Source organism: Urocitellus parryii, chromosome 15 (assembly GCF_045843805.1).
Source record: "Urocitellus parryii isolate mUroPar1 chromosome 15, mUroPar1.hap1, whole genome shotgun sequence".
In the NCBI taxonomy this organism is placed as follows: Eukaryota; Metazoa; Chordata; class Mammalia; order Rodentia; family Sciuridae; genus Urocitellus; species Urocitellus parryii.
In genome coordinates this window covers 6,725,420-6,791,969 of record NC_135545.1, presented here as the reverse complement: position 1 = coordinate 6,791,969, position 66,550 = coordinate 6,725,420, and the positions used below count along the sequence as shown (strand labels likewise).

Here is a 66,550-nt window from a genome sequence, read left to right as displayed (position 1 = left end):
GTCTCAACAGCCCCTTCTCCTCAGGAGTTGTATATGAGCCTGGGGGACAGAGAGGAGGAGGTGGAGATCAGCCCCCCAGAGCCTTGGAGGGCTGATGATTGGATTTTGGATACTTCAACAGTAAACAGGCTCACAGGTATTGGGTGGTTAATGTGGACAAGGACCACAGCCTCGGAGAAATCAAGGAACAACCCAGTTGTCAATCGACTGATGGATGGATGCACTAATGTGGTGGATTCAGATGGTGGGATATAACTCAGCCCTAAAGGAGAGCCAGGCTCTGGCAGGCACTGTACATGGTGACCCTGGAGACATGGCGCTGAGGGAGAGAAGCCAGCCAGACACAGTCCACCACACACATGGGATTCTGTGGAATGTAGCACCCTTCGAAGGCAAATCCAGAGACAGTGGGTTTGTGTATTTAGGCTGGGGATGGAAGGGCTGGGCAAGGGCTGGGTGGGGGTTTCCTCCTGGCGTGGTGGGAATGCGCTGGCATTGTGGTGACCCAGATCTGAACACACAAGAGCCATGGGACTGTTGACCCGCCGTGGTCTGTCAGTGCCATTGTACGGTGTGTGATCTTAACTGGACAAAGCTGCTTTGAAAGACAGAGGCCCAGGGCCTCAGAACCCTAGGCCAGGCTCAGCTCTGTCTGTGTCTGTCTGTCCCTCTCCAGCCCCAGTGACCCAGGGAAACTTCTCACATCTGGAAGTCCAGAAAGGCCAGTTCCTGCGGCTCCTCTGTGCTGCTGACAGCCATCCCCCGGCCACTCTGAGCTGGGTCCTGGAGGACAGAGTCCTCTCATCATACTTCCGCTTGGGCACCAGCACCCAGGAGCTGGAGCTGCCCGTGGTGAAGCCTGGAGATTCGGGGCTCTACACCTGCCGAGCAGAGAACAGGCTGGGCTCCCAGCAGGGCACCCTGGACCTCTCTGTGCAGTGTGAGTGTGTCCAGAAGGTCCTGGGTCTGGGAGGGGAGCAGAGGAGGGGCAGGGGCCATGACAGGGTCCCAGAGCTCTGGGGGGCCTAGAACCCCAGGGCCCTGGCACCCGGCTTCTGTCCTGCTAGACCACTGGGCAGTCAGTGTGGGGACCCAGCTCGTGATTCTGCCCTCCCACCACCTCAGTGTCCTGGCTGGATCCTCTGCCCAGAGGGAAGCCCAGCCCATCTGGAGCTGGTTCCTGTCTCCATTGCAGATCCTCCAGAGGACCTGAGGGTGACCGTTTCCCAAGAAAATAGGACAGGTAGGAAGGGCAAGAGGAAGCAGGGCCTCTGGGTGCCCCATTAAGGGCCCAGGTGACGGGGCCACAGGTCAGTTCTGCCTCTTCCCTTCCCTAGTCATGGAAGTCATCAGGAATGGCACGTCCCTCTCAGTCCCGGAGGGCCAAAGCCTGCGCCTGGTCTGTGTCACCCACAGCAACCCCCCAGCCAGGCTGAGCTGGACCTGGGGGACCCAGACCCTGAGCCCTGAGTGGCTTTCAGACCCTGGGGTCCTGGATCTTACAAGAGGAACAGTTGCTGGGTGTCACTGTGGGAGGGAGTCTCAACAGCCCCTTCTCCTCAGGAGTTGTATATGAACCTGGGGGGACAGAGAGGAGCAGGTGGAGATCAGCCCCCCAGAGCTTTGGAGGCTTATGATTGGATTTTGGATACTTCAACAGTAAACAGGCTCATGGGTGGTTAATGTGGACAAGGACCACAGCCTCAGAGAAATCAAGGAACAACCCAGTTGTCAATCGACTGGTGGATGGATGCACTAATGTGGTGGATTCAGATGGTGGGATGTAACTCAGCCCTAAAGGAGAGCCAGGCTCTGGCAGGCACTGTACATGGTGACCCTGGAGACATGGTGCTGAGGGAGAGAAGGCAGCCAGACACAGTCCACCACACACATGGGATTCTTTGGATATGTAGCACCCTGCGAAGGCAAATCCAGAGACAGTGGGTTTGTGTATTTAGGCTGGGGATGGAAGGGCTGGGCAAGGGCTGGGGTGGGGGTTTCCTCCTGGCGTGGTGGGAATGCGCTAGCATTGTGGTGACCCAGATCTGAACACACAAGAGCCATGGGACTGTTGACCTGCCGTGGTCTGTCAGTGCCATTGTACGGTGTGTGATCTTAACTGGACAAAGCTGCTTTGAAAGACAGAGGCCCAGGGCCTCAGAACCCTAGGCCAGGCTCAGCTCTGTCTGTGTCTGTCTCTGTCTGTCCCTCTCCAGCCCCAGTGACCCAGGGAAACTTCTCACATCTGGAAGTCCAGAAAGGCCAGTTCCTGCGGCTCCTCTGTGCTGCTGACAGCCATCCCCCGGCCACTCTGAGCTGGGTCCTGGAGGACAGAGTCCTCTCCTGGTCCTGCCCCTTGGGCCCCAGAACCCTGGAGCTGGAGCTGCCCGTGGTGAAGCCTGGAGATTCGGGGCTCTACACCTGCCGAGCAGAGAACAGGCTGGGCTCCCAGCAGGGCACCCTGGACCTCTCTGTGCAGTGTGAGTGTGACCAGAAGGTCCTGGGTCTGGGAGGGGAGCAGAGGAGGGGCAGGGGCCATGACAGGGTCCCAGAGCTCTGGGGGGCCTAGAACCCCAGGGCCCTGGCACAGGCTTCTGTCCTGCTAGACCACTGGGCAGTCAGTGTGGGGACCCAGCTCGTGATTCTGCCCTCCCACCACCTCAGTGTCCTGGGCTGGATCCTCTGCCCAGAGGGAAGCCCAGCCCATCTGGAGCTGGTTCCTGTCTCCATTGCAGATCCTCCAGAGGACCTGAGGGTGACCGTTTCCCAAGAAAATAGGACAGGTAGGAAGGGCAAGAGGAAGCAGGGCCTCTGGGTGCCCCGTTGCGGGCCCATGTGACGGGGCCACAGGTCAGTTCTGCCTCTTCCCTTCCCTAGTCATGGAAGTCATCAGGAATGGCACGTCCCTCTCAGTCCTGGAGGGCCAAAGCCTGCGCCTGGTCTGTGTCACCCACAGCAACCCCCCAGCCAGGCTGAGCTGGACCTGGGGGACGCAGACCCTGAGCCCTGAGTGGCTTTCAGACCCTGGGGTCCTGGAGCTGCCCCAGGTGCAGACAGAGCATGGAGGAGAATTCACCTGCCATGCCCGCAGCCCGCTGGGCTCCCAGCACCTCTCCCTGAGCCTCTCTGTGCACTGTGAGTCCGGGAGGGGAGGGAGGGCACGCCTGGGTTGGGACGAGGTGGCATCTGCTGACCCTTCTCCTTGCTCCTCAGACCCCCCAAGGCTGCTGGGACCCTCCTGCTCCTGGGAGGCCCAGGCTCTGCTCTGCAGCTGCTCCTCCAGCGCCTGGCCGGCCCCCTCCCTGCACTGGCGGCTGGGGGAGGGGCTGCTGGAGGGGAACAGCAGCAATGCCTCCCTCAGGGTCACATCCAGCTCCACGGGGCACTGGGCCAACAGCTCCCTGAGCCTGCACGGGGCACTCAGCTCCGACCTCAGGCTGAGCTGTGAGGCCCAGAACGCCCATGGCACCCAGAGCGCCAGCGTCCTGCTGCTGCCAGGTCAGGGGGCCTGTGGGGGCCGAGGTTTAGGGAGGTGGATCTGAGGAGTGACCAAGGACAGGGCTGGGGCCATGGGCTGAGCCTGGAAGGAAGGGGTGGACAGAGGACTCCTTCTTGGGCTGTTTGGGATGAAGGGCTCCAGGTGTGTCGGGGGAGGACGGGGTCCTGGGGCTCAGAGGGCTTCCCCATGAACCCCACTTGCCTGCAGGGAAGCCAGAGCTCAGGGAAGCCCTGCTGGGGACGCTGGGGGCTGCTGGTGGGGCCGCTCTGCTCTCCCTCTGTGCCTGCCTCGTCTTCTCCTGGTGAGTGTTCTTCCTGGGCTGGATGCCAGGTGTGGAGGGAGGGTGCGTCCCCAGGACCCCACAGGCCCCACTGGAGGGTCTGACAGGCCAGTGCCTATGAGTGGCCTTGGCCAGACGATCAGAGCAGGGGTCTGTGCCCTGCCCAATCCCAGACGTCACCCAGTGAGACATGTCCCCTGACTCCTGGGCCTTGGTAGGCTTTCTAGGCGATTTTAGCAGGGTCCACCGACCTCCACCCCAAGGTCTGAGCCCTCAGGTGGCTGAGTATCCCATCTCCTCCTTCAGGTTAAAGACCTGCAGGAAGAAAGCTGCCAGCCTGACAGGAACTGCCCATCAGGACGCCCCCGTTGACCTGGGCCCTGTCTGTGGGGTGAGTGAGGGTCCCCCTGTTCTCCAGCCCCCCCTCCCCAGGTGGCCGGGCCAGAACCTCTGGACAGCCTGGGGACTCATTATGGCAAATAGGCTTTGCTCCTGGGTCCCCTCCAACACGGCCCCAGTCCCACTCTAGTGTCCTGCAACTTCCCAGCCAAGCCCCTTCCCTGCTCCCAAGGCCATGGCCACCCGGGTCTGACCACCCACTGCCTGGGCTCAGTTCAGCCCCTTCCACTCCGGCTCTTCATTTCTCTCTGATCCCCTCACCCCTTCCTTCTCCTCACTCCTCAGCAAGGCAGGGAGCCACAGAAATATCCCCCAAACGGCCACGCTTGCTGGAAGCCTCCCGTGTTCCAAGCCCGACATCAGCTGTGAAGCAAGAGGCACAGGGGTGGGGTGGGCGACAGGAGGTCCCAGTGGCCCTGTCCCATTGGAGTCTCTCCAACAGCACCTCATCTCCAGGGCCAGGGCCTGACAGCAGGTAGCAGTGTTGCCACCAGGAATTCCACCCAGCCTTGGCATCCAAGGCTCCACTAGGGGCTGGTCCCACTGACACTCTCACCTATGTGGCTGGCCTCAGTCACTTGGTGTCTAGCTCCTCCAAAGTTCAAACTGATGCCACATTTCCCTACATGGCCACCATAAACCACACCTTAGCATAGGTAAGCGGAGGTCAACCCGTCTGGCCTGAGGTTACCAGGGGGATGCAGATCCTTCTGTCAGGCGGGGCCTGAGGGAAGATAATCCCTCCCAGGAGCTGGGTGCAAAGAGTCCACCCCTAATCTGGGCAAGATGAGTTTTGTTTCGTGGGCTCATGGCATGCTGCCCAGGTCCCTTTGCCTGCCTGGCCTCTGACATTCTGCGTGGGCCCTGAGGTCATCCGGGCCTGTGCTAAGGCCTGCCCATTGGCCCCGCCCATTCTGTGCACCTTGTCACATTTGCTGTTTGATGGTGTCTCTAAGAAGGTGACTGCTCTGTCTGCTTGTCCTTCTGCACTGCTAACTGGGCGAGGCTGGAAGGTGCCTGCTCAGGTGCCCATGCAATATGCAGGGCTGCTGTGGGGGGCGCTCTGCCCCTGGGCACAGGACACTGGACTCAGAGAGACCTGGCCAGGAACCCTGCTGACCACTCATTAGTTGTGTTTGGAAATGGTTATTTAGCCCCTTTTCTCCAGCTGGTATCTGGGTACATGAATGTTCCTCGTGGATTCTGTGAAGGCTTGTGAAACGGGCACTGACCGAGCACCAGGTGCACACAATCCCACGGCACTGAGGGAACAAGACTGGGTGGACGAGAGCAGGGAGCCCAGTCCTTCTCTGTGGGGTGAACAGAGGCGACTAAATGCTCATTTAAGGGTTGGCTTGTGGGTCCTCCTGGCTCTCTCCCAGCCCCGTCATCCTCATTCCATCCCGACTCCTGCCCCACTTCAGGGTCCCAAGGATGCATCCTGGTGGGACATCCTCTCACATGGTCCCACCCCCGCTGAGTCCATGCTGGCTGTGGGTGAGGACCTGGAGCCCCAGGAGCTGCATTACGACTTCTGCACCTTCCTGGAGTTGGAGTCTCGAGAGCCCAAGGTGCAGGAGGCCACCAGCAGGACAGAATACTCAGAGATGGAGATCTGGCATGACGGCCTCCAGGAGCAGCCGGATGTCCTGGGGAGAGAGACATCAGGGACAATTGCTAGGACATGGAGCAGCAGAGGCAGAGAGGATGCCCCATCCTGGTGCTGGGCAGAAGAGGAGCCCCAGTGTCAGCCCCATCACCAGTGAGGAGCCCGACTTTGAGCAAATGACTTCACTCCTCACCTTCTTCCTCTGTAAAATAGACCCCATCAACCGAACTCACAGGACTGTCCTGGGCCATCAAGAACGAAATGCCTCAAGCACCCAAAGGACTGTGTCTGCTGAGAGGTCGTTGCCCAGAACCCGCTCCCAGGGCAGCGCACTAGTGTGGAGCCCACCAGGTCTGTCACCCTGGCCCAGTTGGGGTGCACCCTGCAGGATGCCCCTGCTTCCCAGTGCCCCCAGAGCTCCGTCGGGCTGTCCCCTGCTCACCTGCTTCTCCCTCTGGCCTCCAGGCATGTGAACTGCTAGGGGGACACCTTGTCCCTCCTTACCCCTCACGCCCATCTCCACAGCTGCTTCCTGCAGCCCCACCTCTCCTTGGCACAGTCACTCCTGTTCATCTGGAATAAATTGCAAGTGTTCAAACCGCTCCTCTCTGGCTGAGCTCCATTGCCCTATGGGTTGGTTCTCCCTCTCCACTTCTTCTTTTGCTGAATTGGCATATAAGTTCCCTTGCACTTGCAGTCTGTGCTCCACACACAGTGTGACACAGTCCTCCCACGGTCACTTCCTCCTTTTCTTCTTTCCCATTGTGCCTTCATTAGTGAGAAGGCACAGTGGACATTGGCGTCATGAGCTGGGGCTCCAACGTGTGTTAGCAGCAAGTGAAGGCCCTGGCTGCCACTCCTCAGCTTCCCTGGCCAAGGCTCACCAGCTCTCCTCCCCTCAGGAGGACGCTGCACGTCTTGGCCAATGACTTGTATTTTATACCTTAATTTAATTTATTTATTTTTATGTGGTGCTGAGGATCCGACTCAATGCCTCACATGTGCTAGGCAAGCGCTCTGCCACTGAGCCACAACTCCAGCCCTTGGTCAATGACTTTTCACAATGGTGTCCATGACCAAAAAGAACACTGTTGTCAAGTTTTGTTCCTCTTTTCAAGAGGACACTTGGTGATTCCAACTTCCCATCCTGCTACAGCAGTCAGTATCCTCCCATAAAATACTGAATTCTGTAAAGGATCAAGTCTTTTTCAAAACCAGTCATGGTGACTACTACAACCACGTGTTAGAGGATAGCAAGACCGTCTTTTCCCCTTCTAATTAATGTCCCTCTGAAGACCAGCCTGGACACCGGAAGAAACACATTTTTCATCAACCATTTCTTTATCACATCTGAAATTTCTCATCAACAATGTAGCACCCACCCTGCTGTCTGTTCTTTTTTGTTAATATTTTTTAGTTGTAGATGGACACTGCACCTTTGTTATTTAACTTCATGTGGTACTGAGCATCAAACCTAGTGCCTCATACGTGCTAGGTGAGCACTCTACCACTGACCACAACCCCACCCCTGCTCTCTGTTATATATATGATCCAATTGACATAAAACAAACTGTTAGAAACTATAAATAAGAAATGAAAGACTTAACTGCATAGATTATTTTACATCAAGATTTTTTGCCAGGTGAGGGGATGCACACTTATAATCCTAGTGACTAGGGCGGTGGAGGCAGGAGGATCACAAGTTTGAGGACAGCCCTAGCAATTTCCAGAGGCCCTAAGCAAGTTAGTGAGACCCTGTCTCCAAATAAAAATTGAAAAGGGCCTGGGATGCAGTTCAGTGGTAAAGCACCCCTGGGTTCTATCCACAGTACCAGAAAAAAGGAAGAAAAGAAGAAAAGAAAGAAAGAAGCAAGCAATGAAGTCTAACATTTTGGGAGACTCTTGGCTATGGCTCAGCCATGACTTCAGAGTCCCCAGGTTCCCATGTAGGAAGCTTGGTCCACAGCGTGGTGCTGCTGAGGTCGGGGGCCTTGCTGAAGGGGATTAGCTCATGGGCGCTGTCCTCAGAGGAGATGAATCCTCCTCCCAAGAAGAGCAAGCCTGACTCCCCTCCCCACCTTTTGGAAGTGCTGGGGATCAAACCCAGGGCCTCTCATATGCCAGCCAGGTGCCCTTCCCCTGAGCCACACCCCTGCTGGCCCCTCTCTGGCTTCCAGTCTCTCTAAGGTCTCTGTTTCTCCCACACTCCTGCCACTGTGGTGCCATGTGCCACAGGGTCCTTAACAGACAGGCCACGCTTTTGAAACTCCAGAACTGTGGGCTCAACACACCTTTTTGCTTGTTACATAGTCCCCGCCTCAGGAGTTTTGTTCTATCAACAGAGAGGGGACTAAGAGGCTTTTCATCAGCCTACAGGATGAGTTCTTTGCTTCATGGAAATAAAACCAGCATTCTCTCATCGGGGTTTTCAAGGCAAGAGGACTGAAAATACAGCATGGTAGAAATTCAAAGGAAAAAAAGAACTAAAAGAAATCCTTTAGCTGCTCAGTTCTAACAGTATAAGGGAAGTGGGGTCAGGCCATACAGTTCTTTACATAGCAAAGTGCTTAAGCTGCTCTGCAGGAAAAGCCTCCAAATTTGATTTGAAACCAATGTGTCTAGAATGGGCATAGCAGAAGTCCACTCCGCTGGCCAATGACCTTTAGACCTCAGAAACTCAGACTCTGCTGAACATGGTAACTGCCCCCAAAGAATCCTGTGACCTGTCAAGAGGAAGGGCATCAGTCCGTTTCTATGCAAGAGGACCCCCAAACCTCCCCCTCTTGCCCTCTGAGCACAAGCAGCTGCTCCCTGCCCCTCCCTAGAAGCTCCTCAGTTACAAGTGGCTGGAGAGGCAGGTTCCAGCCTTTGCTCTCTGCCTGATGAGTGGCCCTCAACACGCAGTGTTTCCTTTTTCCGGTGCCACAGCACTGCTGTGTGCAGGCTGGGCAGCCAGCTCTTGGTCTGTAGTATAAGGGCTCAGTGAGGACCACTTCATGACAAGCCTCCTCTGCCCCAGGAAGGCGGCAGGAGCTGTGTGAAGGGCGTGTTGTGCCACGTGGCCCCACAGCCAGCACCTTCCCCCGGCCGTCCACCCCGGGCTTCCACTTGGATCAGCACCGTCCACACCTCCCACCAACAGCCACAAAATCTGTATTTGTGGCATCTCAATCCACAAATTGAGTGGCATTGAGATGCCACAAATCATCAATGTGATGTTTCCCACTAAATTCCGAGTCACTGAGAGTCTTTGGTCGCTGCTCAAGTCTCCTGTGGAAGGGATTCTACCTGCAGTCACCTTAAGAGCAAGCTTTTTTCAAGAGAAAAATATTTCAAAGCCAAGACCCGTCCTTTTAGGGTAACTTGTTCTGCAGCAAAGAACCCGCTCTGCAGTAGCAAGTGCCAAGGACAGGCTGCTCAGCCTGAGACAGGCGCAGGGGAAGAAAGAAGAATTCCCTGGGTGATCTGGGGTTCTTGGTTGCCAGGGATGGAGAAGCCTCTTTAATCAAGTGGGCAGTGTCCTGGTTCTTAGAGGCTGACAACCCCAGGTGGGTCTGGCTTCAGGGTGGCGGGATTCAGTGAGCTCACCAGGGTGTCCTTGCCTGAAGATGGCTCCATTTCAGGTGCTTTGATGAGACCTTGAGATGACCCCACCAAGCAGCCCACAAGAGGGTATCCGTGGGAGCTCCGGAGAATGTTCTCAGACAGTGTGTCCTCAGATGAGGGGTCTGATCAGCTCCTGTGTTCATCTCTGAGCCACACACCAGTCACAGAGTACGTGCCAGTTTTCTTTGCCTATCTCTGACACGGCTGAGAATCAGAGAGGGCAGTGTATTGATTTCCTGTGTCTGCTGCAAGAAAATGTGACACATTTAGTGGCTTAAGTCAATAGTACTGTATTATTTCTTTTTTTTTTTTACAGAGAGAGAGAGAGAGAATTTTAACATTTATTTTTTAGTTTTTTGGGGGCACAACATCTTTGTATGTGGTGCTGAGGATTGAACTCGAGCCGCACGCATGCCAGGCGAGCACGCTACTGCTTGAGCCACATCCCCAGCCCCAGTAATGTATTATTTCAAAGTTCTGGAATCCAGAGTTCCAAAACCAATATTGCTGGATTGAAATCAAAGTGTCAGAGGGTCACATTTCTCTTGAGACTCCAGGGGAGCATCCTTCCCTGTATCTTCCAGCCTCTGTTGGTGTAGAGAATCAGATGTGACTGTGAGCTTGAAAATGTAATTATTATTGCCCTTGATGGAGTCTGCCTGCAAATGGGATATTCTGTCAAAGTCTAAATAAGATGACAGCAAATCATGCTTGCATACGAGATATTTTGTTGTCTTTGTTGGGGCTTGCTCGCAAACGAGAGGTTCCTTTAAGGTTTAGATAAGGTAACAGCGGACATGCTGGAAAACGAGGTGTCTGCTGTCCTTGGGAGGACTTGCTCACGAACGGGATGTTTTACCAAGTGGGCTAGGAGGGCGCTAAGAAAAATTTTATTATCTGTTCTTAACAAAGAGCAGAGCTCAACATGCTCCGGGCCAAGTGTAGATTAGCCATGAGAAGCGGGTCACTTCTGATTAGAAAGTAAGACTTCTGTATGCTATGTTTAACTAGCTGAAAGACCTGACTTATTGCTGTTGGAAGGCTGCCTTCTTTGTTCACAATACTATAAAAAGACTGCTGTATACAATTAAAGGGGCTTTTTTTTCTTCTGCTGCTTGGCTTCCTCTGCTTCTTCTTTCTTTCTCATGCTGACCTGCCAGTGAGTTACTGCAACAGTTGGCTTCTGGCAATTCTTGGCTTGTGGCTGTGTCCCTCTATACCTTTTTTTTTTTTTTTTTTTGGTACTGGTTCTATGCATGCTTAGCAATGTGCTCTACCACTGAAGTATACCTCCAGTCTCTATCTTTTGAAGTCAGTGTTACAATTTTGGATCTTAAGGTGGAGAGTTCTCCAATATGTGGAGAGTTACTGGTTGGAAATAAAGATTATACCAGGGCATACCTGGAGGCCACACACAAAGTCAGTAATTACCTGTGGGGAGGGAGACAAATCGGTGGGCCAACTCCTGTACTTGGGTCCAGGCATTATCCCAGCTGGTTTCTAGAGGGTAGCTTTAACGGGTGGCTTTAAAGCAGGTGGGCATGAGTTCCAGGAGTTCACGCAGTGCCTGAGAGGTGGTCACTGTGGCATCTGTATGGTCCACATGGGTGTGGGTGTCAGGGGGCCACTCAGGTAGGCTGTCTGTAGCTGTCCCACCTGGAGGTGCTCACCAGGAGGAAGCTACATGAGGCAGATGTCTAGATGGACCATGTGGGTTAAATGGGAGGGGCCAGAGAATTAGAAACTTCGTGGGGGGTGGCTAAGCCTTGCGTAGGCATGTTCAAAGTGGATGTCCAGGCCACATGAAACTGTACAGACAGCTCCTTCAATTCTCTCCATCCTGTCTTCACGTTGCTTTTCTTCCCTGGTCCTCTTTCTCATCTCCCTCTACCTCTTTCTTATAAGGACATTTATAATGGCATTTAGGGCCCAACAGTGTAATCCAGGATAATCACCCATCTCAGGATCTGGAAACACATCTGCAAAACCTCTTTTCCCAAAGAAAATAATATTATTTGTTCAGGGATTAGGACCTTCTATCTTTTGGTTGAGGAGGGGCTCTTCTCAGCCTCCACAGTGAGAGAGCACTGTGTCTTCAGGGAGAAATGGTTGCTAGGAGGCAGAGGGATATTGTCCACCCCAACTGCCTGCCAGGTCCTCCTGAAATGCAGTGTGTGCCTCCACTTCCTGTGGGTTCAGAGGGCTCTTGCTGTAAAAATTATTTTTTAAAAATACCACCACAACCACCACTAATGTCTGATTAACTTGAAGCCTAGGGTCCATTCTGAGGTGGGGCTGGGGGAGAGAAAAGGCTCATTCACTGTCCTGGCCACAGCAGCAAGTGAATTGTCTCTATTCCTCTATGCTGTGAGTTAATTAAATCTCTTTTCTTCAAAAAGCAATTTTTTTTTCCTCTGGTACTTTGCTGTAGTAATGAAAAACTAACACAAAATACCTGATGACTATTTGTTGATTAAAAGGCAGAAGAGGGGCTGAGGTTGTGGCTCAGTGATAGAGCGCTTGCTTAGCATGCATGAGGCACTGGGTTCAATTCTCAGTACCACATGTAAAATAAGGTTGAAAAAAAAAATATATATATATATATTTAAAGGGCAGGCAGGGAAAGGGAATGGAAAAATGAGTCACAAATCAAGGAATGGATGAATGGATGAAAGGGTAGGTGGAAGGGTGAATATATGGATGGATAAGTGGAAGAATGGCTGGTTTGGTATGTGTATAAAAAGTCTGTATAGATAATGAGAGGATGATGTGTTAGCTTTTTGTTGCTGAGGAAAAACAACTTAGGGGAGGAAAGATTTATTTGGGGTTATGGTTTCATCCATGGTTGGCTGGGTCCATTGCTTTGGATCTGAAGCAAGGTAGAACCTCATGCAGAGTCAAGCTGCTTACTTAGAGCGGCTGGAAAATACACAGAGGAAGGGGCCAGGGCCTCGATAGAATCCCCAAGTGCACACCTCCAAGGATCCATCTCCTACAGTTTCCACCACTCCCCAAAGATCCATTTAGTTATGAATCCTTAAAGAACTGAATGATGAGGTCAAGCCATCATGATACAATCATTTTCTAAAATTTTCCACCTCTGAACATGGCTGTTTAGGGAACCAAGCCTTCAACACATGAGCCTTTGGGGGATAGTCCAAATCTAAACCATAACAGATGGACGACTGATGAGACTGAGGGAAGGGGCCTGGCTATATTTCAGGAGTAGAGCATTTGCCTCACATATATGAGACCCTGGGTCTGATCCCCAGATACGCCCCCACCCCAACACACACACAATGAAAGGACGGAAAGGCAGAAGTGGGGTGGAAGGATGGATGGATGAAAGGTTTGGAGTGTGGGAGGGCAGATGGACAGACAAGTGGAAGACTGATGAATGGATGGGCGTCTGCAGGAAAGCACGAACAGATGGATTGGGAGCTGCTATATTTATATATACATATATATTTTTTTGACATGGAGTCAGGCTATGTTGTGCAGGCTGGCCTTGAACTCGTGGGCTCAAGTGATAACCCCTGCCTCAGACTTCTGAGTAGCTGGGACCACAGGCATGTGCCACCACACTCAACAAAGGTTTGAATACATGAATGAAAGACTGGTTAGATGAAAGGCTGAGGGGGTAAAGAATGGGAAGTAAAAGAGTTAAACGTCTCCAAAAAGAACTTCTTTTGCAGACACCGGATTTCCCAAGTTCCAATAAAACAATTTATTGCTAAACTCTAGTGGTGCCAATGGTATAGGGTAGTACTTAGGGGCCCCAACCTGCCTGGGAGCTGGAGTCGTCTTCATCCACAATCCCAGTGACCACGGGAGTCGATGTTGAAGGGACAAGATGGTTGAGAGGGGGAGCTTCACATTATCTGGAGGGGAACTCTGACGTTAATTAATGTTCCCTGACATTAATCAGAACTGATGTGCCAGGTCTAAGGAAATGGCAGGGATGCACATTCAGGGGATTTTTCTAGAAGCTTATCTGTGATTAAACAGCAGGCTTTGATTCACATCACTTCATTTCTTTTTTTCTATTTTGAACTGCAAGAAGTTGAAAGGTCTGGAAAACAATAAAAATGGCTATTAGTATCTTATTCACTCAAGGAACACCCTGTATGCCCCTACTGCATGCAGGTATCTACTAGGAACTGGGGACAGAGACATTAGCAAGAGGGTCAAGGATGCTTGAGGGCTTATAACTGGGAGGACAGGGGACACCACTCCAGGTGGGACAAGGACGGGTAGAAAGCAGGTGAAAAGACTGTGGTGGCAGGAAGGAGGTGCCTCCTGGGACCATGGAGGCAACAGGAACCTAAGGCAATGGCTGTGTGAAGATGAAGGGGAAGGTCTCCTGACCACGGACACGGCAAGTGCAGCGGTCCTTGGCCTGGTCTGGAATATGAGGTAAGGTGGGGTAGTGGCACATATAACACTAGGGGCCACAGGGCAGGGACCTGTGGTCAACCAAGCAGGCAAGTTGAGGGGCCACCGGAAAGCATCTTTGGCTACTCAAAGATGAATGGACTCCTTGAATAGCATCTCCTCATTAAGGGTTGCTGAGTGGGTGGCTGCCAGGGAGCAAGCAGGTCTGAAATGGCCAAGATCTTGAAGGAGCCATCAGGTTTCAAGGTTTATCATCTCCATTCATAGTGAATTCATAGCATTTTGTGGCCTCAGTCCGTGTTGAATATGCTGGATTTTCCACACCATAAGTAGGCTCAGGCCCCCTGACCCATATTTCAGGTCTCCTCCGAGCTCGTCAGTGTGGTCCATTTAGATACCCACCTCAAGCAAATTCCTCAACTGATAAATACAGTTGGAACTTCTGTCTTGAGCCAGGTCTGGGAAACACATGACAGAGGCACATGTGACCCCATCATCATGGAGCTCACTGCTAACAGGTGACTAAGACAAGTGACCATATAGTCAAGCCACCTCTGGGACAGAGACCAGGCAAAGCCATCTAGACCAGACTTGGCAACTGCCGGAGGGAGGGGGTGAGGGAGCCAGGGGTGTCAGGTGGACCCTGAGGTCTCTGGCTTGGACACTGGACAGAAGGAGGAGCTGTCTGCTGGCTGGGGAAGGAGCATGTGTAGTGGAGAAGGTCCTGGCTTCTGCAGGGTACCCGGGGCTGACAGAGCCTGCTACCCTAATACAGAAAGTGACTTCCCCAAACTGGCACTTTGGGTGCCCTGTGCTCTGCTCAAGTGTCAACTCATACCTGCAACTTTGGATGTCAGGAAAGGAGCAGGAAAGACCAAGCACTTGCAATCCAAGTGCCACCAGAAGATGACTGCCAAAGGAGACAGTGCTACCCAGGATGGGCCTGGACCAAGCTTTCTCACCACATCAGTGACATCTAGACAGGTCTTTGGGTGGTGGGGCCTGGGGTGGGGGAGGGTGCCGTGCACTGAGGATGCTGAGCAGTGTCCCAGGCCTCTACACTAGATGCCAGTTGGACTATTCCCTGTTGTGACAGCCAAAAATGTCTCCAGACACTGCCAATGCCCACCTCCACCCCGGGGGCAGGGACCTGAGTCAGACATGACCTGAGCTTAGATTCCAGCAAACCACAATGACAGAAACGATAGCTCCATGAGAGAGGACAGGCTTGGGGAAGCTCCTCCTTAGGACACATCCTGTGCTCTTCCACAATCAGTAGTGTGTGAACTGAGTTTTTAGCCTTCTAAAAACTCCCTCGCAGTCTCACATGATACAGTGGGAGTTTACACTGGCACAGCCCCGATGGACAGCAATCTCATTATCACTATGGGAATGACAATTCCACCTGCCAATACACACACCCCAGGCACAGGGCTAGGCATACAGCTGTTCGAGGCAACACTAAAAAGTTGGGACACTGAGCAAATGTCCAACGACCGGTTAAAAAGCACATCCTTCATCTACACAATGGGATATAGCTGTCCCTCAGCATCTTCCAGGGATTGGATCCAGGACCCCTGAGGATATCAAAATCCCAGGATGTTCAAGGAAATGGAACAGTGTTTGCAGATAACCTATGTTCATCCTCCGGTCCACTTTAAGTCACATCTGTCCTAACAATATCTCATGTGATGCAAATGCTATGTAAATAGTTGTCATTCTGTACTGTTTAGGGAATAATGACAAAAAAGTCTGTGATGCCCAGCGAAGATGTAATTTTTTCAAGTCCATTTGATCCACAGTTGGTTAAGTCTGTGGCTAGAGAACGCTCCACTACAGACAGCTGATAGCGCTGTGCTGCTACGAAGGCCGTGGACACACTGTGTTGATGAGGAGAGACGATGAGAAGGGAGCGAGGCAGGGCACAGGGCACAGGGGCAGTGGATGTTTTGTGCATGGTGGGGACGAGGCCAGCCAGCCCACAGGAAAGCAGAGTCCTGGTGAAAGGGCATAGGAAGAGGGTTGCATGGAGGCCAAAGGGCCAGTATTTTGGAGGCCCCTGAATCCAGTCATGCCTGCCCCCCCCCACCCCCAAGAATCTTCTACCACCAAACAATCTACCTTTTCCTTTCCTTTTCTTTTGTGACATGGGGATGGAACCCTGGGGCACTCAACCACTGAATGCCTTTTTTGTATTTGATTTAGAGACAGGGTCTTGCTGAGTTGCTCAGGGCCTAAGTTGCCAAGGCTGGCTTTGAACTGGTAAACTTCCCATCTCAGCCTCCAGAGCCACTGAAATTTAGGCGTGCACCACTGCACTCAGCTCACTCCACCCTTTTCTTAGAGCCAAGCTCAGTTAGGTTTTAGCTACTTGCCCTTCCTCTTTCCTGGGGATTGGAAATTTGAGAGCCCATGGAAATCCAGCATCTGCGGGAGGGCTGGCCCTGGCGGAAACCTGGGCTGCATCTGGAGTTATCCTTCACAGCCCTGGGCAGGGCTAGGTAGGAGCAGGGAGAGGGAAGGGGGAGAAGGTGACGATGCCAAGTTCTCCTTACATGGATTCCACCTAGGGCACCACCTGGAGGTCCAAGGGGTCGTATGGTGACACCTGCAGATCCTGAAGTAGGGCTTCCAGATTGTTCCTCAGCACAGCATAGGGCGGCTTCTCCTCGTACTTGAGGGCCATCACCACCTTCAGGTATTCCTGCAGGGTCTCTGTGGTCAAAACACCCCCCAGCACAGGAGAGGCCTGAGAGGCGTCCCCAACCCAGGGCCTGTGGGCTGTGCCCAGAGGCAGAAGAGCAAGGATACCAAAGGGCCCCTGGGATGTCACCGACATGCCCATCTGTTCATCCTGCCTTTGTTCTGGCACTGCCAGAGGCACATTTTTTCAGTGCAGAAATAATGGCCAAGGCAGGCACCAGTAGAAGATACCATGGCCACTCTAGTACCCATCAACCAGCCTCATGTCACCAAAACCCCCAGCCCTTCTCCATTCTGTTTTATTTTAAAGAGAATCCTTGCTAACAATGTCATTTTACCTGATACAAATATTTAGTGCATATTCCTAAACTGGGGGCAACTCTTCCTGCAAAATACCAGACAGTGAATGTTTTTGGTCTGTGACTCTGCTGTGGCCCAAGAGCAGCCACAGACCTAAGGGAAACATGAGCACAGCTAGCTGCATTCATGGTTGCCGTAGCTTGAATTGTAGGACCATGAAATGCTCTTCTTTCCGTTTTTCAACCACGTACAAATGCAAAGCAATTCTTAATTCACTGGCAGCACAAGCAACATGATTTACGAACACCTACTTTAAAAGAGAAAGGCTCTCTTTATTTCCCCAGAAAGAAGCACAAAACCAGGATTGTACTTTAAAAAAAAATGCTAATTAAGATGGTAGTAACAGTAGTGACAACAGTCTCTACTTGGCAGTGTCTCCCTCTAGCCAGGATCTACACTGCACTAATGAGCGGCTGAGGCAGCTGCTGGAGTACAGTTCTGTGTAGAGGGCTCTGCATTGACTGTGCCTAGCCACCCAGAGGTGGGTGCTCTGTTGGTTCCATTTTACACACAGGGAAGCTGAAGCTCAGAGAGGGCACATTTTTCTGTTGGAGGTCGTCAGGCTGGTGCGCCCAACTCCTGAAGGATGACCCTGTCTCAGGTGATCCTGCCCCAGCCCTGCCTTCTGGTTGATTGTATAAAATCTCCCAGTGGCAATTCCCTAACCACAGGCTCACCTTCTATGGAGGGTGAACCGGAGGGAAGTGCAGCTTGAGAAGCTTGGTCATGATATGAGCCTGGGGATTTTAAAAAATTAAAAACAGCCCTTACACAGCCAGAGGGGACAGATTCTCCATCTGTTTCTGCCTCCACCTTAGCAACACAGAAGCTTGTCAGAAAGGGCATTGCAAATGACAACGACCAACACTGCCAGAACCCAGCACAGACAGCTTAGATGTGCAATAATAGGACTGGCTTTACAAATCATGGTGTAGCCGAATCGACACAGCAAAGCTGAGTGGACAGAAGCAGCAATGGACCTAGGGGCAAGGACATGGGAGAAGAGGCCCGGGGGAAATGCACATGCAGAAGAAGATGTATTACGTGAGCCCAGTTTTGTTTATAAAACCAAAAATCATTTGGTAAAAACAGGCCTTGCAAAATAAGCTGTGTGTAATTATTTGTGTTTGGGATGTAGGTAGGAAAAGAACTGGCTATCGATTGTGGAGATGGTCTGCAGAGTCTTGGCCTGCTAGGACACCTGGCTGCCCCTCTTTATTGGGGATGCCCTGAACAAGAACTGAGCATGCCCCCTTAGCCTTGAGTAATGCAGGTGTGGACCTGGCATCGCACAGTGCAGAGTAAGTGGGCCTTACCTTTGCTGGGCAAGGAAGTGCAGTTCTGGGATTGGGTGTCACTCAATGGGACTAGGATACACCCCTGCTTGTTGTAACACAATCCCTTGCCTTATTTGGGTGGAATACTCTATCGAATGTCTTTCCCCTAATAAAAACAGGGGATCGGGTGTGCTCCTCTCTTGCCTCTTGCCTCCCTTGCTCCTCTTGCCCTCTAGAGCAGGAGCTGACCCCTCAGGTTGCAGAGCTGCAGAGCCGTCCCTGATCCCTGAAAAAGGTATTTTGTTTGTGTGGTCTTTTCATTGCCAGCCCAACATGTGGAGTGACCCTGAAGCTATCGCCTGCATGGGACGTGGGTGACAGCTGGCACCTGAACAGGGACTAAATGTAGGTCCTAATGGCCAGCTTGAAGTAGTTTTTGGACTAAAATATCTGGCTATTTGAAGTTTCTCCCCTGTTAAGGGCCATGACAAGCTCAAATTAGCTCTTCTATAAGCCAGTTATTTTTCCTGTTGTTTTTTGGGACGGGGATAAAGTCAGTGACCCTATCAAAAATTTTGATTGGGTGAATTAAGTTGTCTTCACTGAGAAGACTGAGTCATAGGTAAATACCCTTCTTGTTGATTCTCCTCAAATTCTCTAGGAGAAATAAATCCTTGATTAAGTATCCGAGGTGACACCATGGAATTTGGAGTTATTAATAATACATTGAGGCTACTTAGAATATCTTGATCCCACAAATATACTGGCAATGTATCCAGGACATAGGGTTTAAAGAGTCCTGCATTACCATCTTTATCTTCCCATTGAAGGTATCAAGCACTCTGAGCAGGTGGAGAAACTTGACCAATCCCTTCTAAACTGGCAGGTACAATAAGTGGAGGAGGCCTCCTATCACCTGATGGAGACCATTTCCCCACCTCTTGAGTTTGCAGTAGTCTTGTCCCTTATTTTGGTCCAGAGAATGTGACAGAGGTGATGTTCTGGGCCTTCCATGCTCTGTGGCGCTGGCTCTCACCCTCTTTGGAAGCTGCATCAAGACCACAGTCCCCACTAGAAGGTGTGTGATCCCATGCGGGAGATGGGGAACCAGCCCCACTGAGTCCTCCCCGACCTGCCAGTGACAATGCCACCTGGAAGAGTCAGGAGCCCCTTGAACCATCCAGCCTGTGGAGCTGCCACATGCTGTGCTACAAGAATGTCACCTGGCAAGACCAGCAGAACTTTGCAAATAAACCCAGCCCTAACTGCTGTCCTGAAGCATCCTAACACATGAAATAGGGCTTGTTGGGGGTGGTTTGTCACAAAGCAATAGGTGTCTGGCACACAACTCACCATACTACTGACAGTAACAGAGATTGGGGGTTTTCTTTTTGTTTTGCAGTGCTGGGGATGGAACTCTGGCCTCCCACATGAGAGGCAAGGACTCTACCACTGAGCTAGCTCCCAGCCCTAGGGCTTGCATTTTTTTATTTTTGATTTTGGTACTGGGATTGAACCCAAGGTGCTTACTGAGCTACATCCCCAGCCTCCCCACCTTTTATAAAATATTTTTTTAAAGTATTTATTTTTTAGTTGTAGTTGGATACAATACCTTTTATTTATTTATTTATTTATTTTTATGTGGTGCTGAGGTTCAAACCCAGGGCCTCACATGTGCTAGGCGAGTGCTCTACCACTGAGCCACAACCCAGTCCGTCCGCAGCCCTTTTTTATTCTGCATTTTGAGACAGGGTCTCACTATATTGCTTAGGGCTTTGCTAAATTGCAGAATTGAACTTGCAATCCTCCTGCTTCAGCCTTCCAAGTTGCTGGGATTATAGGTATATGTCACTATGCCCAAACAGGGCTTGCTTTTAACTGTAAGACTGGGAAAGGGCCTAGAAAGGGATAGAAACTTTCAAACTTTTTCTTTCTTTTTTTTTGGTGCTGGGGATTGAAACCGGGGTCTTGTGCATGCAAGGTAAATACTCTATCAACTGAACTATATCCCCAGCCTTTCTTTCTTTTTTTTTGATACTAGAGATTGAACCCAGGGTGCTGAATCTCTGAGCTAAATTGCCTGTCCTTTTTTTTTGAGACAGGGTCTTGCTAAATTGTTTAAGGCCTTGCTAAGTTGCTGAGGCTGGCTTTAAACTTGCAATGATGCTCCTGCCTCAGCCTCCTGAGCCACTGGGATTACAAGTATTTGCCACCATGCCCAGCATATAATCACATTTTTTAAAGACATGATTTATGTGTATTTTATTACAACAAAAAATATTGACAACATTCTGCAAGTACTAACACAGGAAATCTCAAGGATATATTCATCCCAAATGGAAAAAAAGAAAAAAGAAAATCCCAGCTGGAGACCAATATGTTTAATATAATTCCATTAAAAATTATTTCTATGCAATTTTCTTTTTCTTTTCTTTTTTTGGTTATTGTTCAGAGACATGAGTCGTTTTGAAGAATTTTGTTTTTCTACAACGGACATATACTACATGTGAGATTTGGGAAACTCAAAGAAAGAAAACCAAAGAGTTAATAGGGTATAAAAAGAGCCCAATGTGAGATGGACCCAAGCTTCCTGGTCCTGTCTGGGGCCTGCCTGGTCCTGTCTGGGGCCTGCCCGGTCCTTCCCACTTCAGGACATACCTGAGGGCTTGATCCAGGAATGCTGCGGTCCCATGAGGAGCTCTGGGTGGTCAAGATACCTGCAAGCACATGTAAAAGGTCTTTTAGAAAAAGAACAACTTTGCAAAGTGAAGTTCAGTTCACACAGTTGATTCCTGTTACTTATGGTGGTTGCGTTCTGGAGAGTCACCGTGAAAGCTGAGTTAGTGAATATGAGCCATGGGTCCTAGTTCCCAAGGGCCTCTGGTCACATTTCCATCAACCAACGAACACATAACCTTGGTGCTTGCTGTGTTTGTTTTGGTGCTGGGGATGGAACCCAGGGCCTTGTGTAAGCTGAGCACACACTCTGCCACTGACCTACATCCTTCGCCCCAAACCTGGCTTTACATGTGCTGCTGCTGGAAGACACCTTGCTTGACAACTATGTGCTGCGTGATTAACACTGAACTATGGCCATTGGCACCCTAACTCATGACTGTTTTAGACAGAGAAATCATCGACAGCAGAAAAACATATCATGGAATAGACAGTACAAAGAATTCTTTATGGGGCTGAGGTTGTGGCTCAGTGGTAAAGCACTTATAAGGCCCTGGGTTCGATCCTCAGCACCACATAAAAATAAAGGTATTGTGTCCATCTACAACTAAAAAATAAATATTAAAAAAAAGGACAATTATGTAGTATAAAAGCCAAAAACAGGAGGCAGAATGTTGCCTGGTTTCATTCTCAATGGAGAATGTGTGTGTTGGGTGACAAGTTTTTCTCCACTCTGTGTGTGACCACAAATGACCAAAAAAGCACCGTAAGAATTGATTTTGTGGGCTGGAGGTGTGGCTCAGTGATAGAGTGCTTCCCTGGCATGTATGAGGCACTGGGTTCGATTCTGAGCACCACATATAAATAAACAAATTAAATAAAGGTCCATTGACAACTTATATATACATGCAAAAAAAAAGAATTGGTTTTATGATTACAAATACCTTTAATGAGTGGGGAATTCACAAATATAGAATCTGGATAAATGAGGATGGACTGCACACACACAGCATAAATACATGTGTTCACACACACACACACACACATACGTGACCCTTCTTGATCACTGAGGAAAAATGGAAATTCATCCAGTGTGCCTTTGCCCTCTCCTCAAAGCACCAGCCTCAATATTTCTTCTCTGGCTCAGAGTGTCAGATTGCTTCCTCAACATCCACCCAGTCACTGGCCACTGTCCCTGTCTTTGCTGACCCCTGCCCAGCAGTCCTCAAGCCCCAAATTTCTGCTTTCCAATTTTCTCTGCCCCATTCTCATCTGTCCAACAGCTCTGGGCCCAGCTCAGGCCTCCTCCCTGGGCTCCAGGGATCCCCCACAGGAGCCCAGGGTCTTTCTATGACCAGAACCAACCCTGCCCCTCCCTGTTCACAGCTCTCCTGTGGCTCCCCAGTGCCCAGGGGATAAAGACCAGGCACATGAAGCCACCCAGAGGCACCTCTGGCCTCTTTTCCCCTCTCCTTCCTCTCATTTATGCTGCAGCTGCACTGAATTAACCCTGGTCCTTACTAGGGCATGCAGCCACACACGACTTTGGCCTCTGCTACCAGGGATGGCCTTTCTCAACCCTAACCCCAAGCGCCAAGTAGGAGGTGGCTCTTCTCCCTTCAGGATGCAGCTCAAGAGCTTAGTCTCCTGGGAAGACTTCCTTGATTCTTCCAGATAGAGGAACTCAATCCCCTCTAGAAGCCTGAGTACCACGCGTCGGTCACTGCCACCTATGGCAGCCATCCATACACCATATGGGGAGGGTGGGTACCCCATCCCAGCAGCCTCAGGACACAGTGAATGGATAAAGAAGTGAATGAGAAAGCTATGGCACAAAACAGATGTGCCAATAGCAGAGGAGTAAGCCACTGTCTGCTTCTATGGAACCCCATAACCATCTAGGAATAGGGACCAATCTGATGTCCAGCAAGGGCCTTGCACAGCCTGTGGGAATCTAAGTCTATACCCTTTTTCATTAGTTCATTCCCTCATGTATTTTTTTTTTAATTTTTTGGTTGTAGTTGGACACAATACCTCTATTTTGTTTTTTTATTTTTATGTGGTGCTGAGGATCAAACCCAGGGCCCCGCCGCACGTGTGAGGTGAGCGCTCTACTGCTGAGCCACAACCCCAGCCCCTCCCTCATGTATTTTAAAAACGAATACATATCTGTTAACGACTGGAAAAAGGCCAGAGGTAAAACGTCCTAGAGGTCAGAAAAATGTGTAAGTTGCAACATGGTCCCCTAGTGGTCCTTTAGGTTACAGCACCCAGTCACCAAGAAGCTGAGCTGGGAGTGGGCAGGGCTTTTGGACGCATCAAGATCAGCCCTGTTCTGAACTGATGCCCTCTGTGGTCCTGGACAGCAGCCGGGGCTCTGGGAGTAGTTTCCCATGTTGATACCATGGACATTAAAGTGACTGCTATGACCTATTTTATGTGCTCTACACCTGTTGAGGAGGGCAAACCTTTTCTGTAAAGCATATCACATCCACCTCAAGTCTCTGTAGGGCTGGAGATGTAGCTCAGTGGTACAATGCTTGCCTAGCGTGTCGGAGGCCCTGGGAATCAAACCCAGCACCACAAAAAATAACATAAATAAAATAGTCTGGTAAGGGAGAATGTGGGAGGGGTTGTGAAAATAGTGACATGAGTATCCTCAGGAGTCAGGGGATGTGGAGGGAGAAGATTCAACCCACAAGTATCTCAGTGTGGTTTCCCCAATGGCAGGAAGGAAGCTGGAGGCATCCTGATCCACTTCATAACGTTGATCACATACTTGTCAGTGCTGGGCCTGGCACTCAGCTCTTCCCTCAGAACAACACTTCAGGTCATCAAAGGTGACTAAGTAAAGGCACCTGGACTCAAATACAAGCCATTCAGCTCCAGAGATGACCCCTCTCACCTCAGTGCCATTTCCCAAGTGTGAAAGGCTTATCCCAAGCAGATTGGGGGTGTCCTGGCACATGGATACCCCAGGAAACAGGGACTGATGAACGAGTAACCAAGTAACTGGAAGGAATTCAAATACATGCTGCTCTGTCCACCTAAAAATCCTGCCTGGGGCAGCGCCTGCTTCCTCTGCTTCCTGCTGTGTGCTTCCTCCCAGTCCCTGTCACCCCCAGCCCGCCCCTACTGGACGGCGGCTGCCAGGTCAGTCTGACCTGTGTCCACACTGAAGCGGGGCTGGCTCACACAGTCACATGTTAGTCATTCACTCCACTACTATTTCTTGCACACCCACAATGCACGTTCTGATGAGAGGAAGGTGTGCACATGCTGGAGGGGATGGGGTTCTCCACCACCCTGAGGGGAGGCAGTCGTGAACCGTGCTTATGCTGCTCTGAGATGCCCTGTGAGCGTAGCTCAGCTAGGTCCTTAAACCAGGCATCAGAAGCTGGCACAGGGTGCTTCGCAAGCTCCAGGCACACACGTCCACTCTGTGCTACAAATCCCGTGACTCATGGTTTCACTGGCTTCATTCAAAGGAACATGTCTCACTGCCTTGGGTAGAAAACCAGTGCCATCTGCGGGGACTAGAAACCAAATATAAAAGTAAGTTGCAAAACAGGGCAATCGACTCTTGCTCCAGTGGCTTCCAAAACAGAGGTGCCTGGTAACTTGGAGCTGAAGGCCCACCCATTACCCCTTTCTACAGAGATGTTTGGGGCAAGTGCCAAAGTGAGACGTCCTTCTTGCCACTATTTAAAGCCTCACTGGCCCTTAGGAATGATTCACTTGTTACCATTACTGAAACCCACCCTGGACATTCAGTCACACCCTGTTTTGCTGGTGGACACTCAGGAGTCTGACCCCTGACATGTCGTAAGCTTTGCCTCTCAGCTCTTTACTGTCGGTCCCCACAGTAAGATGTGAGCTCCCTGAGGGCAGGACTTTTGTCTTTCCTCAGTATCTCCAGGGCCTGGAGCAGAGGCTGGCATAGCAGAGGTGTCTGCTATCTGCTGAGTGAAGGAAGGCTGTGCCCAGACACCCCCAATCCACTCAAGCATCCCACACTTGGGAAATGACACTGAGGTGAGAGGGGCCATCTCTGGAGCTGAATGGCTTGTATTTGAGTCCAAGGGTTTTTACTTAATCGCCTTGTGATGACCTGGAGTGTTGTTCTGAGGGAAGAGCTGAGTGCCAGGCCCAGCATAAACAAGTATGTAATAAATGTCAACCATGCCTAGGTCACAGCTGTGAGCAGGCCAAATACTAAGCATGTGCAAGGAGGAGACGTGATGTAGTGGGAAGCAGGAACAGACCCTGGAGGAGGATGAAATTCAGGGTTTCGTACCATTTATGCCAAGCAAACACATCCAGCAACTTCACATAGTGTCAGGGACAGGCAAACCAGCTTAGAAGTACTCAGAAGTAGTGAAGTGGCAGCACAGCTAAAGTTTAAAAACAACACTGAGTGACAGAAAGCAGGAAAGAGAGGGACTGAGAACGTACAGCAGCTCCCCCTTATCGGTGGTTTTGCCTTCTGTGGTTTAATTTGTGGTCTATAAGAAGAAAGACAGATTAAGACCAATAAGATATCCAGCAGGGGGCATGCCACAACCGTGGAAGTTTTATTACAGTATTGTTACAACTTGTTACAAGTTATTGTTATTAATTCCAAATGACAATTAATCAATTAGACTTTATCATAGGCAATGCACATATATATTGTACAGAATGTATAGCACCTGGTACAATCTGCTGTTGTAGGCACCCGCTGGAAAGAGGATAAGAGGCTACCATAATATCATTTACACACATGAAACACACAGGACAACCCTGTATCATTCAAGGACACAGATAATCTACATAAAGAAGTAGGAGTCAGAAATAGAGAACTCAGTGAGGTGCAATGATGTGAAGCTGAGACCTCCGTGAGAGGAGTCAGAAACAGATGTAATTCAGAGCAGAGCACCACTCACGCAGATCACACAGCAGGGCCACCGTACAATTTTAAGGATCCAAATACACCTAAGTAAACACATCAACAGAACATATATCAAGTGTGTCCGAATGGCTACCCACAGTAAGGAGACAGGAAATGTAAAAGGGGTAAAGTAAAATGAGAGCAAGGCTTGACACACACCAGGGACCCAGTGTGTAAGAACCAGAAACTGCCACCATGTGCTCACTGGACAGCTCGTCCTCTTCCTGCCGAGTGGGCTTTCCCAGATAACCTCATCTTCTGCTGGGGCTCTGGCAGACATTTCCCAAGAGCCCCAGGTCTGTATTTCCACTTTGACTTCCCTCCTGCACTTCAGACGGGCACAGCAGCTGCCTCCCAGGCAGCCTGTTGGATGCCTCCTTGGCAAGGGTCACCCTCCCAGTCTACACCAGATCCTGAATCCAATCTTGGGACCTCAGGGCTTCCCTGCAGCCAGCTCCCCATCGTCCTTGGTACTGAGCCACACACTGCAGCAGTCTTCCCAGTCCACCTTCCTGCTGCCCTTGGTGCTGACCCTGTACCCCGGAGGGCAGCTCTTCCCCTGGGTCCCGCTGCACATAACACTTCTCCCAAGCCCAACATTTCTCCTGTCCTTGGTGCTGAATGTCTGAAGTACAACTGGCAAGACCTGAGGTTTTGTAAGCAGAGGAGAGGGAGGCATTGACGCTGGTGGCATGGACCCTGGGTGGCTGGTGCTGGATGCTGAGCCAGGGCCTGGGCCCACCTGCTCAGGTTCCCAGCGTGCCTGTGAAATTGAAAAAGTCATGATGTCCTGCACATGATGGGCACTAAGTGCTATGTGTGCCTGACTCCCCCAAGTCCTTCCACAGCCCTGTGACGCAGGTGCTTAGTGCATGGTCTCTCCTGGAGCAGAGAGCACCAAGGCCTCTGGGAGGCCAATTGCTCGTCCAATGCCCCACAATGGTGGGACCAGAATCCAACCCCAGGGCTCCAGGGTTCCTGCTCTCTCACCTGCTGCAATGGACAGCATAGCACCTGTCTGAGAGCGCAGAGGCCTTGGGCTCTCTGAGACACTGCTGCCCCTTCCTTCCTGCTCCCTGTTGTGACCTAAGGTCCTCCTCTACCTGGAGGGGTCCCGGGCCAGTGCTGGGTTTTGCTGAGCCCTAGACTCACTTCTGTTTCTGCTTCATGATAGCCTCGGTGTTGGGAAGGCAGTTTGTCCATGGCAGGAGTCCGTAGAGCCACTTCAGCATACAGTACCCCAGGGACTGGAGGTCACTGCGGCGGGAGGGCCCTGGGAAGGGAAGGGAAGAGGCAGCAGCTGAGCCTAGATGTTCCACTCTCTGACGTGTCTGTCCCCTTTCTGTCTCTCCCACCCAACCATGAACCCCTGCTCACCATGTAGCCAGGCATCTTATGCCACCCATCTGTTCACCACCACCCCCATTCAACCATCCCTTCTCCCCTCAGCAGCCCACACCTATCAGTCATGCACTCACTCAGCAGATCCCCAGCACCCATGGGCCAGGCCCTATCTCATGACCTCAATATCCAGCCCTGAACAGTCTCATGGGAAAGAATTACAGGGTGGAGTTGCCACAAGGAGATGGAACAGGAATAAAGGAGCCCTGGAGCGTGGGTACTGAATCTATCCTTAGTAGGAAAAAGAGTAAAGGAGACTGGGATTTTATTTTCTGTATACCTCCCAAATCACATTATTTTGGGAATTCTTTGAGAAAGCATTGGGCAACATCAAGGCTGAATGAGCCAATTGCCAGCTGATGTTGGAGGCAGAGGTGCCATCCCTACCCCAGGGCAGCTCAGTCTGGGAGGATGTGGGCAGGTACTTGGATGGCTTTGAGAGAGAGAGGCTCAGGAGTCTGCCCTGGGCCATCTTCCCACTCTGCACACTGGATAATCATACTTTCCCAAAGCTTTAGCTGATAACCCCTGGGGCACTGCAGAAGTCTGGGCCTCTGCCAAGACGCCACTCCCACGCTGGGGCATGGACAGCCAACCGCCTCCTCCACTGCAGCTCTCATCTTCCAAGTCTATATCATATCCCTCTGGAACTCAGGGATTCTCTGGTATTAAGGATTGAATCCAGAGGTTCAATTGAACTTCACCTCTAAGCTATGTCCCCAGCCCTTTTCTATTTATTTTGAGACAAGGTCTCACTAAGTTGCTTAGGGCCTGCTAAGTTGCTAAGGTTGGCATTGAATTTGTGATCTCCCAGCCTCAGCCTCCTGAGTCGCTGAGATTACAGGTGTGTGCTACTGTGCCCAGCTACTGCCATTCCCGGTGCTGAATTCTACATCCCTCCACTGCCTAGTGTCAGCCTCTTGTGTGCTTTGTGCTGAACTGTGGCCTCACAGCTCCTGAGGCCAGGACAATCCATGGTTCCAAGTCCCCATTAAGGTGCCCTTACACCTCTTCTGTGCCTGGCTGTCTGCTATCTGTAGTTGTGAGCCCTAGAACTCCCTTGTGTGAGAGCACGTTTCATGGTTCTGAGTCCCTTCTCTGCCCTCTTACCGCATCCCTTATGTAGGTCCATGCTGATGAACTCAAGGTCCCCATCATGTGGGCTCCTGCTGCCTTCTGAGTAGGCCACGTGTTTGCCACTTGGGCAGTAGCGGAAGGCAAAGCCGTAGCCCACCAGAGTCACCTGTGGACATGGAGAAAGCCATACAAATTGAAGATTAAGAGCACAAATTCTGGAGTCAGAGATTCTACTTGTGGGTGTAATTTGAAATAAACAATTCCTTTTTTTTTTTTTTAATTTTTTTTTGTTAGTTGTTGATGGACCTTTGTTTTTATTTCTTTATATGCAGTGCGTCTCACACATGCCTAGGCAAACACTCTACCGTTGAGCTACAATTCCCGCCCATCCTATTCCATTATAATAAAATTATAATAATAATTTTATTAGTTGTTGATGGATCTTTATCTTATTTATTTACATTCGGTGCTGAGAATTGAACCCAGTGCCTCACACCTGCTAGGCAAGAGCTCAACCCTACCACTGAGCCACAACCCCAGTCCAACCTATTCTGTATAGATGTTAGGTTAACTTCTAGACTTCTAAAACTAAGCAATGCTTGTAGCAAAAATGCCAAACAGCCTGGGAAGGCATGAAATGAAAAGATCCAAAACCAACATCTATTTCCCCAGGCCTGGAAACCCACTGCCCAGAACAAAACTACTACTAGTAAGAGTTTTTTAGGCATTATTCCAAATGGCTTCTTTTAAATAACCAGGTTAGAAAACATGGGCAGGGAGGGGCTCTTGCTTCTGCATGGGTAACACCTTCTGTCGGGTGCCCAGGTTTCAGCACTTTAGCAGTGGTCAGGACACCGACTCAAAGCCTAAGGGTCTGGTTTAAGATGTCAGCTTAGCCCTTTGGTGCAACCTGGGCAAGTTATGAAACTTCTCTGTGTTTTGATTTCTCCATTTGCAAAATGCTGATAACACAGTCCCTTCCTCAAAGGGCTACAGTGAATTCAGCTTAACTGAATTTAAAATAAAAGTAAGATGTTTATCTGTGAAATACACAAAGTTGACCACATATTTTTTTACTGGCTGCTTCTTTTTGTTAAAATATTTTTTGGTTGTAGTTGGACACAATACCATTATTTTTATTTATTTATTTTTATGTGGTGCTGAGGATTGAACCCAGGGCCTCGCATATGCTAGGTGAGCGCTCTACTGCTGAGCCACAACCCCAGCCCATACTGGCTGCTTCTTATTGTACCATATGGAAAGTGGGTAACTTGGGTTGGTCTGTGCAGGACCCATTCATCCTCACTCTGGTCACAGTTTGAGATGGTCAGTTTTCCATGGTAACCTGCCTGGCCCATGGGGTACCTGAACACTTGGCCAAACATTATTGGGGCGTCTCTGTTGGTGCTTCTGGATGAGAATAACATTTGAACTGGTAGATGAAGTACAGCAGATTGCCCTTGCTAATGCAGGTGGACCTCATCCCATCCACTGAAGATGTGATCAGAAGAGAAGAGCTGAGTAAGAGGAGATTCCTGGCTTGACTGCTAGGCATTTCTTGCCTTCGAACCTGGACTGAAATATGTGCTCTTTTTGGGTTTTGAGCCTGCTGGCCTTTAAATGGAACTTCCACCATCAGCTCTCCAGGCTTGTCCACTGAAGACCCTGGGACTGCTCAACCTCCACAGTCATGTGAGCCGGTTCCTAGTAAACCTCTTTATAATACACGCTTCTTGCTGGATCTGCTTCCCTGAAGAATCCTACTGAGTAATACATAGTTCTGAATTTTCCTCTGGGACTGCCCTTCCCCCACTCCCATGCCATGCTGTTCAGGGGGATTCACCTAAACTGTTTATGCTGGGGTTGCTGAGCATCAGCAATTTAAGCCTAATTTGCTAGTGCCAATTTTGTCACTACGAGGGAAGAGTCTGCCTGATAGTGAGCAATGAGGAGGCAAGAAGGGCCAGAGATGGAAGAGGCAGCTTCCTAATGAAGGGCTTAAGTTCCTAGATCTAGCTACACCTGAAAATAGTAAAGTCCTAAGTTTTTCTATCCCATAGATCAAAACATTACACATACACATTCTTATTACTTTTGCCTAAGTCATGCTAAATTTGTTTCCTGAATTTACTTTAAATTATTATTTAATCAGTAATCCACTGGGAGTATTGTGTATGTACACATATACACATGAATATGTACATATATGTATACACACTTAAGGCGTTTCCCACTAAAGTTACAACCATTCTTGTCAGAAACATTTGTGCTTTTTTGTGTATGAATATATTTTTGAAAAGTCCTATGGATATGCACCATATATTATATATATATTCCCGTAAGAGGAAATGATGGATCAAAAAACAAGAGACACTGAAAACTGTGATTGCTATCTCCAAAGTAACTTTCAAAAAGGTTGCCTGGTTCACATTCCCAACAATGTATGAAAAATTCTCTTTTCCTTACATCCTTACCAGGATTATACTATCTTTTTTTTGGTACTGGGAATTGAACTCAGGGGCACTTAACCACTGAGCCACATCCACAGTCCCTGCTTTTCTAATACTTTTCTTAGAGACAGGATCTTGCTAAGTTTTTGAAGTTGGCTTTGGATTCATGATCCTCTTGTCTCAGCCATCTGAACCGCTGGGATTACAGGTGCGTGCCACTGTGCCCAGCTATATTATCGTTTTAATTTTGTCCATTCAAAGGGTGAAAATTGGTATCTTGTCTTAGTTTGCATTTCTATGATGATTAAGGAGGTTGAGTGTCTTTTTTGTATATTTAACTGACTTGCGGATTTCTTCTTCTATGAACTGTTTTTCCTACCTTTTGTCTGTTTTTATAGTAAGTTGCTTATCTCTTTCTATTGATTACAAGGAGTTCTTTATAAATGATGGAAAGAAATCCTTTGTTTGCAATTAGCAGTGTGAAATAAATGGAGAGTTGGGAACTGATGGGAACCTGAGCCCAGAGACCTTTGGGGGTGAAGGGAATAAGGCTCTTACTTGGCTTAGATCTCCTGGATTCACAAAGATATTCTCGGCAGTCAGATTTCCATGAACATACTCATTTTCATGGAGAAACTCCAGTGCATCCAGCTGGGAGAAGAAAGGAAGTGTTTCTATGAGTGTCATGATCGTGCAAAGACGCTCTGAATCAGAGCCAGGTGAAGGGAATCCTCAGGCCTGGGGGTCATCCAGCACTGGCTGGGGGGCTAAGCTTGCCTAATTCTGGTTGTAGCATTAAGAAGTCACTGTGATAACACACTCCAATACCTCCCTAATCAGGCTTATAGAACCTTCAGCAATAGAGCTAATGTTTGGCTTTCCATCTACTTCCATCTCATTCTCTTAGTTGACTGCATGCTCAGGAAGGAAGATGGGGTGACTAATGCCCCCCTGCAAAAATAACCCAGCACCCATGTACATAGAGTTCTGCTCACTTCTCCTACTGGGAATAGCTTAAACTTAGTTAAGCAATTTATATCTTTATCTCTAGCTCCAACTTCTGCACTGTTCACCCACCCTGCTGGGCCTCCATGTTGGCAAACTGGGGCAGGGATGGATGTGTCAACAAATCAATAGGCTGAGAAATGAGGATTTGACGAGCCATGCCCCACACCCTGAGCAGCTGTCAGCTACATACCAGCCGGCAGGCCACCTGGAGCACACACTTCTCTGAAATCACATGCTTCGGGTTCTCATCCAGGACTGACTGAAGGCTCCTTCCCAGTCTGGGGAACACCAAGAACCTGGAAGAAAAGTGCATCCCAAGAGGTAGAGACACAGAAGAGTGCAGGCCACCCAATGAAGGCTGGCTGGAGCACCACCAGGCCCCAGAACTAGGTGAGACTAGGGCTTCTGGTTGCTGGGAACCAGCCTGACTTGAAAGGAGGGAAAGGAAGTAACTGACTGACCTGTGGCTCCAAGGTCCCAGCTATGGCAGGCACAGGCAGGGAGAGAAGGAAAGGGTCCTCCAGAGAGTGGCAGTGAGGTGACTCACCTGTACTTGTCCTGGTGAACGCCAAAACCAACACAGGTGGGGATAGCCAGGAGGGGCGCTGAGTGCAGCTTCTTCCACTTGGTCACTAACAGAGGCAGGGGCTCAGTGTTAGCCCGCCTGGTCTCAGGCAAGGAAGTAGAGTGCCTGAGCCCAGACCACAGCTGGAGCCTCCTTGTTGGAGACAACAACTTTGGGGTGAGGGATGGGGGTGGGCATGGGTGACCCATGAACGTCTGTAATACATGTTGCAGGTGACAAGGGTGAACACAGGTGACTTCTGAGAATACATATACACGTCTGGAATACGAGGAAGGGATAAGAACAACAAGGCAACCTCTGCATTCCCATGTCCACCCCATAAGACCAAAAAATGGTCCCCAATGGCCACACTCTCACTGCATTTGCCAGGGTCTCTGTGGGGTGGTACAGATCCAGTGGTGTGCTGACACAAGTTCAACACCTGTATGCCCAGAGAAAGCCAGTCCATGCTAGTAGTTTTGTTCTCACACCATATCTGGGCAGAGTGGCGCATGCCCATAATCCCAGTGGCTCAGGAGGCTGAGGCAAGGAGGATTGCAAATTCAAAGCCAGCCTCAGCAACTTGTTGAGGCCCTAAGCAACTCAGTATGACTCTGTCTCAAAGTGAAAAAAAAAAGTGTGGGGCTATAGCTGGATGGTAAAGCTCCCCTGGGTTAAATCCCTATTACCAACCAACCAAACAAACAAAAAACAACCCCCCCAACCCAAAACAACAACAACAACAAAACACAAAAATAAAACAAAACAAAAAAATTTAAAAAAAGAAAAGAAGTTCCCATCATGGCTAACTTCAAGCCAAGAGGATGTGACTGGGGCTGGGGTTATAGCTCAGTGGTGGAGTGTTTGCTTAGCATGTGTGAGGCAATGAGTTTGTCCCTCAGCACCATATAAAAATAAATAAATAAAAATAAAGGTATTTGGCCATCTACAACTAAAAAACAACATTAAAAAAAAAGAGGATGTGACTGAATATGGACTGAAATGAAGCACAATATCTTTGCAGTATTTTCACTAAACAGATGCAACCGATGTAAGTAACCCCAAGAGTACAAATGGTAGAACAATAGAATAAGTACGAAATGATGAGTTTGCAAGTGTTTTATTAACTTTGTTTTCAGTATAACTCATTTTATTATAAGTTTACATGATTTAATTGTTAACAGTGGCTGCGTGTAACAGCCAGCCTGCAGCGCTCCTAAAAACTTACTTCTTGACTCTTGAGAGCTGATATGAGCCTCGAGGGAGGACAGGAGTCTGGCTGTGGGTACAGATGGGATATTAACCCGCCTCACACCAGCAGAAGGCTAGCTGTGACAGACTGGCACCCCTCACTCTTTCCCTGACCCACTTCCCCATGGAATACCTTGCAGAGGCTTGGCGGCCCGTTGGAAGAAGTTCTGCTCGTTGAACAGGCGCCCATCCTTGGCATCCTGGTGGGACAGGAGGGCAGAGGATGTCACACTGAACTCCCTTAGACAAGGGCCCCAAGTCACCACTGATACTTCAGGGTAATGCCAGCAATGACCACATTTATCTAAAGTTCTTGCAGTTTATTAAGAAATGATCACATTTATCAAGAACCCAATTCTCCAGGGTGTTGCATGTGAGCACAAATCAGAGAATGAGCAATCACTGAATGCTCAAGTTTCTTTCACTCTTTTACGTTAGGATCCACAAACTTTTCCTAGTCATGTGGCCTTCAGCTAACAACTACATTCCCCAGACTCCTCTGCAAGGAGTAATGACCATATGACCAAGTTCTGGCCAATGAGTTTATGAGCAAAAGAAATGTGGGCAATTTGTAGGTTATATCCTTAAAAGGCTCTATATCCTGTGAAGGCTCTCCTGCCCCAGACTTTTAAGTAAAAAAGTAATCAAATATTATTTATTTTGCTTAACCCATTATTGATATTGGGTTCTTTTTTTTTTTTTTTTTTTTGGTATGGGAGATTGAACCCAGGGGCATTTAACCTCTGAGCCACATCCCCACCCCTTTTCAATATTTTATTTAAAGACAGGTCTTGCTAAGTTGCTTAGGGCCTTACTATGTTGGTGAATTGCAATCCTCTTGCCTCAGTCTCCAGAGCTACTGGGATTACAGGTGTGTGCCATGCCTGGCTGGGTCTTTTTTAAAATATCAGTGTAACCAAATATTTTAATTAAACAACTAGTGCAGTTGAGTTCTTAAGAGCACAGGGTCAAATTCAGCTAGGTTCAAACACAACCATTCTCCCCACCCCTATCTCCCCCTCCCCACTTCTTTCTTTCTCCAAAGCCTCCCAGTATCCTAAGCATTGTCATGAGCACTGGGGATACAGCAGTGAACCTAGTGACTTGCATGCTGGCTGTCTCTGGTTCAGTGACTGAGTCTCCATTTCCTCATCAGTTAAATGGGAACACAACAGCCACCCTACAAGGTTATTGAAACAATTCAAGGACATAGTGTTTGTGAAACTCAACCCAGGATCTGTCACGTATGGGCTCTTAGTAACTAGGTGCTGGGCTGGGGACATAACTGTGGAAGGCAGTTTGCCTAGCACGTGTGAAGCCTTGAGTCCAATTCCCAGTACTGAAAATCATAAACAAAACCAACAAAACTAGTTGCACTGAACCACACAGGGCCTGGTTCCCTGTCCCCATCCACCCTCCTCTTGTCTTGTGTCTTTTCTTCTCGGCTTCCTAGCACCCTCCCCACACTGCGGGCGCATGCAGTAAGCACTTGGTAAGTCAGAGCTGATGTTAGCACAGCTGCTTAGGCCTTCTTTTTTTTTTTAGGCCTTCTTAATCTCATGTGATCTACCCCTCCCCAGGGCCCCCTTCCCTGCTAGGGAGCTCTTTGAAGGCAGGAATTAGATCCAACCCAGCTCTTCAGATGTCCCCTGTGCCAGTTTGCAGGAAGGGCTTGTTGAATGAAGGAACACTACTGGACATGAAGCACCCACCCTTCCAAACACATCAGAGCAGACTGCCTTTCCCAAGGCACAGGAAGGCTCTGGGTGTGACCAGGCTCTGTGCTTCCTCTCCTGAGCATGTCCCTTTCCTTGATGTGACTGTGATGTTGCTGTCTTTCCCCCACAGCTAGACCTGAGCCACACACAGCCCAGCACCACACACTTCTGGGCCGAAGGAAAGCCTGATCGGATGGGACAGACAGACGCATCAGGAGCAGATATGCTTGTGCCACACTTGTGTAGGGTGGTGATGACAGTAGCTATAATGACAGGAATAGGTCACTGTGTGCTAGGTGCCATCTGAATGGTGCAGAAAACAGTTAAATGGGGACTCTGTGTTAATCCCATAAGACTTGGGGCAAGTTGAGTCAATTCAACAAAGTGGTGCTTGTGAAATTCTGGGGCCAGGCACATAACCAGCTCTCAAGAGCACATGCGACCTGTCATCAGTGAGTCAAGCCCCAGAGCCATGCTCCAAACCATCAATACAGCCTGTGTCTAGGGCTGAAAGGGGACACTCAACCCAGCTGTCCTTGGTTTTCTGGGTACAAGTTCAGCGAAGGAAATACAAGTTGCCATGATGCCAGCTACTCAGGGTTGAGGAGGAGGCTGAGCACCATGGCGATGCCCTCTTAATAAGCACCTGCACTGTGCTGAAGGCCACTCTCACCCACATGACTGGTGGCTGCTCTCGCTTTCTCCCTTTACTCCTTCCTTTGGGCTACCCCTGAACACATGCTTCTTGTCTGCTGAGCCTTCTGTTAATAAGCACACACTGTGGATGATTTCACTGATCCTCAGCGCAGGGACCCCATCTGATGGGTTCTTTGCTGGACTCTGACACCCAGAACAATGCTACACAATAAATGTGTGCCAGGTATGAGGCTGGCAGTAGTGGGCAGGTAGGCCACAAGATGTAAGTGTTATTGATACTGATAAGGGGATGTGCTTGCCTGGGTTACAAGGCCAGAAAACGTCATATGCAGGGCATGCCTGAACACGGGTCTCCTAGAAGCCTGAGATGAGGAACCGGGAGCCTGCCTGTCCAGGGTCCTGCCACTATTGACAGGTCAGGGGCACCCTGGCTCCAGCTGAACTCTCCTGCTCACAGACAGATTCAGAGGTCTCAGGAGTTGATGGTGCATCTGCAAAATCCCGAGCCCTCCCCTCTGAGCTGCTCCCCCATCAGAGGCCACTCACCAGTTTGAGTGAGAATCTGTTTTTACAGGGCTTTGATCCACAGGCAAGGGCAGAGGTAGGTTCAGCTGTGAAGAAACAGAAACAATGAGCAAGGTCCAAACCTGAGGAAAAAGTCAAGGCCATGATCCCCAACCTTCCCAGCCATAGGAAGCAGTCCTAGTTCTTGGGTTCCCACAGGCAAGTGCATCCTTGCACTCCTCACCTGCTCCTTCCTATTGTCAAACAGCTCCTTTCCTGCTTCCTCTTTCTATCTGTGAATGTCCAGCTGTGCAGGAAAGGGTTAACACTACAGGTCTGAGACCTTCCAAGGTCTGAAAACTGAATTTCAGGAGGGTGCCTAGCATTCCTTAACTGATAAGAGGGGCTCACTTGGCCTAAATCATTTGTGCATCAGTATGGTTTAGGCTGAGCACCTGCTGTCCTTCTGGGAGTCTGGGATTTGGGTATGAGTTAGGCAAAGGCCACCTGACTAGTCCCCATAACCACCCTGAGCCCTGAGTCTCTGACAGGCTTCCTTAATGGACAACAATTTCTATGTACTGTTCCAGCTTATGGCTGAGAGAATTCAGTGTATCTTCTGCAGTAGCTCCATCCTAGGCCACATCTTGGGTCAAGCCATATCCAATGACTGATCAAGGGACATAAAAGCCTAGCCATTTTGCTAACATGGAACATGCTGGAACACCTGTTTTGCACTGGAGCCCATTAATTCATTAATCCATGAATGGCGGGACACACAGCCCATACCAGAGAGCAGAGTCCTCCTGTGACCTGATCACCTCTTAAGGTTACCACCTCGTTCGACCTCTTAACTACCTCACAATGGGGATTAAATTTCAATATGAATTTTGGCAGGGACATTCAAACCATAGCAGAGTCACTGCTAAAAGGCATTGGATTTCCCTCCCTCCCTCCCTTTTTTGTGATGCTGGGGATTGAGCCCAGCCTCACACATGCTAGGCAAGCACTCTACCACTAGGCTATATCTGAGGCCTTAAAATTTCTGTTTTTTCTCACTTGAGACAGGGTCTTGACAAGTTGCCCAGGCTGGGCTGTAACCTGCGATCCTTCTGCCTCAGCCTCCTGAGTAGCTGGGCTGAGGGGTGTGCACCACCATGCCCAGCTGGTACTGGATTTCTTTCTGGGGTGAGGGAAACGTCCTGGAATTAGAAGGTGGACGTGGCTGTATGACATTGTAAATGTACTAAAAGCTACTAAATTTTGTACTTTATGTTACATGAATTGTATCTTAATTAAAAAATTTCAGGGCTGGGGTTATGGCTCAATGGTAGAGCACTTGCCTACCATGTGTGAGGTGCTGGGTTTGATTCTCAGCACCACATATAAATAAATAAAATAAAGGTCCATCGACAACTAGAAAAAATATTTAAAAAAAAACTACGAACAAAAAGGGCATATAAAGTGCTGAAACAGAGCCTTGTGTACACAGTCAATGAATGAATGTTAGGTATCATCCACACCAACAATACTGCCACATTTACTTTCTTCATTGTCACAGAGTCTGACTCCATTGTTTGAAGTTTGACAACAAACAGCTTTTAAGCCCCACCCCTTCTGGCCAACAACTGGGAAAGCTGCTAAGAAAGCCTGGGTGCTCCCTCTTTGGAGCTGGCAGAAGATTCAAACTTTGCCAGGCACTGGCTTCGTATGAAGCCTCACCCCAGCCCCACCCCTAGCTGCCTCTTTCCCTTACTCTCCCAAGGTATGAACTCCTCTTCACCAGACCCCAACTAAGTAAGCAATAAACCTATCTTCTTGGTGTGGATGACATCACCAATCTCAACATCCTACCCAAGTTCTGGGTGGGGACACAACTGTCTCTGCAGGCTGAGCATGACAGTGACCTTTTCATGTGGTCACTGGGCCTGCACTCCTAATGTCAGCAGTCAGAATCACGGGGCAGCACACTTTTCACACAGGCAGATGCTCTCGACTGGCTGCAGGCCTTGCCACTCTGTCCCCTTACTCACAGACTGCTGCATTCACTCAAGTGGGAAACTTTTCAGTCCTGAGTCTAAAACAAAGTTGCCTGGACACAGGTCTACAGCCAGAGTCATGGCTCCATCCCCATTCTCCAAAGGGGATCGCCCTCTCTGGTCTGTCCTGGCGTTGAAGTGGCCCAGTGTGGCCAAGGCCCTGGTTGACTGGACAGAGTACCTTCATAGAGAATGCCCTGGTCATTCCTCGTCTGGAGGGTCCCCAGCTTCCAGTGCTGCCCATTCTTGTCCGTCAGCTCTGTCCCCGTGGGCAAAGCCTCAAGTGAGGTGGTCACCCGGCTTCGCCTCAGGGTCTGAGGGCTTTGCCTGGTAGACTGTGGGCTGCTTTTGGGGGTCGGGGGTCTTCTGCAGGCCCCTGCAAGAGGATGGTCTCGATAAAGCCAAGGCAGTATCAGGAAAGGAAAGTCAATGCGGATGAAACAACACGCATGGCACTGTGTGCCGACCCACTCACTGGGCAAATGCTTTCAGGGACTTCTAGGGGTCAGGTCCTTTGTAACGACACTGGGGGCTTAGACATGAGTCACGCCTGGACTCTTCCCTCAGGAGCTCCCCATGTGGTGGGGAAGTCGAATCAAGACACAGCCACTTGAGTAGAGTGAGAAGGGGCAGTACTGAGGGATATTAGGGCCAGAGAAGAAAGGCTGACTGCTGAAGGAGTCCAGGGAGGCCTCCTGGAGGAAGGGAGGTTAGAGCTGAGCCTTGTTAGATGAGTAGAAGTTTTCTATGAAGAGGACATTCCAGATGTTCACCCCAAAACATCCTGAAACAGGCTTGGCCCTGTACTGAGTATGAAATGGTTTGCAAGTCCCTGCCCCGAGAAGAGAGTGGGGTGGTGGGACTGACACTGACACAGGGAAAGATAACACCACCTACCCTCCTCCTCCTCCTCCCCACCACCCCTCAAGGCACACGAGGACAAGAGGCTCTGGGTCCTGGAAGGAAGGAGCCAGGAGATGGCTGGGGAGCCAGTGCCGAGGACATAGGCCCGTGGTCTTCAAGCTTCCCTAGTGCTGGCAAGCACCAATGAGTCATGTTTGGTCCCAACCTGTGAAGGACACCCAGCCTGAAAGGGACGTGGAGCCTTGAGTGACACAAACATGCACATGAGGACAGCCTTAGGCACTGGGGGTGCAGGACAGAGGCTGGAAAGGCTCTGAGGGGGCGGTGACAGGAGGCCTCTGCATGAGCCTGCTGTGCTCAGGAGAGGGTTCCCAGGATGGGTCTCTGAGTGTTGGAAATGAGGTGCATTCAAGGGCAGAGGAAGATGACGGCTCTGGGCCAAGTAACAGACTCAGCAAAGACCCGAGGCTGAAAATCCCTCAAAGTGAGTCTTCTGTGCACAGAGCTATGCTGAGCACTGAGGCAGGAACCAGGCCATCTGGACACCAGGCTGAGAGCAACAGCAGGGAGAGACAGAGACAGCTCTGGGTGCTGAGGTAAGGCACCTCCAGGCCAGGTGGTGATGGAATGAGGGGGCACCTGAGGCTGGGGAAGAGGCTGTGCAAGGGGAGATGACGTTCCAGCTGGAGCTATGGCAGCTTTGTCCCAAACACTGTCAGACAACCCATCTTTCCTGTCTAGAATCAGATGAACCCTGACTCTTACCTTTGAGTCTCTCAGGGGAATTCAAGGTATCTTCAGACTCAGTATTGTCACCATCCACGAGGAGGGATGATTTGGGAGGGGTGGCAGTACTTGACCACTTTACTTTCTTGGGAGGAACTTCAGAACTGAAACTCAGTTCTCTCCTTGAGCCTAGAGAAGTGGACAAGTGCACACTGGAGTTACACAGCCCCTAAATAGGACCACAGAACCTTTCCTTTCTCTCTTTTTTTGAAACAGGGTCTTGCAGGGCTGTGGATGCAGCTCAGAGGTCGAGCACTTGCCTAGCATGTACAAGGTCCTAGGTTCAATCCTAGCACTGAAAAGACAGGGGGGAGGGAAAGAGTCAAGGATTGAAATAGGGTCTCATGGTGTTGCCTAGACTGGTTTCAAACTCCTAGGCTCAAATGTTTCTCCTGCCTCAGCCTCCTCAGTAACTGCTACAACTCTTCTCCTTTCAGGTACCATTAACTCGGCCAGCATGATTAGCCCCTGGACCACTGGAAGGCCTCCCAGCTGGTTTCCACACCTCCAATCTGTTTTTCACACACAGCAGTCAGAGAAGTCTTTTCAAAATGCAGATCATACCATATCACTTACTCTGTGGAAACTCTTCCACCGCTCTCCACTACACCACGGTTAAGACTAAACTTCTTACCCAAATCAACACAGAACTGGACCACTTCCTAACACCTCCCTGTCCATCCTGACCATCGCACCTCATGAGAAATCAGGCTGCATGTCTGCCCCCAAACTACACTGTTCTGCGTGCCTCCACTCTGCCTGGCTCCCCACACCCAGTCTCTCCCCATTCCAAGCCCTCCCCTCACTCACTCTTCACCTAGCTAATTCTTCTTTATCCTTAGGTCTTGGGTAAAATTTACTCAACTGGGGAGGCCTTTCATGATCTCCCCCAGAAAATGTCCCCAACTTCTGAGCAACCAAGTCTGTGCCAGACATAGTCCTGGGTGCTGTGCAATGCAAACAGCAGATTACAAAAATCACAATCTAAGCAGGTTACAAAACACTGAAAGTTCCTGTCCTATGGAGCTCACTGACAAGAAGTAATAAAAATATGTAAAATCTTGTGTCTAATCCTGTCACAAGGACAAAAGGAAATGTAAATCAGGAAAGGGGGATAGGAAGATGTGGTCTTATTAGGGGTGTCAGGTATGGTGCCTGTGAGAAGGCAGCAGCTGGGCTGGGGCTGGGACTCAGAGGCAGAGCACTTGCTTTGCATGTGTGAGGCCCTGGGTTTGATCCTCAGCACCACAGAAAACAAAGGCCTGCTGTCTATCTACAACTATGAAAAATTTAAAAAAAAGGAAGAAGAAGGCAGCTGAGTAAAGACCTGAAGGCAACGCGGGACACACAGGCAAAGGAGGGAAGGACCATCCATCCAAGGAACAGCAAGTGTGAGAGTTCAGAGGCCCAGGCCTGAGGAGGGGAAGAAGTGGTTAGGGAACTGACACCATCCAAGCAGTAGCAGGAGGGTAGGAGGTGACGTCTGGGAGGACTGGGGCCCAATCATGTGTGGCCTCACATGGAAGATGGGGAGCAGAGGAGTGGCAGGATCTGGCTGTCTCAACAGGAACCCTCAGTGCCACACGAAGAGGACTGCAACAGGGACAAGAAAAAGAAAGCCCAGAGAAGAAGGCTTCTGCAACAACATAGGTGAGAGGTGAGGGCAGGGTGGGCAGGGTGGGTGTGAGGAAGTGGTGACGCTGCTGTTTGAAAGGGAGCACCCACAGGGTGTGGGTGAAGGGTGGCGTATGAGGGAGGCCTCCTGGGTGGCCCCAGTTTCTGGCCTTGGAAACTGGATAAATGGAGTTACTGTTTGCTGCTTCTAGGGATCAGGTAGACGCGGGTAGCAGTGACATCAGGACCTCAATTCTGGGCATGGTCAGGCTGAGATGCACATGGGACAGCTGACAGATGTCAAGCAGGCAGTCTGCTCTATGAGCTCTGGGGTTCAGGGAAGGAGTGCAGGCTGGAGACAGAAATGCATGAGTTGTCAAAAGACAGACGGAATTTAAACTACAGGGGGGACAAGACCCCAGCGGGCTGCTGAGGGATGAGTATAGAGCTGTCCAGGCCTGAGCCCTGAGCTTCTGCAGGGTCCAGGCAGGGTCAGAAAGGCTGAAAAGGGTCTGTCCATCCTGAAAACTTACACACATCCACATATGTGTCTTACCCCACTGCAGGGACGCTCAAAGTCCTGGTTCTTACCTCGGAAGGACGACTCAAGTGGCTTGGCAGAGGTCTGGGATGCAGCATGCTCCTCAGTAGGCAAAGGTTTTCCACAGTAGGGGCAGAATTTGAAAGCTGCTTCAATATTTCTGCCACAGTGTGGACAGAAGGAGATCATGCTACAAAATAGAAAGGGACAGGGATGAGGAGCTGAAAGAAAAAGCCAATCCACAGCTGACAGGTGGTCATCAGAGTCCTATGGTGAAGGGGAGAGAAGTTGTCACTCTCGGATCCTGCAAGAGGCCACTTCTGAAATCAGTTGTTACCCATTGTGCTGAGGCTTTAGCTACTTGTCCTTCCCTAATGACCCAAGGACAAAGCAGACCAAATACAAGCAAGTGGCAGACTTCCCAGGAGTAGTGGATGCCCTGAGGTCCTGCAGAGTTGGGTCAGAAAACTGCTCTCATCAGAGCGAGCACCTGTGTAGAAGGCACACCCAGGGTCTTCAACCGCATCTGTAATGGTTATTTTAAAAAATAATAAAAAAAATTTTTTTTGAACTAGGGATTGAACCCAGGAGCACTCTACCACTGAACTACATCCCCATCTCAAAATTTTGAAACAGGGCCTGACTAAATTGCTGAGGGTCTTGTTAAACTGCTGAGGCTGGCCTCAAACTTGTGACCCTCCTGCCCCAGCCTCCCAAGTTGCTAGGATTACAGGTGTAGGCCACCAAACCTGGTTTGATGCTTATTTCTTAAACCACACAATGGGGCCAGGGGGGACTGTATCCCCAAATATCCACATGCTCCCCTACATTTCCCAGCCACCCTTACAGCTATGTTAGGCACACATGACTATTTCTGGCCAAAGGGGTGTGGGTGGAAGTCATCTCCTGGCTAAAGCATCTCCTCCATCTATCCTGCCTTAGAGATCATGTATCCCAGGTAACATAGCAACATGACAAAGGACAGATGCCTGGTTCACTCTGGGATCTCGTGATTGATAAAGACAACTATGTATGAAGTCACCAAGATTTCAGGCTTTATTAGTTTCTAGAATAACGAATTCTGACTAATTTAGTGGGACAATGGTTACTCATTACATTATTTGCTATGCTTGGTGTATCACTGAAATGGTTCCTGATACTTTTTGAAAATTAAAAACAAAACCATACACAGGTCTATGACAAACGAGGATATGGCAGGGTTGGAGCAGTTAATAAGTGAAAATCAACTAGAATGACGGTGCAGTGGGCATTTCTTTTTTTATCTTTTTGGTACTAGGGATTGAACCATGGGGCGCTTTACCACTGAGCTACATCCTCAGTCCTTTTAATTTTTATTTTGAAACACTAAGTTGCTTAGGAACTTGCTTAGTTGCTAGGGCTGGCCTCAAACTTGAGTGATCTTCCTGCTTCAGCCTCCCAACTTGCTGGGATTACAGGTGTGCCCCACTGTGCCTGGTGTGCAGTGGGCATTTCAAAAATTTTTTTTCCGGGCTGGGGATGTGGCTCAAGCAGTAGCGCGCTCGCCTGGCATGCGTGCGGCCCGGGTTCGATCCTCAGCACCACATACCAACAAAGATGTTGTGTCCTCCGAGAACTAAAAAATAAATATTAAAATTCTCTCTCTCTTCCTCCCTCTCCCTCTCTCTAAAAAAGTTTAAAAAAATTTTTTTTCCTTCATACATATAAACTTAAAATTCAGAACTCATGTCTCCATAGGATGACTATAACTGAACATCTTTTAAGTAGATAGATAGATGGGGGGGGGGAGAGGGAGATGAGAGGGAGAGGGGGAGAGAGAGACATTTTATTTGTTCTTGTATTCTAAGATTTAGTGTATGGCAACAATTAAAAGCTGAAATATCAGAGAGGCCCAAAGCCATGGGCCATTTACCCATAGACTAAAAGTTCAAAAACTGTGAGCTAAATAAATCTTATCTTTTTTAAGTTGATTATCTCAGGTATTTCATTATAGCCGACTAACACATCTTACAATGCAAATTTCTAATTAAACCCTTTTCCTTTAGTCATGGTCAAGGTTGGTTTTCTGTTGCAACTGTCAACAGTGGTGTCCTTGAAATCACAGACTTTGGTCCCAGGTGCACTGGATGTGAATTCCAGACTTGCCCAGGCTGAGAAAGTTCCTTAGCCTCTTTTTATCTCTGTCTGCCTAGCAATACAAAATGTCTAGTGCCAGCACCTGTCTGACAGAAAGATTGTTGAAGTCTAGTGGATACTTATATCAAGTGCTGAGAACAGGGCCTAGTCACTGAAAAGCTTTTCTCCTTTTTTTTTTTTTTTTCTTTCCAGTGCTGGGTATCAAATCCAGGGACTCATACATGCTAGGCAAGTTCTCTGTCACTGGCCAAACCTCGATCTTGAAAGATTTTAAGCACTATCTTATTATATTCCATTTGTTAACATTTCTATCCTTCCCTTTTCTCTTTCCATACTGTAATTTCAGAGCTTCTTGGGCCTCTGTTTCCTTTAAGTGATGACATACAGAATTATAGATCTTTTATTTTTTTAAGAGAGAGAGAGAGAGAGAGAGAGAGAGAATTTTTAAATATTTATTTTTCAGTTTTCAGCAGACACAACATCTTTATTTCATTTTTATGTGGTGCTGAGGATTGAACCCAGCGCCCCGTGCATGCCAGATGAGCACGTTACCACTTGAGTCACATCCCCAGCCTCAGAATTACAGATCTTTCTCTTAAAAACCACAGACCATCCATATAGCTAATGAAAGAAATCTCAGGGAAAAAAAAGAGTTTCTCCTTCTCCCAGGCTACAGAAGTGCAGAAATCATACTCTGGTATAAAAGGGTTCTTCTGCTATTTCAAACAAAAGAGCTGTGTAAGACACCTGGTCTGCGAATACCACTGTCAAGTATCCTTTTCCTTTCCAGTAAGGAGGGGTGTAATTCTTTTTTTTTTTTTTGGAGGGGTGTAATTCTGAGTGATCGTCTTAGTGATCGGTTGTTCTGGCAGTAACATTTAAATCACATCTGTCTTCTCAAAGGTGTAAACACTGGGGAGCATCTGTTTAGCCACAGGACTCTCTGCCTTTCCCCTTCTTCCTTTAGGCAAGCCTGAAGGTCAGATGTTGATGCTGGAGCCATGAGATCAAAGCTGGATATAGAGTTGTCCAAACTTTGTATTAGTGAGGAAAAAACTTATGTTTGTGTTAAGCTACTGAGATTTGGAGGTTATTTGTTACTGTGGAAAAGACTAGCCCAGTCTGACTAATAATACACAAAGATACCATTGGATTTCATATGTAAACAAAAGGATGGTTTAGAAATCTATGGTGGTGTTAAGTGGCTTCATGTTAAGTGGATTTTCCCCAGGGGCCAGTGCCCTGGGATAAAAATGGCCCCCCAGGAAGGAACAAGTGCCTAACCAGGTGAGCCCTGCCACACTAACAATAACACTCCTCCTAGGAAGCAAGTCTGCTGGCTGCAACAGAGGTGAGACAGCAGGAGTGGGTTGCTGGTGAACCAGCTTCAAGGGTCACATGCCTGAGGGGATGGTACCTTTATAGGGTCGCAGTCTGGCTCTGGATTCACTGGCTTGGAAATTTCATCTTGATAGTAGCCTAGAAGTGAACAAATGTGGAAACAATGACTTGGACTCGGTTCAATTCACAAATAAGTGAAAGATAATATTTACTGAGCACCGGCCACGTAGCCAGTAAGTGCTAAGTCTATTCATTCATTCATTCATGCAGTAATAACCTATGGAGGTCCTAGTTCTTTCAGCCTTTAGAAAGGAAACAAACACAGCCCCTGACCTCAGCAAGCTCACAGTCTGGTAGGGGAAGACAAGCTAATAAACAAATGAGCAAGTAACTGTTGAACAGGTCGGGAGGAGATAGCACTAAGGAGGACAATAAAGTACCTCAGGAGAAAAAGGGTGCCAAGGGGGTTGGCAGGTCACTGTTTACACGGGGTGGTCAAAAAGGACATCACTGGGAGGGGCAACTGAGCGGAGATCTAAGGGAAGCCACAGAGTGGGTCATGAACATCTGTGGAGGGTCCCTCCAGGCAGAGAACTTTCTGTTACCTGATTTAGTCCACATCACAAGCCAAGAGGTAGGTTCTGAAAATTATTACCCATTCTTTTTCTTTCTTCCTGAGCTGGGGATGGAGCACAGGGCCCTTAAACTCTACCACTGAGTTATGCCCCCAGCCCTCTATAGGAGAGTGTGGCATCTATACTTTCCAAAGACAGCTGTAGCAATATTTCTAGTCTTGTGTGCTCTTCAGAAAAGGTAACCCTTTCCACTAAGAAGCAGGGCTCTGAACCCTTCCTTTTGGATTTGAGGCCTACTATTGCTCCTACCAATAAAGATGGGCATAATTATGTAATGACATGCCCCCTCCAAGGCCAGGTCATGCACCTGGCTGGCTCACTCAGGATGCTCCTGTGTGGAACTGGGTTTCCATAATACGAGGCAGCCTAAAGTAGCCCATAGACTTCATGGAGGGGTCCAGATGAAGAGGAATTGACCCTCACACAACAGTCAGCATCAGCCACTGGACATGCAAAGAAGCATGTCTTCTGGGTAATTGACATTCCAGCTTTGGAGTCTTCCTGCTGTGGTCCCAGATGTCACGCAGCAGAGACAAGCCAGCCCCACCTGCTTGCTCTGAAACCCTGACCCACAGAACCCATGGCCATGACAAATGGCTGTTTACAGAACTGCATTTTGAGATAATTTGTTCCATAACTGGATAAAAGAATAAGCTGAAGCACAGAGAGGTTTAATTGCTTATTTAACAACAGCTCCCAATTCATGAGTTCAACATATGTAGATTGAAATCTTCACAATCACCTTTCACAGAAGAATAACTTTTCCCTTTAAGATGTGGAAGGAGAGGCTCAGAGAGGGACAGTGATTTGACCAAGGCCATACAGCTCTTCAAGTGGCAGATCCAGAAATATTATTTTAATTTCCCACCAACTTTATAAACCAGGGATACGCATCTCATACTTACAAACTGCTGCTCAAAGACTATGCACCTAGAAAGCGGTAGGGACAGAACTCAAATCTGGACCTATAAAGTTCATGTTCTCAATTGGCACAAATTCATAAAACAAAAACAAAAATTTCACTGGTTCTTGGGCTGCAGGTCAGAACATTCTTTCAGTCTTTAATCTGAAAGCTGATGCTGTGTAGAACTGAGCCAGGAGGAATACTGGATTTTTCAACCACAGACATCTGCCTGTCCCCTACTCTTACACTGTCACCAGCCTCGTCTCAGTCACTTCTACCTTGTGCTATTACAGAACTAGAATTCTACAGAACTAGAATTCCTGCTTCTACCCTCATCCCTACAGTCTATTCTGAAAGCAGCAATTAAATCTTAGACCCTGTCCTTCCTCTGCTCAACACCTTCCAGTGGCTTCCATTTCAGACAGTAAAAGTCAAAATTCTTAGCCCATAAGGCCCTACGTGATCTCCCAAGTCCCACTCACACTCTGACCTCTCCCATACACCCTTGCTCACTCTAAGCCAGCCATACCACTGGCCTCCTTGCTTTTCCCCAAAACATGACAAGATCTTTCTGCCCCAAGACCTTTGCGTTTGTTCTCACATCTTCCTAGAATGTTTTCTGCCCATGTCATGCTCATGCCGTCCCTTTCTCCAGTTCTCCCTTCATATGTCACCTTTCTGGACAGATCTTTTTTTGATACTACTCATAGTACACACTATCCTCCTCCCACCATTTCATTTTTCTTCGTAGCGCTTGTCACCACCTGACATACTCTAACTTCCTTATTGCTGACTCCTCTGAATAGGCTGGTAAGCTTCAAGATGGAAGGTTTTGTTTGCTTTGCTCACCACAGTACACCCAGAGCCCAGAACAGGCTGAAACTCGAGGCTCCAATCCTCAGGCCAGCCATCCATTTATTTTACTTATTCAATAAAATTTTATTAACATCTACTATGCGTCAACTACTAAGTTCCTCCTAGATTCCAAGACGCAACACAGCAAGAGGGCTAAAGGCTAGACTCCATCCTAAGCGCGGAGGGACAACAGCCTAGGTGACAGTGACATGTCGCCCGCCCCCTTCTCAGAAAACCTGGGCTGACTCAGCTGCCAAGGCAGAGCATCTGTCAACCCCAGAGGCTTAACCGTAGCCACGCCCACCACAGCGTCCAAGGGGGCTGGGGTCCTAGCGCGCGGAGACGTTCCGCAGCCTCTCTAGTCCAGGCCCCAGGGCGAGGGGGCTCCGCTTCCCAAGAAGGGTCGTGCTGAAGTCACAGGCTCCACAGCCGAGCTGACTCCGAAGGAAGCCAGGAACTTCCCTCACCTCTGTACTTGAGAACAGGAGTGGGCGCCAGAGTTTCTGCGGTCAGAGCCGCAGGAAGTGGGACTCACCTTCTCTTTGCCCCAAGGAAACTTCCTCTGGCGCCGGAGACGCTGCGCACGCATCCTCTTCCCGGAGGCAGGGCTCCCGAGCAAGCGCAGCGACCTCCAAACTGCCCCCGGGCTGTCTACCTGGGAACTCCATTTCCCAGGTGCCTTCGCGGCAGATCAGCCGTCTAACCCGGCAGGGGAGAGACTCCCTCGTCGCTTACTTCCACCCTCTTCGGAACTCCACTTCATCCCACTGCGCATGTCCCACTGCGCATGAAGCCAATCGAGATAAACTACGGGGCATCTCCCCACCAATCAAAGGTTACCTCTTTAACTCCGCGCCTCTTCTTAGTAACGCCAACCGCTTCCTCTGCGTCTTTCCATGGCAACCTCGGGTTGTTTCCTTTATAAGTAGAAATTTCCGGAAAGGCAGAAGAAGGTTAAGTCGATCCTTTAACAGGGTCTACAAAACCGTGGTTTCACCTAGTCCAGATCGGAATCTACTCTATTTCCCAGGGTGCTCTACGGGGGCCTCCAAGGTCAAAGAGGCGTGTGGGGCGGGGAAGCCAAGCGCGGGCGCGCGCACAGCCCTCTGGGAAATAGAGTCCTGGCGCTTGGCGCGGAGGAGTCTGGGCAGAATAGCTGGGAAGTGTCGCTGGGTTCCGGAAGTTCCCGTGAAGAGGCGCGTGTGAGGGGAGTTAGGTTTATTTCTCCCACCGAGCTGGGGAAAGTCTGTTAGCCCGGCGGACTGCAATCTCGAGGTACGCAAGTGTCGTGTCCGGGGTCGCTGAGAACCCTGGAGACTCGTGGGCTCGGTTCTTCCCGAGGGGCGAGGCTATACTATTAGCGCAACTTAGGCAAAAATCGTCGTCGTGGGCGGTGGAGGTCTGGATGGAATCTTGAACCCTTAAGTCAGATTCTTCCTAAAGTGAGACGAGTGATTCTATTTAGTTGAGGAGACCGGGCGAAAGGCGGCAGGTCTGGGCAGGATCTTGAGGAAGAAAGGGAGTTCTTGAGGATGTCCAAGTATTGAACGTTGACTGGAGCGCATTCTGTGCCCAGGCGCGATGCAGTCACAGCAGCACTAAGACATAGCGCAGGTCCTCGCTGTCATCGGATGCCTTTGGCACCAGGATCATCTCGGGAATCAGGGTTTTTCTGATTTTAGAAAGACAGTATTTCACAACTAGGCAACATACTGGCGGAATCTGGGACAGTGATTGTGTCATCAAAGTTTTCTGCGTGGTGTCGGGAAAGGTGTATACGGACTTCCACTGACTGGAAAGAAGATTATATGTAGTCGGTGGCAATCCAGGTTGGGATTTCCTGTCAATTTATGAATGAATTTCAGGTTTTCAGGGACTTTAGGTTTTGGAATTGTAGAGAAGGGACTGTGAATCTGTTTCAGTAGCCCCATTTGGAACATGTGGCAACTGAAGTTCAGGGAGAGTAAATGATCTCACCATAGACCCTCATTAAGAAGGTGGCAAGACTCCCAGACTCCTGGGTGGGTACCTTGGGCTTCATTCAGAGGCCCCACTCCCCATTTCTTCCCTTTCAGGTCTAAGAGTATATGAAATGGGAACAGAACTGTGATTTGGAAATTATCTCAAACTTGGATGTTGGTAAGAGTGCGGTAGTTAAGGTAAGGGAGGGATCCTGCTGCTGAGAGGCCTGTGGGGTGCAGGGAGCACTTCCATCTAAAGGGGGAGCTTTAAATGGGCTCCAGTGAACTCGATTTGTGGGGATGCAGACCCAGTGATGCCAAATTCTAGGGTGTTTCAGAAGCTGAAAATCTCATTTTTAGGTGAAATTTACCAGTTTTCAAGTTTGGTTAAACTATGTTGTTTAAGGAATAATGACAATGAAAACGTCTGTGTGTTTGGTACAGATGCAATTTAATTTAATTTATTTATTTTTGGTGGTGCTGGGGATTGAACCCAGGACCTTGTATGGGAGGCAAACACTCTACCAACTGAGCTATATCCCCAGCCAGAGATGCAAATTTTTTTTCAACTATTTTCTACCTGAGGTTGATTGGATCGAAGGACACAGAACACACAGATATGGAGAGTTGACTGTCATTTCTGTTACTGTGGGTCGTGGTTTAAAAAAAAGTTTCAGAAATATTGCTGTTGTAGAATAGCAACAGCTTTGGAGGCCAGCTCACCTGGCTCAAATCTTAGATATGATAATCAAGAAATCCCAGAAGTATGGTCCCATTGATTCAGTTAGAGACATTTGTTATGTCAACAATTATTTTAAAAGCCCCTGCTATACAACAGGCACTGTGCTGGTGCTAAGACACAGCCGAGAGCAAAATCAAAGATCCCGACAAAGTATAGACTCTCATTGCCAGATCTCACAAACACCTATAAAGTAAGTACTAAGCATGGTTATGAAGTTGTTTTACAAGTTCTGAAGTGCAATGGAAATGTGGGGCTGGAGTAGTTTAATTAAATGTAATTGTTGTTGATTCCTAAAGGGAGAATCACTTCAGAAGTCCCGCCCACTTCTGAACATTTGGGGGATCATCCAGCATGGACAGGGAGTCAACTGTAGAAGGAAGGGAGAGTTTCTTACAGCTCCCTTCCTGCAGCTCTGCCAGCTGGGAACATGGAAGGGAAGGAGGAGGAGCTTGAAAGAGGTTACTGGGACATGGCGGCTATGGCTGAGGTAAGTTGAGGGTTCCTTTCTTAATTGATTACCCTCAGAAGAAATCCGGCCTTCCTTTGTACCCTGCTTGCTGTTCCATGGTGGCTCCCCAGTTGTCTTTTTATGGTAACGTTTCATACCGTTGCTGTCCTGCTATGGAATCCTTGTTGCATTGTTGCTTACAGGTTAAAATGCCCACTCCTGCATGACCTGGTTTCTGCCTACCTCTCCAGCATCTTCTGTCATTTTGCCAGATAACCAGTACTCCATTTCTGATCTGATGGTAAAATGTTACACTGTACTTTCCAATCTCTCTGCCTTTGCCTGGGCTATGCCCTCTGCTAGAATATCCTGCTGTTCTTGTTTGTGGTAACATGTTATGCAGCCCTCAAGACCCAGCTCATCTCCCCATCTTTCCCAAGGCAGAGTCAGCTTGTCCTTATTCTGGCGTCCCTTCCATGCTCTGATGACTCCTCTGTAGCGTAAATCCACCTGTCTCTGCCCTTATTGTCAGCCCCACAAGAGTACATGCTTCTCGGGAGAGGAGATGATTGGGATGGGATTCATCTCTGGATTGCCAGGGCCTAGCACAGGCCAAGCACACAGCAGGCTTTTGAGGTGTTTGTTGCGTGAATGAATGCTAAAAACTTCTCTACCTGGTTAATATCTGCTTGTCTTTAATGGTTCAGTTTGAATGTCCTCTACTTCAGGAAGCTTGGCTTTATCCCATGGTAACTTTCCCCCTCCCTTCCAAGGTTTATTAGCCCTGATACCTCCCTTTGTCACAGCCCTGCCACCTCAGGCTTATCATCTAGCATCCCTGAGTCTGCATCAGACAGTGAACTCATCAAGGCCAAGGCCCAGGTCCTTGTCCTGACACCTGACCATGTCCCCAGCATCACAGTGGGATCTGGCACACAGCAGAAATGTTTGTTGAATGCATGCTCTGACCTTTTAACTTTCCCTGTATAAAGCCCTCTGTGGCTCCCTGAGCCCCAGGGTTCAAGTCCCTGCTTCTGTCATCTACACCTTCCAATGTTGTTCCAAGGATCCCTATCCAACACATTCTCGGAGTCTGTTTAAGTCAGCATTTTCACTGCCATGATCAAAAACCTAAGAAGAAAATTAGAGGAGGGAAAGTTTATTTTGGAATTCACAGTTTCAGAGATCTCAGTCCGTAGATGGCCAAATGCATTGCTCTGGGCCCCAAGGAGAGGCAGGACATCATGGCAGAAGAGTGTGGTGTAGGAATGTGACTCAGAAGCAGAGGGAGAGTGCTCCCTTCACCACAGACAAAATGTATATCCTAAAGGCATGCCCTCAGTGACCCACCTCCTCTAGCCACACCCTACCTTCCTACAACTATTAATCACTATCAGTGAATCGATGCACTAATTAGGTTTAGGCTCTCCTAAGACACTGTCTCACCTCTAAACTTTCTTGCATTGTCTCTCATGAGAGTTTGAGGGATACATAATATCGAAACCATAAGAGTCTGAGGAACAAAAGCTCATTAAGGCCCTCTGCGATCTGGTTCTTGCTGCAAAACCTTTTTGACTCATTGCTCTCAACAGTGGATAGACAGTAACAATTTGAACTACAAGTACAAGAAACTCCAATTCAAACTGGCTTAAACTTTCAGGAGACTGTTTATATGGATCACATAACCGAAAGTCCAAAGGTCGGGGTGACTCCATCTGCCTCAGTAATCAGGACTGTTTATTGTCCCTGTTTTCTCCACCCTGCTTAGTACTGGCTCTGTCCTTGGTGACTCCTTCCCTTCAGACTCAAGCAGCCGCCAGGACTGTGTGCTTCCTTGTGTTATTCATCAGGTGTTGGTTGTGTGTCTGCTGTGCGCGGGAGCCTTGTTCTAGGTGATATGGTCCCCATCCTTGTGATATGGTCCTCAACTGATATGGTCCCCATCCTTATGAAGCTCACACGAGTGGGAGTGTGGAGGACAGTGGATTAGTTTTCGAGGGCTGCTGTTAACAAAGTACCACAAGTTGGGTGTTTTGAATAACAGACGTGTATTGTCTTAGAAGTTCTGGAAGTTGGGAGTTAGAGATGAAGGTTTTGGCAGGGGTGGTTCCTTCAAGGACTGTGAGGAGAGCGTTCCTGCCTGTGCCAGCTGTGGTGGTGTGCAGGCCACTTGGCCTTCCTTGGCTTGTAGAAGCATCACCCAGATCCTGCCTTCACCTTTGCACACCATTCTCCTCTACCTTTGTATAGTCTCCTCCCTCTATATGTCTGTCTCTGTGTCCTCGTTTTCTATTTTTAGGATACTGGTTGTGTTGAATTAGGGCCCATTCTAATGACCACAAATCAGTCACCTGTGTAAAGAATCTATTTTCAAATAAGGTTTTTTCCTGAGGTATGGGGGTTAGGGTTTCAACCTGTCTTTTTGGAGGGTCACAATTCAACCCATGACAGTAAATTCTATAAGTAAATCATGTAGTATGCAGGTGGCGTTAAGAATTGTGGAAAAGATAATGTGGGGAGGGAATAAGAAGTCCAGGTTAGGGGCTGGGGCTGGGGCTCAGCAGTAGAGCGCTTGCCTAGCATCTGCGAGGCCCTGGTTTTGATCCTCAGCACCATATAAAAGTAAATAAATAAAATAAGTGTATTGTGTCCAACTACAACTAAAAAATAAACATTAAAATAAAGGTATCTGTCCATCTACAACTACAAAAAAAAAAAAGTCCAGGTTAGGTTTGCTGTTTTATGCAGAGGGTTTGTAGGCGGCCTCCTAGAAAAGAGGCTTTTGAGTAGAGAACTGAGATCTTAGGCTTTGAGTGGGAGCAGGCAGTGGTCCAGGGAACAGCAAGGAAGTGGTGTGGCTGGGGCAGAGGGGGTGACAGGAGAAAGGAGCAGGTGAGATCTGAGGGGTAGCTGGGGCCATGCCTGTACAATCTTGGAAACCATCTTATGGACTCTCTGGGTGAGTTGGGCTCTTGGAGTTTTTGGAACTGAGGAGGAGGAAGATCTACTGCAGATAAAAACAAGATCCTCTCTGGCTCTGCTCCCAGCTTCTGTTTAGAATCAGTCTTTGGATATCTGCCTTAGTGTCTTGTGACTGCAGTGACAAAACACACAAACTTGGTGGCTTAAGAACAGTGTAAATTTATTCTCTTAACAGTTCTTGAAGTCAAAGCCCAAAATGACTCTCTAAGGGACCAAAGACAAGTTATCATCAGGGCTGGTTCCTTCTGGAGGCCCCAGGGGAGAATGCCTTGTTTGCCTCTTTCAGCTTCTAGAGGCTTCTGCATTCACTGGCTCCTGACTGTATCACTGCAGTCTCTGCTTTTTGTCATTGCATCACCTTCTCATTCCTGTGACTGCTTGTGTCCTTCTTATGAGGCCTCTTGTGATGACATTTAGAACTCTCTCATATGGTCCACTTCCCCATTTTAAGATCCTTAACTTCATCGTAGCTGCAAAGTCCCTTTTTGTCATAAAGGCAGCATTCTTGGGCTCCTGGGATTGGGGTATAGAGATCTTTGAGGCATGGAGGCATCATTCAGCCTCAGGATGTCAAAGGGGAGCTCAGATTCCAAGTGTCCCAAACCAGAGTCAGCATCTGCCTTGAGAACTGCTTCTCCCACATCTCAGTAAGCAGTGATTCTGACCTTTCAGTTGCTCAGAGTAAAAACTTAGAAACATTTCAGGCTTTTCTCTTTTTCACACTCTATGATTTTTTTCTGTCAGGAAATCTTGTCTGTACCATCATCAAAATATTTGGAATCTAACTCGGGCTTGGTGGTGGATAACCTGTAATCCCAGCAGCTCGGGAGTCTGAGACAAGAGGATCATGAGTTTAAAGCCAGCCTCAGCAACTGTGAAGCACTAAGCAACTCAGTGAGACCCTGTCTCTAAATAAAATACAAAATAGGGCTGGGGATGTGGCTCAGTGGTCCAGTACCCCTGAGTTCAATCCCTAGTACCCCCCCCCAAAAAAAAAAAAATTGGAATCTCATCACTTCTCACTGGGATTATCAGATTGGTCTTTGTTTTTATCTTTGTGCTTCTGCTCTTCTCACTTCTCTTCCACCCACAGGAGAATCCTGTTGAGTAAATGCTTCATTAAAATTTTTTTTTTTTTTTTAATGAAACACGGGTGATGAAATTCGGACACACTGAATGCATGACACAATGAAAACAGACCCCACATGGGTCTAGAAGGAGGACTTTGTCACCCAGAAGCCCGTATGGAGCCTGTCACAACCCTCTTACACCTCACATAAGTATCCTGACATTTTTAGATACCACTTCCTTATGCTGTTTGAGTTTTTAAAATAGTTTAATTACCTAAGTGCACATCCCCGTGGCCCCTCTTTTGTTTTTCTCTGAAGTCTTTGATCTGTAGGTCCCTCTTCCACCCTTCTCTTCTTTACAGTTTGTACTTTGAAGAACCCGGGCAGTTTGACCTGTGGACTTTGTTTCAGTCGCTTGCTGGCTCCATACTCCTGGTGTGATCTAGTGTGTCGCAGTGGTGACTGGTTCAAGGGCTTCAGTTAGACTTGGGTGCATTCTTTGTGGCCGGACAGAGGCCCAGAGCCTTTGTGGTCCTGGCAGCCTTGTTGTCTGTTCACTCAGCAGGGTACTGTTCCAGTGCGGTGTCCCTGTCATTTCCGAGATGGAACACTTTCGTAGTGAGGCATCGCCCCTCTTCGGCCGGGCAACCCAGAGATTCTCTCCCTTTACCTGCCAGTTTTCAGTATAAGGAGTAGGGTCCCTGCTGTCATCCTTCTAAGATAACCAATTTATTTATACACTTGCACATGTGTGTTGGACTTTTTTTTTTTAATTTTATTCTTTTTTTTTTTTTTAAAGAGAGTGAGAGAGGAGAGAGAGAGAGAGAGAGAATTTTTAATATTTATTTTTTAGTTGGCGGACACAACATCTTTGTTGGTATGTGGTGCTGAGGATCGAACCCAGGCCGCACGCATGCCAGGCGAGCGCGCTACCGCTTGAGCCACATCCCCAGCCCCGTGTGTTGGACATTATTCTCAGAGTTTTACAGAGCATTTTCACTGATGTCAGTGGACATACCCAGACTAAATCCCACAAGGACAGGAACAGGCTGCCTCCCCTGCTGCCCTGTGCCTGGCAAGGAGCTGGCAGCAGGTGCCCTGATGTGACTGGATGCATGAGCAACAAACTCTACTTGCTGAACAGCTTCCTGCCGAGCACTTGCAGGCACCAGCTCCCTTCATCCTCACAGCACTCTCACTTAGTGACAAGGAACGTGGACTTAAAGAGGTGGAATAATGAAGTCCCACAGCTCATAAATAGGACCTGAATTTGAACCAACAGAATCTAAAACCAAGCCCCTGAATGGTCAGCCTCCTTGGGGTCATGCATCAGGTAGCAACTCTTGTCCCTCCACTACCTAGCTGTGTGGCTTAGAGCAAGTGACTTTGATTCTCTTTTCTTCTACAATCTGGGAATAACCCTGCCTCAGAGAGGAGCTGGGCATCCAGTGATTCGCTGCACCTCGAGCGCTGATCCCATTCCCAGCACAAGAGGCAACTGGACAAAGAAAAGCCTTCAGGTCGGAGGCCTGGAGAGTTGGGTTGGGAAGTGTAAGCTGGGGGTGGAGGCCTTCCCACGTGCCACATTGCCCAGCAGTTTCTCAGTCACTTCTCCTGCCTGGGTAACCCTGATGAGATGGGACTCACCGGTCCCTTTCACTAGTAGGCCAGGAATCAGGCTTAAGGGGCCATCCATAGTGGAAAGTAGTGGGGCCAAGCCTCAAACTCAAACTAAACAGAGTTAGTTTTTCATTCTTAAAATATTCCTTTGTGTGTGCATACACACACGTCCTTACACATGTGCCCATGAACACACTAATGAGGATCTAGAAAGGACAGTTCAAATAGCCGTAGTTTCACCTTGTGATGGGGTGATGGGGTGATGGGGATGGGCAGCCTTTCACTTTCTCTTGTCAGTACTGAGCATTTTTATTTTTATTGCAGTGCTGGGGATTGAACCCATAACCTCACATATGCTAGGCCAGCGTTCTACCACGGGGCCACTTCCAGAGCCTTTGAATTCTTATTTTAAATATGTATTAATTAGTGAAGAAATCTAGCATCACTAAAAGTTGAACAGTAGACATGCAGCTTAGGTGGTTGTATTGCCTAAAGTGGATTTGGCACCACATTGTGGGGGGGTTGCTTCCAAAGGCTATACTGACTCTGATCAGGCCTCTGCTCTCCTCACCAGTTTATAGAAAAACAGGGGCAGAGGGGCAGCTAGATGTAGGACCTTAAGTCGGGAGCATGGAAGAATAGAGAGGCTGCAGGGGTATGGCTGAGGAATGAAGGTCTGCCGAGCCACACAAGCCAACTGCACACCTGGGCCTCAGAACTTGACAATGTAACTACAGAATTACCATCAAGAAGTCAGACAAATCTGTGTGTGTACTTGGAATATGGTCTAGGAATTAAGGAATAGTAAGTAGTTACTATTAATATTGCAGTATTCACAGGGGAAATTAGAGGTCCCGTGGGTGCTGGGTCCATCCAGTTAATTATATGCATTTCCCTGCTTGTGTGTGTTTGAAAATTTCCACAGTAATACAAATTAAAATCTTGATCTAATACAAAAAAAAAAAAAAAGACAAAAGCAGGAAAATCAATGGATTTTTTAAAACTTTTTATTATTTTTAAAAATTTATTTTCTTTTGAGAAATCAATGGATTTTAGATCAGGCAGATTGGGTTTAAGTTCTGCCTGTGTGAGTGATTTGACATCGTTATCTCCCATCCAAGACTGTTTCTTGCCTGCAGTATACAGGGCTCTTGAGTGTCATATCTCAAGGTTCCTGTGAGGCTGAGAATAAGATGATTACTGCCAAAGTCCTGGTAAACTGAGGGTTAGGGTGCCCTGAGTAGGTTGTTGGGCTCTTTCCTGGCCCCAGCACTTGAATGACTAAATGTGTTTGCATTTTAGGAATTTGTCACCCTCAAGGATGTGGCCATGGATTTCACCTTGGAGGATTGGGAGCAGCTGGGGCTAGACCAGGCGGACCTGTTCTGGGACACAGCTCTGGACAACTACCAGAACCTCTTTCTTCTGAGTGAGTGCTCTTCTGACTCTGGGGTCCCAGTCACTGTCCTACTTGGGGATCACCTGTGCTATCACCCACCAGTTGGAGTCCCAGCTTCTGAGTGCCTAGGTATCAGTATGGCCCAACCCAGTCATTCTCAACTGGCTGCCTCTGCCTGCCAGCAGACATTGGCAATGTCTGTGGACATTTTTAATCCTCACGTTTGGAGCAGGAGTACTATAGTGGGTGAGCCCAGGGATGGGGGGTGCTATAGCGGGTAGAGCCCACAGATGCTGCCACACCTCCCACAATGCACAGGACAGCACCTCCAGCCAAGGGTTATCTAACCTTCAGATGTTAGTGGAGTGAGGCTGAGAAGCCCTGTCTGGCCTCCTGCCTGCCTCTGCAGCTTCATCCCTATGAATTTCCTACTTGTAATCATGGAGTCATTCCTTGACCTTAGGGTCACTGTGATTGCTGTCCCCTCTGCCCACAGTTCTCAGGGCTTCCCTTTATTACACTGAGCTGTGACCTATGAGAAGGCCCTGCCTCACTCTCCTCAACTCCTTCATGGCTCCTTAGTGTTCTAATTACTTAATCTGTCATCTGAAATGGGAACTTCGTAGGGGCAGGATTTTTAACCTGCTCTGTTCATTGGTGTCCCCAGTACCTACCATAGGACTCCAGTGAACCATTTCTGAGTGAATAAGCAATGGAGTAGCAGAAACTGCTGTCATGAACCAAGTCCTCTGCTGGTCAAGCTCTCACTCAATCTTTTGGTCACCCCATGAGGAGGTTGGATTGCCCTCTTTCACTGATCATTCTGAAACTCAGGTTCACAGAAGGGAAGTTGCCTTCCCAGCCAGGTTAGGGTCCCCAGGAGCACCCCCAGGCTTGACAGTTCGCAAGGAGGACTCCCAGGACTCAGCCTATGGTCAGACTCATGGCTGTGATTTACTACAGTGGAAAGGTACAGAGCACAGTCAGCAAGGGGAAAAGGCAAGTAGGGTGAGGTTCAGGGTAGCCAGGCTCAAGCTTCCAGAATCTTCTTAGTGGTCACATGGGATTCACTTAATTCCCCAGCAACAAGATGTGACAATACATGTGAGATGTTGTTTACCAGGGAAGCTCATCGGAGATTCAGGGCCCAGAGTTTTTATTGGGGGTTGGCCATATGCCCCATTTGCCTGGCACAAACCCAAACTCCAGATTCACAAGAAAAGCAGATGTTTCTTTTAAACCATATTGTTTGCTCAAATTGTTTAGGCCTAGCGAGCCTGTCTTATCAGTTCTGGGGATGTGGGGAGCCCTCTTTAAAGCCAGGTGTGCCAGCAGGCTTTTCCCAGGGGTCTAGTTGGAGCTGCTGTGTCCCCCCACTTCTGCACAGCAGCCTCACAGACCCAGCCCCAGCGCATGTCTGGCATTTCCCAGGCCCCAGCATCCCAGTTCCCCATCACTGTCACCTCAGCTACTTATTTCCCCTTTTTAGGTCCTCAATTTTTTCTAAGAATAATTTATTCTAAAAGATTAAAAAATAAATAAAAGACTACATGTTATGGAAACTTATTTGATAGAATTTTGTCACACCAGGGCAGATCTTCTCCAAACTATAGCCAGTATGTGCTACGGAAGCAAGGTAGGGGAGTCCCTGCTGTGTGCAGGATAAAGTTGGGAGAGCTGAAAGATTCCTATTGGACATACGGTTGACTTTCCACATTGTGATTGACTGCAGTGTCATTCTGTCTTTGCAGATCCCCCAAGACCCAGCCTGATCTCCTATCCAGATGGTGGGGAAGAGCTGGAGGCCCTGGTAGAAGGAAGCCCAGAAGCAGCTGGCCCTGGTAAGTGGAGGGGAGGGCCCTTGATGTACCTCAGAACCTCTGCCTGAGGTGGCCAACCCCCAGTGTGTCTGCCCAGACATCTTGACATCTGGCCTGTGGGTTTCATTCATCCCTTGGTGTCTGTCCCTTCATTTAGGGGGGATGGGGATGCCTAAGCAATGCTTAATCTGACATGCCTGCTGTGTATCCTCCTCCTTCGGCCTTTTGCACAGGCTGTCCTGGTGCCTCTCCTGTCCTCTTTTCTTCCTTCCAGATTCAGCAAGGGGAGGCTGTTGACTCCCTGTGTCAGTCTCTGCCCCCTTCCTGCCTTGTGCCTATGAGTCGTAGACCCCCAGTCTGTCTACCACTTTTCCCTCCCTTTACATAGACCCAACCTTTCTCCCTTGCCCTGGGCTTAGCAGAGTAACTCAGAGTAACTCATTTGGGAGTAACTCAGGCCCAGGACTGAATGCTGCCAAGAAGATCCACTCTGCTGTCTCCCGGGCCAGGGTTCCTTTGATTGAGCAGGTCAGTGGGGATTCCTATGGTGCTTCCCCTGGTGGAAACATCCCTGGGAGGAGAGAGCAGAAGCAGGTGCCTCACCTGGGTGTGGGTGGCTTCACTCAGTGTGTGAGGAGGAGGGCCCTAAACCAGAGATCACAGGATTCTGGGGCTCTACCTGCCCATCAGTCTGCATCCCTGTGCTTGGCTCACTGCCTATGAGTCCTCTGCAGCCTGCTGCTCAGCACCAGTGTCACATGAGGGAGACCAATCCAGGCACATGCTCCCCTGACCTCTCATTTTTGTTTCAAGTAGAGACAACTAAATATATAGGTAGGCATGTGTATGTATGTGTGTATACATGTACATCTCCAATAGTCACAACTGTGCTGCATTGTTATCACTCAGGTCTTCTTCCTGCTATAACTGCAGATTCTGCTAGATTCATCCTGTGTTCCCAGCTCTCTACATCATGCTCAGCATGTAAGAGAGGCCTGGTACACGGCTGTTGATGTGCTCCAGGCATAGGCAGCAGCATGCACAGAGGCATGGTGAGGAGAACAAGCCAGATAGCTGTTGGAACAGAAGCACAGAAGATGTGACAATGCAGAGCAAGAGGTGGCTCTGGAAAGATTTTGTTTCAGTTTCACTTAACAGGCTGAGAGATGGGCAGTCTCTGAGATGTTCAGTGGATAGAGAGCCATGAAATCCGCAAAGGAACAGACTTGAAAGAATATGATGGTTCAGGATGGGCTGGGTGGGGTAGGGGGACTGGAGGTGCGGAGAAAGCAGTGAATTTCATGTTTTGTGGGGTCCCAGGGGTGCACAGCTTGGTAGTTGAGGGTGGGCCAGATAAGGGCAGATCTGCTTGTTCAACTTTGGAAAGGGGGCTGTCGGGTGGTTGAGAGTGCACCTGAGGTACCTTGCTTTTTGTCCTTGAGAATTTTCTGTGACTGCTTGTATGTCATCCACTCACAAGTCACAGTAGAGGGTGCTGAAAGCTCAGCTGTTTCAGAGAGAACACAAGGTGGGGCACTCTCAGCATAAAGCAGTGTGGGGTTTGGGGGATACCTCAGAGTAGGATGGTACTCAAGCTAGGACACAGAACAGTTTGCCTGTGAAGGGCACTTGGGCACAAGAGTCCTGTTATGGCACAGATAAGAAAGTTTGGTAAATTCAGGGACATGCAGGAGTTCTTTGGGGCCAGTACAGAGAATGCTGGATTCATGCACTTGCATTTCTCTTCAGAGGCTCTGGAAGTGTTTATTGGGGGAGTGATGTAGCCAGAGCTGGTTGTCACACAGCCCCTGATGGCTGGGTGGAAGGTGATGACACAGGAGAGGGAGGGAGTTGACATTCCCAAGGAGGTCTGGCAGAAAGTGGTGAGTGGGAGTGGTGATGCGGACTCCCAGGATTCAGATGTGGAGGACTGGGTGGGTGATTGGGTCATTCTCCAGGAGTAAGGACCAGGATAGAAAGAGCAAGATTTTAGTGATTATGTAGGACAAAGTGGAGGGGAGGAAAGAGGTGAGCCCAGGAGTCTTTGGGGAACACGGTCATTGATGTAGCTATGAGGGTTATGGCTGGGATTCTCCCTCTCAGTTGAACTCCTGAAGTTTCCAGATTCCCTTCTTGAGAATGGACTCTTGTTTCTTGATGCCAGTTTCAGACGGGACACCACTTCGGGCCCCTTTCCTTTAACCCCCTTGATGGACAGGCTGGACTCAAGACGTATCACCCCTACTGCCTCTTGTCCACATTCTCAGCCCACAGCTCTGGTCTTTCCCACTGGAGACATTTGTATTCTCTCTTTCAGATATGACTGAGACCAAGGCCTCTCCTCTGCATCAGGATTTCTTAGAAGAAGGGCTCTCCCAGGAGATTTTGGAGGCATTTTCCAAGGATGGCTTCTGGAACTCCAGTTGTGAAACCTGTATAGGTGAGAGCTGGTTAGATAGTTTGCTGGGAGATCCAGAAAGTCTTCTGAGGACTGATGTTGCTATCAACGAGGAAAGTCCCACAGAATGCAATCATGAATTCAAGAGTGGCCTCAGTCCTTGTTCCCTCCTTTCCACCGGAGAAGACTCTGTGATGCATGACATTCCTGAAAAGAGCCTCACACCAGCTAAGTCGAAAGAATGTAGGAGTGACTTTGGCTACTACTCAGACCAGAGCCAGCAGGATTCTGTACAGGGAGAGGAGACCCTGTATAAATGTAGTGAATGTGGGGAAAGCTTCAGCCGGAGTTACCACCTTATCCAGCACTGGATCATTCACACAAAGGAGAAGCCCCCTGTGCGTCCAGAGTATGAGAGAAGTTTCATCCAGAGTTCCTACCTATTTGTTCGTCCTGTGACTCATACAGGATACAAGTCCTATGTGTGTAAGGAATGTGGGGAAACATTTAGTCAGAACATGCACCTCCAATGGCATCAGAACATTCACACTGGAGAAAAACTCTGTAACAATCAAGATCATGACTGTCCGTCCAATCGTGCACGACCCATTAAATATCAGAAAACCACCATATGTGCTAAGTCCTACAAATGTAATGAATGTGGCAAGGCTTTCAGCCGGGCCCTTCATCTTGCCGGGCACCAGAAGACCCACATTCAGAAACACTACGAATGTGCCATGTGCCAGGCAGCCTTCAACTTGAAGAAGCATTTCATCCAACATCAAAAGACCCATGCTACAAAAACTACCTCTGAGTGTCAGGAGTGTGGGAAGACCTTCAGGCGGAGTTCGTCACTCACTGAACACCAGGCCATCCACACTGGGGAGAAGCCTTATAAGTGCAATGAATGTGGGAAAGCCTTCAGCCATACATCCTCACTGAAGATCCACCAGAGGGTTCACAGTGGAGAGAAGCCTTACAAATGCAGTGACTGTGGGAAAACCTTCTGCCGGAACACTCGCCTTAATGAACACCAGCGAATTCATACAGGCTGCAAACCCCACAAATGTCAGGAATGTGTCAAAAGTTTCAGCCGACCCTCACACCTGATTAGACATCAGTCCAGTCATACCACAGAGAAGCTCTTTGGCTGTGCTGAATGCAAGGAGACCTTCAGCCACAAAGAACACTTGGTGCAGCATCAGATAATCCACACCATTGAAGCCCCCTACCAATGTCAGGAGTGTGGAGAACGCTTCATTTGCCATTCAACCCTGAATTGCCACCTGAGTATTCACACCAGAGAAAAACAAGGATTTGATACAAGCAAGAAAATTTTAGATCTGAACTCAGAACAGAGAGAGTATCAAAGGCTCAATGAGAAACGCTTTAAGTGTAACGAATGCGAGAAAACCTTTAACCGTAGCAAATACCTAACTCAGCATGAGAAGATTCACACCAGGGTAAAGTCTTTTGAGTGCCATCAATGTGGGAAAGCCTTTGGCCACAGTACACAACTCAGTCGCCATCAGAGAATCCACTCTGGGGTGAGGCCATGTGAACATGGTGAGCACAGGAAATCCGACCATAACCTCTCCCTCACCGAACAACAGTCTTCCCAAAGTGAGCACTCCTTTAAGTGTAACGAATGTGGCAAGACCTTCAGCCAAAGTGCTCACCTCTCAGAACATCAGTTAATTCACTCTGGAGAGAAGCCCTTTAAATGTAAGGAGTGTGACAAAGTCTTCACCCAGAGTAACTACCTTATTCAGCATCACAGGACTCATGCTGCAAAGAAGCACTTTCAGTGTAGTGAGTGTGGGAAGACATTCCATCAGAGTTCATGCCTTTCTAAGCATCAGAGAATTCACACGGGGGAGAAGCCCTATGAATGCAGCGACTGTGGGAAAGCCTTTGGCCTGAGTGCTCAACTCATCCGACACCAGAGAGTTCACACCGGAGAAAAGCCTTATGTTTGTCAGGAATGTGGGAAATCCTTCAGCCAGAGCTCATGCCTTTCCATTCACCGGAGAGTTCACACTGGGGAGAAACCATACATGTGTAGCAAATGTGGGAAAACCTTTGCCCAGAGAGCAAATCTTACACAACATGAAAGGATTCACACTGGGGAGAAGCCTTATGCCTGTGGAATATGTGGCAAAGCCTTTGGCCTCAGTGCCCACCTAGCTCAGCATCAGAGAATTCACACCCAGGAGAAACCTTATCACTGTCAACACTGTCAAAAGACATTTCGGTGCTATTCCAGTCTCAACCGACATCAGAGGCTTCACACTCAAAAGTAACAAGCAGCAATACTGTCTGCCGCTACTGGGTGGCAGCAGAGTCCTGCACATCTGAACATGTTCATCTGCGTACAAGATTTGAAATCAACATATTGAGAGCTTCACCCCTCACAATAAATAAATCTCTTTATCAATAAAGATTGATTAGAAAGTTTATACATATGGGTTTCATCCAAATAATGAGACACAAAAGTTGAGAAGCTGTGTAACATTGGGATTCAGAAGTAGATCTGGAGCCAGTCTGCTTGAGTTGTGTTCACCTCTGCCATCTACCACCCCAAGTGACCTTGGGAAAGTTAAAATCTCTCAGGGCCTCAGTGTCCTTTTCCTTAAAATGGGCATAATAATCACCTACCTCAGGGCAGTTGTGAGGGTTAAATAAAGTCAAGTACTTAGAACTGCTGATTGATCTGTGAGTACATGTGAGATAAAACACAAATATGCTCTTTTATATTAAAAGAAGTTTTTGTTCATCTCCCTCTTTTTAAATGTTTGTCCTCTGTCCTAGCCTTTTCTTACTGAATCCACAAAAATCCAAGAGGAGTATGTAAATTTCCACCTTGAATGGTTAGAACTCTACTTGTACTCTCCCAAACCTCTCACTCCAAGAAGAATCTTCTCCCTGGCCATATTTGCAAACCATCTCTTTCCATAGTCTTCCTCCATTTAAACCATTACTTAAGCCAGTTGTAGTGGTGCATTCTTGTAATCCCTGCTATTTGGGAGGCTGATGCAATAGGATCAGAAGTTTAAGGCCAACCTGGGCAAATTAGTGAGACCCTGTCTCAAAAAATAAAAAGTGTTAAGGTCTTGTAGCTTTACCTAGGTGAAATCTCCATTGCAATGTTTAAAAACTCCACAGTCAAAAAATACAATAAACGGCTCCTACTCCTGCTGTATCAACGTACACAAGTTATTCGTCACCCCCCGGCTATTCTGCTGCAGCCGGACTGCGGCAAAAAAGGACTATGAATACAGATGTAAAGCACCCCTGAGTTCAATCCTCAGTACCAATAAATGAATATGATGTGAGACCCAAATTTTTCATGGGAGTTAATGGTACTGCCAACAGCTGAATTCACGAATGGGTTCTGCTGATAGCAGGGGCAGTGTGGAAAGCTGCCTTGGGTGTTAACACAAAATAACCCACATGGAAGAGGTGCTTGGAGCTGAAATTTGTTATAGAGATGTTAATTGGTGACCATTTTTCTAAGCTAGGCACTTAGCGAGGCCAAAGGGCAGGGAGTGCAGATATGATTGCCCTGACCCTGAAGCTTCTGGAATCCAAAAGGGAAATGAATGACTCCAGAGAGGATCACTGTCAATTGACAAGTGACATCTTAAAAATGCTACTTGCCTTATTAGAGGAGGTTCTGGGACCACCAGGGATTGTTGTTGAACCTGGTGAAGGGATCCTTCCTGCTGGAGCTGCCCATTCATCTTGGCCAAGCTAACTGTCACCTCATGGAACGTGACCAGCTTGAATACCTCATCAGCTCCTGACTTGTGCCATGCTCACTAAGTGACCCAGTCACATTTGCTGAAACACAGCAGAATCTTACAAAGATGTGGGATGCTGACGATATTGCGTATATCTGGGGTGCTGGGGATAGACTGGATGTGTGTCCTGTGCAGTGGACCTTGAGTCCTGATGGTTGGTTTTGTAGTTGAAATGGGGGCTTCCTGGCTGCTAGTTGGGCCCACACCACAGGGGAGAGCTTTCTGTT

General features: G+C 48.8%; 3 protein-coding genes across 10 annotated transcripts in view; 2 read left to right on the top strand and 1 right to left on the bottom strand.

The window, feature by feature from the left end:
• Nucleotides 1-5,944, top strand: part of LOC113178445 (sialic acid-binding Ig-like lectin 11) — an 8,829-nt gene extending 2,885 nt beyond the window's left edge. Inside the window, exons 5-11 of the mRNA XM_077792780.1 lie at nt 2,217-2,480; nt 2,736-2,783; nt 2,878-3,135; nt 3,214-3,498; nt 3,707-3,800; nt 4,086-4,170; nt 5,603-5,944. Of these exons, the coding sequence (XP_077648906.1) occupies nt 2,217-2,480; nt 2,736-2,783; nt 2,878-3,135; nt 3,214-3,498; nt 3,707-3,800; nt 4,086-4,170; nt 5,603-5,944 (1,376 nt within the window). The remainder of the gene's footprint in view (nt 1-2,216; nt 2,481-2,735; nt 2,784-2,877; nt 3,136-3,213; nt 3,499-3,706; nt 3,801-4,085; nt 4,171-5,602) is intronic.
• A 7,160-nt stretch (nt 5,945-13,104) lies between these two features.
• On the bottom strand, nt 13,105-49,085 carry Vrk3 (VRK serine/threonine kinase 3). 5 transcript variants are annotated; one of them, XM_026406402.2, is made up of 15 exons: nt 48,616-48,728; nt 45,763-45,824; nt 42,260-42,399; nt 40,034-40,183; nt 38,586-38,780; nt 36,408-36,472; nt 33,620-33,686; nt 32,218-32,302; nt 31,861-31,966; nt 31,221-31,313; nt 28,246-28,378; nt 26,887-27,007; nt 20,787-20,845; nt 16,344-16,503; nt 13,105-13,465 (listed from the first exon to the last, which is right to left on the bottom strand). In XM_026406402.2, the coding sequence occupies exons 3-14, from the start codon at nt 42,396-42,398 to the stop codon at nt 16,355-16,357; spliced, it is 1,362 nt and encodes a 453-aa protein (XP_026262187.1). In that variant the 5' UTR covers nt 42,399; nt 45,763-45,824; nt 48,616-48,728; the 3' UTR covers nt 13,105-13,465; nt 16,344-16,354. The 5 variants fall into 5 exon arrangements, with proteins under 5 accessions (XP_026262187.1, XP_026262188.1, XP_026262185.1 ...); XM_026406403.2 differs by lacking the exons at nt 13,105-13,465; nt 16,344-16,503; nt 20,787-20,845 and adding an exon at nt 25,647-25,778; XM_026406400.2 differs by lacking the exons at nt 13,105-13,465; nt 16,344-16,503; nt 20,787-20,845; nt 48,616-48,728 and adding exons at nt 25,788-26,497; nt 48,921-49,085.
• A 173-nt stretch (nt 49,086-49,258) lies between these two features.
• On the top strand, nt 49,259-65,219 carry Znf473 (zinc finger protein 473). Of its 4 annotated transcripts, none has more exons than XM_026406331.2 (6): nt 49,259-49,355; nt 50,156-50,219; nt 51,194-51,270; nt 58,206-58,332; nt 60,054-60,143; nt 62,440-65,219. In XM_026406331.2, exons 2-6 carry the CDS (start codon nt 50,168-50,170, stop codon nt 64,821-64,823), a joined length of 2,730 nt encoding a protein of 909 aa, XP_026262116.2. In that variant the 5' UTR covers nt 49,259-49,355; nt 50,156-50,167; the 3' UTR covers nt 64,824-65,219. The 4 variants fall into 4 exon arrangements, with proteins under 4 accessions (XP_026262116.2, XP_026262118.2, XP_026262117.2 ...); XM_026406333.2 differs by having other exon boundaries at nt 51,080-51,270; XM_026406332.2 differs by having other exon boundaries at nt 50,156-50,239; nt 51,080-51,270.
• The last annotated feature ends 1,331 nt before the right edge of the window (nt 65,220-66,550 follow it).

Coding starts and splice junctions, on each gene's coding strand:
- Vrk3 (XM_026406400.2), bottom strand. CDS start 42,398: ATGATCTCCTTCTGTCCACACTGTGGCAGAAATATTGAAGCAGCTTTC. Junction 32,303..33,619: donor GGCCGCCAAGCCTCTGCAAG/GTATTCCATGGG, acceptor TGCCTCTGTTAG/TGACCAAGTGGAAGAAGCTG. Junction 31,967..32,217: donor GTTCACCAGGACAAGTACAG/GTGAGTCACCTC, acceptor CTTTTCTTCCAG/GTTCTTGGTGTTCCCCAGAC.
- Znf473 (XM_026406331.2), top strand. CDS start 50,168: ATGAAATGGGAACAGAACTGTGATTTGGAAATTATCTCAAACTTGGAT. Junction 58,333..60,053: donor CCAGAACCTCTTTCTTCTGA/GTGAGTGCTCTT, acceptor CTGTCTTTGCAG/ATCCCCCAAGACCCAGCCTG. Junction 60,144..62,439: donor CCCAGAAGCAGCTGGCCCTG/GTAAGTGGAGGG, acceptor TCTCTCTTTCAG/ATATGACTGAGACCAAGGCC.